Source organism: Homarus americanus, unplaced genomic scaffold (genome assembly GCF_018991925.1).
Source record: "Homarus americanus isolate GMGI-L3 unplaced genomic scaffold, GMGI_Hamer_2.0 scaffold29099, whole genome shotgun sequence".
NCBI lineage: Eukaryota > Metazoa > Arthropoda > Malacostraca > Decapoda > Nephropidae > Homarus > Homarus americanus.
In genome coordinates, this window is record NW_024716601.1 from 1 (window position 1) to 51,635 (window position 51,635).

The following is a 51,635-nucleotide window of genomic DNA, read 5'->3' on the forward strand; positions in this document are numbered from 1 at the left end:
GAGAGTGTAGTGTCTTGTAGCAGTGAGGAGGTGTGAGAGTCTTGTAGGAGTGAGGGAGGTAGAGTGTCTTGTAGGTGTGGGAGGTGTAGTGTCTTGTAGGAGTGAGGGAGAGTGTAGGGTCTTGTAGAATGTGGGAGAGTGTAGTGTCTTGTGGAGTGAGGGAGTGTAGGGAGTCTTGGCGGAGTGAGGGAGGTGTAGTGTCTTGCAGGTGTGAGGGAGAGTGTAGTGTCTTGTAGGAGTAGGGGAGGTGAGGAGTCTTGTAGGGTGAGGGAGAGTGTAGTGTCTTGTGGGGTGTGGGAGAGTGTAGTGTCTTGGGTGAGGAGAGTGGAGAGTCTTGGAGTGGGGAGGTGTGTCTTGTAGCGGTGAGGGAGGTGTAGTGTCTTGTGGGTGTGAGGGAAGTGTAGTGTCTTGTAGGGTGAGAGGTGGAGTCTTTGGTAGGAGAGATTGTAAGGGATTAGGGAGAGTGTAGTGTCTTGGCAGTGAGGGAGAGTGTAGTTGTAGCAGTGGAGGGAGAGTGTAGAGTCTTGTAGGTGAGGAGAGTAGAGTCTTGTAGCAGTGAGAGGAGAGTGTAGGTGTCTTGTAGGTGTGAGGGGAGTGTAGAGTCTTGTAGCGAGTGAGGGAGGTAGTGTCTTGTAGGTGTGAGGGAGAGTGTAGAGTCTTGAGCAGGTGTGAGGAGAGTGTAGAGTCTTGTGGAGTGAGGGAGAGTGTGGTATGTAGCGGTGAGGGAGGTGTAGAGTCTTGAAGGTGTGGGGGAGAGTGAGATGAGGAGAGTTGTAGGGAGTGAGGGAGTGTAGTGTCTTGTAGTGAGGGAGAGTGTAGAGTCTCTTGAGATGGTGGGGAGAGTGTAGAGTCTTGTAGCAGTGAGGAGAGTTAGAGTCTTGTAGGTGTGAGGAGAGTGTAGTGTCTTGTAGCAGTGAGGAGAGTGTATGTCTTGTAGCAGTGAGGGAGAGTGTAGTGTCTTGTAGCAGTGAGGGAGAGTGTAGAGTCTTGTAGGTGTAGGGGAGAGTGTAGTGTCTTGTAGCAGTGAGGGAGAGTGGAGAGTCTTGTAGGTGTGAGGGAGGGTGTAGTGTCTTGTAGGAGTGAGGGGAGGTGTAGTGTCTTGTAGCAGTGAGGGAGAGTGTAGTGTGTAGCAGTGAGGGAGAGTGTAGTGTCTTGTGCAGTGAGGAAGTGGAGTCTGTAGGTGTGAGGAGAGTGTGGTCTTGCAGGGTGAGAGGGAGGTGTAGAGTCTTGTAGGTGTGAGGAGAGTGTAGTGTCTTGTAGGTGTGAGGGAGAAGTGTGAGTGTCGCTGGGGTGTGAGGGAGGGGTGTAGTGTCTTGTAGGTGTGAGGGAGAGTGTAGAGTCTTGTAGGAGTGGGGAGAGTGTAGAGTCTTGTGGCAGTGAGGGAGAGTGTAGTGTCTTGTAGCAGTGAGGGAGGTGTAGAGTCTTGTAGGGTGAGGGGTGTGGTATCTTGTAGCAGTGAGGGAGAGTGTAGTGTCTTGTAGCAGTGAGGGAGAGTGTAGTGTTTTGCAGAGTGAGGAGAGTGTAGTGTCTTGTAGGAGTGAGGGAGGGTGTAGAGAGTCTTGCAGGTGTGAGGGAGAGTGTAGTGTCTTGTAGCAGTGAGGGAGAGTGTAGAGTCTTGGGTGTGAGGGTGTAGAGTCTTGTGGCAGTGAGGGAGGTGTAGAGTCTTGGCAGGTGTGAGGGAGAATGTAGTGTCTTGTAGCAGTGAGGGAGAGTGTAGTGTCTTGTAGGGTGTGAGGGAGAGTGTAGTGTCTTGTAGCAGTGAGGAGGAGTGTAAGTCTTGTAGCAGTGAGGGAGAGTGAGTAGAGTCTTGCAGGTGTGAGGAGAGTGTGAGTGTCTTAGGGTAGAGAGGGAGAGTGTGAGTGTCTTGTAGCAGTGAGGGAGAGTGTAGAGTCTTGTAGGTGTGAGGGAGAGTGTAGAGTCTTGTAGCGTGAGAGTGTAGTGTCTTGTAGCAGTGAGGGAGAGTGTAGAGTCTTGTAGGTGTGAGGGAAGTGTGAGAGTCTTGGGTGTGAGGGAGAGTGTAGAGTCTTGTAGGGAGTGAGGGAGGAGTGTAGTGTCTTGTAGCAGTGAGGGGAGAGTGTCGTGTCTTAGGTGTGAGGGGAAGTGTAGAGTCTTGGGGTGTGAGGAGAGTGTAGAGTCTTGTAGGTGTGAGGAGAGTGTAGTGTCTTGTAGGAGTGAGGGGAGAGTGTAGTGTCTTTGTAGCAGTGAGGGAGAGTGTAGTGTCTTGTAGGTGAGGGAGTGTAGAGTCTTGTAGGTGTGAGGGAGAGTGTAGAGTCTTGTAGGTGTGGGGAGAGTGTAGAGTCTTGTAGGGTGAGGGAGGTGTGAGGTGTCTTGTAGGTGTGAGGGAGAGTGTAGTGTCTGGGGTGTAGGAAGTGGAGGAGAGTCTTGTAGGTGTGAGGGAGAGTGTAGAGTCTTGTAGGGTGTAGAGATGTGAGTGTCTTGTAGCAGTGAGGGAGAGTGTAGTGTCTTGTAGCAGTGAGGAGAGTGTAGTGTCTTGTAGCAGTGAGGAGGGAGTGTAGTGTCTTATGGCAGTGAGGGAGAGTGTAGTGTCTTGTAGGAGTGAGGGAGAGTGTAGTGTTTGTAGCAGTGAGGGAGAGTGTAGTGTGTGTCTTGTAGGTGTGAGGGAGAGTGTAGAGTCTTGTAGGGTGAGGAGGGAAGTGTAGTGTCTTGTAGGAGTGAGGGAGAGTGTGAGTGTCTTGTAGGAGGTGAGGGGAGAGTGTAGTGTCTTGTAGCAGTGAGGGAGGAGGTGTAGTGTCTTGTGGGGGTAGGGAGGGGGAGGGGTGTAGAGTCTTGTAGGTGTGAGGGAGGAAGTGTAGTGTCTTATAGCAGTAGGGGAGAGTGTGAGTGTCTTGTAGCAGTGAGGAGAGTGTAGTGTCTTGTAGGTGTGAGGGAGGTGTAGTGTCTTGTAGGTGTGAGGGAGAATGTGGTGTCTTGTAGCAGTGGAGGGAGGTGTAGTGTCTTGTAGGTGTGAGGAGGTGAGTGTGGGAGTCTTGTAGGGTGAGGAGAGGTGTAGTGTCTTGTAGGAGTGAGAGAGTGTAGTGTCTTGTAGGAGTGAGGGAGAGTGTAGAGTCTTGTAGCAGGTGTGGGGAGAGTGTAGTGTCTTGTAGGAGTGAGGGAGAGTGTAGGGATTGCAGGTGTGAGGGAAGTGTGAGAGTGCTTGTAGGAGTGAGGGAGAGTGTAGTGTCTTGTAGGAGTGAGGGAGAGTGTAGTGTCTTGTAGGTGTGAGGAGAGTGTAGAGTCTTGTAGGGTAGGAGGTGTAGTGTCTTTGTAGGAGTGAGGGAGAGTGTAGTGTCTTGTAGGAGTGAGGAAGTGTAGAGTCTTGTAGCAGTGAGGGGGTGAGGTGTCTTGTAGGAGTGAGGAGAGTGTAGTGCTGTAGGTGTGAGGGGGAGGTGTAGAGTCTTGTAGGAGTGAGGGAGGTGTGAGTGTCTTGTAGGAGTGAGGGAGAGTGTAGTGTCTTGTAGCAGTGAGGGAGAGTGTAGGTGTCTTGAGTGGGGAGAGTGTAGTCTTGTAGCAGTGAGGGAGGTGTAGAGTCTTGTAGCAGTGAGGAGGTGAGTGTCTTGTAGCAGTGAGGGAGGTGTAGTGTCGCAGTGAGGGAGAGTGTGAGTGTCTTGGCAGTGAGGGAGAGTGTAGAGTCTTGTAGGTGTGAGGGAGGTGTAGTGTCTTGTAGGTGTGAGGGAGGTGTAGTGTGTCTTGTAGGTGTGAGGAGAGTGTAGTGTCTTGTAGGGTGGGGAGGTGTAGGAGTCTTGTAGGAGTGAGGGAGAGTGTAGTGTCTTGTAGCAGTGAGGGAGAGTGTAGTGTCTTGTAGGTGTGAGGGAGGGAAGTGTAGTGTCTTGTAGGTGTGAGAGAGTGTAGGAGTCTTGTAGGAGTGAGGGAGAGTGTAGTGTCTTGTAGGAGTGAGGGAGAGTGTAGTATCTTGTAGGAGTGAGGGGTGTAGGGATCTTTAGCATGGGAGGAGGATCAGGGGAGGGAGAGTGTAGTGTCTTGCTGGAGGGAGTGTGAGAGTCTTGTAGGTGTGAGGGAGAGTGTAGTGTCTTGTAGGTGTGAGGGGAGGGAGTGTGAGTGTCTTGCTTGTAGGGTAGGGAGAGTGTAGAGTCTTGTAGGAGTGAGGGAGAGTGTAGTGTCTTGTAGCAGTGTGAGGGAGAGTGTAGTGTCTTGTAGGTGAGGGAGTGTAGTGTCTTGTAGGGTGAGGGAGAGTGTAGTGTCTTGTAGCAGTGAGGGAGAGTGTAGTGTCCTGTAGCAGTGAGGGAGAGTGTAGTGTCTTGGCAGTGAGGGGAGAATAGCGTAGCAGTGAGGGAGAGTGTAGAGTCTTGTAGGTGTGAGGAGAGTGTAAGTCTTGGGGTGTGAGGGAGAGTGTAGTGTCTTATGGAGTAGGGGAGAGTGTAGGGTGTCTTGTAGGAGTGAGGGGGTGTAGTGTCTTGTAGGTGTGAGGGAGGTGTAGAGTCTTGTAGGTGTGAGGGAGAGTGTAGAGTCTTGTAGGTGTGAGGGAGAGTGTAGTGTCTTGTAGCAGTGAGGGAGAGTGTAGTGTCTTGTAGGTGTGAGGAAGTGTAGAGTCTTGTAGGTGTGAGGGGAAGTGTATCTTGTAGCAGTGAGGAGGGAGTGTAGAGTCTTGTAGGTGTGAGGAGAGTGTAGGAGTCTTGTAGGTGTGAGGAGAGTGTAGTGTCTTGTAGGTGTGAGGAGAGTGTGAGTCTTGTAGGTGTGAGGAGAGTGTGAGTGTCTTGTAGCAGTGAGGAGAGTATAGTGTCTTGTAGGTGTGAGGGAGAGTGTAGAGTCTTGTAGGTGTGAGGGAGTGTGGTATGCATGGTGGGAGGCATGAGGAGTCTTGTAGGTGTGAGGAGAGTGTAGGTCTTGTAGGTGTGAGGAGGTGTAGAGTCTTGTAGGAGTGAGGGAGGTGTAGAGTCTTGGGGTTGAGGGAGAGTGTAGAGTCTTGTAGGTGTGAGGGAGAGTGCTTGGGATGGAGCAGTGAGGGAGAGTGTAGTGTCTTGTAGGAGTGAGGGAGGTGTAGTGTCTTGTAGGAGTGGGGAGGTGTAGAGTCTTGTAGGGTGGGGAAGTGTAGTCTTGTAGCAGTGAGGAGAGTGTAGTGTGTCTTGTAGGGTGAGGAGAGTGTAGTCTTGTAGGTGTGAGGAGAGTGTAGAGTCTTGTAGCAGTGAGGGAGGTTTGTTGTCTTGTAGGTGTGAGGAGAGTGAGTGTCTTGTAGGAGTGAGGGGAGAGTGCTTGTGTGCAGTGAGGGAGAGTGTGAGTGTCTTGCAGGAGTGAGGAGTGTAGAGTCTTGTAGGAGGTGAGGGGAGAGTGTAGTCTTGTAGCAGTGAGGGAGAGTGTAGAGTCTTGTAGCAGTGAGGGAGAGTGTAGTGTCTTGTAGGTGTGAGGAGAGTGTAGTGTCTTGTAAGGTGAGGAGGAGAGTGTGTCTTGTAGGAGTGAGGGAGAGTGTAGAGTCTTGTAGGTGTGAGGAGAGTGTGAGTGTCTTGTAGCAGTGAGGGAGGTGTGAGGAGTCTTGTAGGAGTGAGGGAGAGTGTAGTCTTGTAGCAGTGAGGGAGAGTGTAGAGTCTTGTAGCAGTGAGGGAGAGTGTGAGTGTCTTGTAGGAGTGAGGGAGAGTGTAGTGTCTTGTAGGTGTGGGGAGAGTGTAGTGTCTTGTAGCTGTGAGGGAGAGTGTAGTGTCTTGTATGAGTGAAGGAGAGTGTGAGTCTTGTAGGTGTGGGAAGTCTTGTAGGTGGGGGAGGTAGTAGTGTCTTGTAGCAGTGAGGAGAGTGTAGAGTCTTGGGTGAGGAGAGTGTAGAGTCTTGTAGGGTGAGGGAGAGTGTAGAGTGTCTTGTAGGTGTGAGGGAGAGTGTAGTGTCTTGGTGAGGGATGTAGGATCTTGAGGGTGAGGGAGAGTGTAGTGTCTTGTAGGTGAGGGAGGTGTAGGAGTCTTGTGGGTGTGAGGAGATGGTGTCTTGCAGGGGTGAGGGGAGGTGTAGTGTCTTGTAGGAGTGAGGAGAGTGTAGAGTCTTGTAGGTGTGAGGGAGAGTGTAGTGTCTTGTAGCAGTGCGGGAGAGTGTAGAGTTCTTGTAGGTGTGAGGGAGAGTGTAGTGTCTTGTAGGAGTGAGGGAGAGTGTAGAGTTCTTGTAGGTGTGAGGGAGGTGTGGTGTCTTGTAGGGTGAGGGAAGTGAGTGTCTTGTAGGGTGAGGGAGAGTGTAGTGTCTTGTAGGTGTGAGGAGAGTGTAGTGTCTTGTAGGGTGAGGGAGAGTGTAGTGTCTTGTAGGGATGAGGGAGGAGTGAGGTGTCTTATAGGTGTGAGGGAGGTGCTGAGGTGTGGCAGTGAGGGAGAGTGTAGTGTCTTGTAGGTGTGAGGGAGGTGTAGTGTCTTGTAGGTGTGAGGGAGGTGTGGTGTCTTGTAGGAGTGAGGGAGAGTGTAGTGTCTTGTAGGAGTGAGGGAGGCGTAGTGTCTTGTAGGTGTGAGGGAGGCGTAGTGTCTTGAGGTGTGAGGGAGAGTGTAGTGTCTTGTAGCAGTGAGGGGAGGGTGTAGTGTCTTGTAGGTGTGAGGGAGAGTGTAGTGTCTTATAGGTGTGAGGGAGAGTGTTGAGTTTTGTTGGAGAAAAAAAGACTGAATTGTGTGTATGCAGAGTGAGGAGACAACATAGGCGAGATGCTGACCAGAAGGGACAAGGTGGATTTCTTCGTGGCCTGGGGCGGCTTCATCATCGTCATGGTCTTCCTTATCACTATGACCATCGTCAGTACCTAGGCACCCCTGACCCTATCCCTGAAACTACCCTTGACCCCGAGGTAAGTGTGACCCCTCTCAACCCTTCTACTAGTACCCGGAGCTTCCCATACCACTTCTACTCTTGACCCCACCCTACCATTGCTGACCCTATGCCCGCCACTACCCCTGACCACACCCATACCACTACCCCTAACCTAACCTAACCTAACCTAACCTAACCCTACCATTACTGCCCCTGACCCTATGCCCGCTACTACCCCTGAACACACCCATACCACTACCCCTAACCTAACCTAACCTAAACTAACCTCATGATATATATATTCAGCGTGAGTAATATAACAAAAGACTCTACTATTGATATATTTTAAGCATATTAACCCATTCATCTCTGGCAGAATTACACAGACTTCACAGATGCGTCAGAAGAGACCAGCCAAGGGATGGTCCTGTTAACTCCCACAGACACTCCTTCAGTGATCAACTACCGCCTGCCGGAGTCCCTTAAGCCCCTTCACTACCTGGTCAAGCTTCAGCCCTTCGTCAATGGTAACTACACCATCTTGGGCTACATGGAGGTGGAGATGCGGGTGGTGAACTCAACCTCTAGTATCGTCCTCCACATGGCTGACATCATCACCCATAATGATACCATCACCGTGAGTTATAGAACCATGTAATGTGTGCGTGAGACCCCCCCCCTCACACACACACACACACACACACACACACACACACACACACACACAGCCTTACAATATTATCTGATTAAAGAAATATTTCGTAGTTATCTTCAGTGGTTCAAGTACCTGAGTGCCTCACCTTGTTAACACCAGGTTAAATATACCTTGACTTAATACTCCTTACCCCTAACCTAACCTAAACGTAACCATACTTAATATAACCTAACTTAACTTAGGTTAGATTAGATAAGTTTAAGTTAGGTTAGGTTAGGTTATATTAGGTTGGTATCTATGTGGACTAGGGCTATCAACCTAACCTATCATCCACGTCCCTCACAGGTGGTACAAGATGGGGTACAGGTGGTGGTGAAGGAACACGTGTACGACACTGAGAGGGAGTGGTACGTGGCCCAGCTGGACCAGGAGCTGCAAGTGGACCAGACGGTAAACATCAGCCTGTGGTTCACCGGCCTCCTTAATGACCAACTGAGAGGCTTCTACAGGTCATCCTACGTCGACCCTGATGGTAACACTGTGTAAGTCTTCAGACAGACAGACATATGCGTATGATATTAATTTGGTCTACATAATATTGGGTCATGAGTATAGTATCTTCCTAGTTGTTCTTCTATTTCTTCCTTTATCACTCATTATCCATGTCTTCTGTCCACTGAATAAGTCTCCTCCTACACACCAGGAAGTTAGCGGCGTCGTTCTTTGCTCCTACTGACGCCAGACGAGCGTTCCCCTGCATGGACGAACCAGCGCTCAAGGCTAAGTTCTCTGTGTCGCTGGCCAGAGAGGAGAACATGAAGTCACTCAGCAATATGCCCAGATACTCCTCAGAACCTGTGTAAGTGTACCTGTGTAAGTGTACCTGTGTGAGTGTACCTGTGTGAATGTACCTGTGTAAGTGTACCTGTGTAAGTGTACCTGTGTAAGTGTGCCTCTGTGAGTGTACCTGTGTGAGTGTACCTGTATGAATGTACCTGTGTAAGTGTATCTGTGTGAGTGTACCTGTGTAAGTGTACCTGTGTGTAAGTGTACCTGTGTAAGTGTACCTGTGTGAGTTACCTGTGTAAGTGTACATGTGTGAGTGTTCCTGTGTGCAGATGTGCCTGTGTGGGAGTGTATCTGTGTGAGTGTGCCTGTGTAAGTGTATGTAGGTGTACCTGTGTAAGTGTACCTGTGGGTTACCTGTGTAGAGTGTACCTGTGTAGGTGACTTGTGAATGTACCTGTGTAAGTGTACCTGTGTAGGTGTACCTGTGTGGAGTGTACCTGTGTGAGATGTACCTGTGTAAGTGTACCTGTGCAGAGTTTACCTGTGTAAGTGTACCTGTGTGAGTGTACCTGTGTCAATGTACCTGTGTGAGTACCTGTGTGAGTGTATCTGTGTAAGTGTACCCCGTGTGGGTGTACCTGTGTGAGTGTACCTGTGTGAGTGTACATGTGTGAGTGTTCCTGTGTTAGTGTACCTGTGTAGGTGTACCTTGGGAGTGGACCTGTGTGGGTGTACCTGTGTAAGGTGTGTGGAGGTGTACCTGTGTGGGTGTACCTGTGTGAGTGTACATGTGTGAGTGTTCCTGTGTAGGAGTGTGCCTGTGTAAGTGTACTGTATAAAGTGTACCTGTGTGAGTGCACCTGTGTAGGAGTGTACCTGTATAAGTGTACCTATGAGGAGTGTACCTGTGTGGAGTGCACCTGTGTAAGTGTACCTGTGTGAGTGTGCCTGTGTGAGTTTACCCGTTTGAGGTGTACCTGTGTAAGTTACCTGTGGAGTGTACCTGTATAAGTGGCCTGTATAAGTGTGCAGCATATAAGTACTATATAGTGCCTGTGTGAGGGCACCTGTGTAAGTGTACCTGTGTGAGGTGGCTGCATAGAGTGTACACCAGGAAGTGTGCCTGTGTAAGTGTACCTGTGTAAGTGTAACTATGTAGAGTGTACCTGTGTGAGTGCCTGTGTGAGGTGCACCTGTGTGAGTGTACCTGTGTAAGTGTACCTGTGTGAGGTGTACCTGTGTGAGGTGTACCTGTGTAAGTGTGTACCTGTGAAGAGTGTACCTATGTAAGTGTACCTGTGTGGAGTTACCTGTAAGTGTACATGTGTGAGTGTTCCTGTGTGAATGTACCTGTGTAGGGTGTATCTGTGTGAAGTTACCTGTGTAAGGTGTGCCTGTGTGAGTGTACCTGTGTAAGTGTACCTGTGTGAGTTACCTGTGTGGGTGTACCTGTGTGAGGTGTGCTTGTGAATGTGCCTGTGTGGAGTGTACCTGTGTGGAGTGTACCTGTGAGTGCTGTGTGTGAATGTACCTGTGTAAGTGTACCTGTGTGCGGGTTTACCTGTGTAAGTGTACCTGTGTGGAGTGTACCTGTGTCAATGTACCTGTGTGGAGTGTACCTGTGTGAGGTGTATCTGTGTAAGTGTACCCGTGTGGGTGTACCTGTGTGGTGTACCTGTGTGAGTGTACATGTGGGGGTGTTCCTGTGGTAGTGTACCTGTGTGAGTGTACCTGTGTGAGTGGACCTGTGTGGAGTGTACCTGTGTAAGTGTACCCGTGTGGAGTGTACCTGTGTGGTGTACCTGTGTGAGGTGTGTACATGTGTGAGTGTTCCTGTGTAAGTGTGCCTGTGTAGGGTGTACCTGTATAAGTGTGTACCTGTGTGAGTGCACCTGTGTAAGTGTACCTGTATAAGTGTACCTATGTAGTACTGCCTGTGTGAGTGCACCTGTGTAAGTGTACCTGTGTAGGTGTACCTGTGTAAGTTTACCCGTTTAGTGTACCTGTGTAGAGTGTACCTGTGTAAGTGTACCTGTATAAGTGTACCTGTAAGTGTACCTTTATAAGTGTACTATGTAAGGTGTACCTGTGTGAGGGGCACCTGGGAAAGTGCCTGGGAGGTTACTTGTATAGTGTACCTGAGTAAGTGTACCTGTGTAGAGTGTGCCTGTGTAGGGTGTAACTATGTAAGAGTGCTGTGGGAGTGCACCTGTGTGGAGTGCACCTGTGTGAGTGTGCCTGTGTAAGTGTGCCCTGTGAGTGTACCTGTGTAGTGTACCTGTGTAAGTGTACCTGTGAAAGTGTACCTATGTAGAGTGTACCTGTGTGAGTGTACATGTGTAGGAGGTAGCCCTGTGTGGTGTGCCTGTGTGGGTGTACCTGTGGGAGTGTACCTGTGTAAGGTGTACCCGTGTGAGTGTACCTGTGTGAGTGTACCTGTGTGAGGTGTACATGTGTGGAGTGTTCCTGTGTGAAGTGTGCCTGTGGTGTGTGTACCTGGGGTGCACCTGTAGTGTATGTGAGTGCACCTGTGGGTGTACCTGTGTGGTGTGCCTGTGTAAGTGCTGTAGTGTGCTGTGAGTGTACCTGTGTAGGGTGTGCCTGTGAAAGTGTCCCGTGTAAGTGTACCTGTGTGAGTGTACCTGTGTGAGTGTACCTGTGTGAGTGTACCTGTGTAGGTGTACCTGTGTAAGTGTACCTGTGTAAGTGTACCTGTGTAGGTGTACCTGTGTGGAGTGTACCTGTGAGTGTACCTGTGTAAGTGTACCCCTGTGGTGTACCTGTGGGAGTGTACCTGTGTGAGTGTACATGTGTGAGTGTTGCTGTGTAAGTGTACCTGTGTAGGTGCACTTGTATAAGTGTACCTGTGTGAGTGTACCTGTGTGGAGTGTACCTGTGTAGAATTGTACCTGTGTGAATACCTGTGTAAGTGTACCTGTGTGAGTGTACCTGTGTGAATGTACCTGTGTAAGTGGTACCTGTGTGAGTGTACCTGTGGAGTGTACCCGTGTGGAGTGTACCTGTGTGGGTGTACCTGTGTGAGGTGTACATGTGTGAGTGTTCCTGTGTTGGAGTGTACCTGTGTGAGTGTGCCTGTGGGAGGTGTACCTGTGTGAGTGTACCTGTGTAGGAGTGTACCCCATGTGGGTGTACCTGTGAGTGTACATGTGTGAGTGTTCATGTGTAAGTGTACCTGTGGAAGTATTAGCCTGTAGGGTGTAACTGTGTGGAGTGCACCTGTAAGGGTGTACCTGTATAGAGTGTACTATGTAAGTGTACCTGTGTGGTGCACCTGTGTAGAGGTGTACCTGTGTGAGTGTACCTGTGTAGGAGTGTACCCGTTTGAGTGTGCCTGTGTGAGAGTATACCTGTGTGAAGTGTACCTGTATGATGTACTGTAAGTGTGTACCTGTGTGGTACCTGTGTAGGAATGTACCTGTGTGGAGTGTGTACCTGTGTAGGGTATGCCTGTGTGGAGTGTACCTGTGTGAGTGTACCCGTGTGAAGTGTACCTGTGTGAGTGTACCTGTGTGAATACTTACCTGTGTAAGTGTACCTGTGTGGAGTGTACCTGTGTAGGAGTGTACCTGTGTGAGTGTACCTGTGTGGGTGTGCCTGTGTGGGTGTACCTGTGTAAATGTACCCCGTGTGGGTGTACCTGTGTGAGTGTACCTGTGTGAATGTACCAGTGTAAGTGTACCTGTGTGGGGTGTACCTGTGTAAGTGTACCTGTGTAGGTGTACCTGTGTGGGGTGTACCTGTGTAGGTTACCTGTGTAGGGTGTACCCGTGTGAGTGCACCTGTGTGAGTGTACCTGTGTGAGTGTACATGTGTGTGGTGTTCCTGTGTGAAGTGTAGTGTAAGGTGTACCTGTAAGTGTACCTGTGTAGGAGTGTACCCGTTGGAGGTGTACCTGTGTAAGTGTACCTGTGTAAGTGTACCTGTATAAGTGTACCTATGTAGGATGTGCCTGTGTGGTACTGTGTAGAGTGTACCTGTGTGGTGCTGGTGTCCGAGGTACCTGTAGGTGTACCCGTGTAAGTGTACCTGTGGAGTGACCCGTGTGAATACCTGTGTAAGTGTACCTGTGTGAGTGTACCTGTGTAAGTGTACCTGTGTGAGTGTGTACTGGAGTGTGCCTGTGTGAGTGTACCTGTGTAAATGTACCCGTGTGTGGTGTACCTGTGGCGGTGTACCTGTGTAGATAATACCAGTGTAAGTGTACCTGTGGAGTGTACCTGTGTAAAGTGTACCTGTGTGAGTGTACCTGTGTGAGGTGTACCTGTGTGTGAGTGTACCTGTGTAAGTGTACCCGTGTGAGTGTACCTGTGTGAGTGTACCTGTGTGAGTGTACATGTGAGTGTTCCTGTGTAAGTGTACCTGTGTGAGTGTACCTGTGTGAGTGTACCTGTGTGAGTGTACCTGTGTACGTGTACCCGTGTGAGTGCACCTGTGTGAGTGTACCTGTGTGAGTGTACATGTGTGAGTGTTCCTGTGTAAGTGTAGTGTGTAAGTGTACCTGTATAAGTGTACCTGTGTGAGTGCACATGTGTAAGTGTACCTGTATAAGTGTACCTATGTAAGTGTACCTGTGTGAGTGCACCTGTGTAAGTGTACCTGTGTGAGTGCACCTGTGTAAGTGTACCTGTGTAGGTGTACCTATGTAGAGTGTACCTGTGTGTAGAGTGGACCTGTGTAAGTGCACCTGTGTAAGTGCTGCTGTGAGTGTACCTGTGTAGAGTGTACCTGTGTAAGTGTACCTGTGTAAGTGTACCTCTGTGAATGTACCTGTGTAAGTGTACCTGTGTGAGTGCACCTGTGTAGTGTACCTGTGTGAGTGTACCTGTAAGTGTGTACCTGTGTAAGTGTACCTGTGCGAGTGTACCTGTGTAAGTGCTGTGTAAGTACCTATGTAAGTGTACCTGTGTGGAGTGCACCTGTGTGAAGTGTACCTGTGTAGAGTACTGTGGCAGTGGACCTGTGTGGAGTGTACCTGTGTGGGGAGTGTACCTGTGTAGAGTGTACCTGTGTAGAGTGTACCAAGGTGCCTGTGTGAGTGTACCTGTGTGGGGCATGCCTGTGTAAGTGTACCTGTGTGAGGTGTGTACCTGTGTAAGTGTACCTGTAAGTGTACCTGTGTGAGTGTACCTGTGTGAGTGTACCTGTGTGTGAGTGTACCTGTGTAAGTGTACCCGTGTGAGTGTACCTGTGTGAGTGTACCAGGAGTGTACATGTGTGAGTGTACCTGTGTAAGTGTACCTGTGTGGGAGGTACCTGTGTGAGGTACCAGGTGGAGTGTGCCTGTGTATGTGTAACCCGTGTGAGTGCAATCTGTGGAGTGTACCTGTGTGAGGTACATGTGGAGTGTTCCTGTAAGTGTAGTGTGTAAGTGTACCAGGTACCTGTGTGAGTGCACATGTGTAAATGTACCTGTTAAGGTACCCATGGTGTGACTGTGAGTGACCTGTGTAAGTGTACCTGTGTGGAGTGTGACCTGTGTAAGGTACCTGTGTAAGTGCACCTGTGTGAGTGTACCTGTGTGTAAGGCACCTGTGTAAGGGTGACCTGTGTAAGTGTACCTGTGTGGAGGTACCTGTGTGAGTGTACCTGTGTATGTACCTGTGTCAGTGTACCTGTGTAAGTGGTACCTGTGTAAGTGTACCTGTGTGAGTGCACCGGTGAGTGTACCTGTGTAAGGTACCTGTGTGAGGTACCTGTGTGAGGCACCTGTGTGAGTGTACATGTGAGGTGTACCTGTGTGAGTGCACCTGTGTGAGTGTACCTGTGTGAGTGCACCTGTGTGAGTGTACCAGTGAGTGTACCTGTGTAAGGTACCCTGTGAGGTACCTGTGTGAGGTACCTGTGTGAGGCACATGTGTGAGTGTTCCTGTGTAAGTGTACCTGTGTGGGTGCACCTGCATAAGGTACCTGTGTGAGTGTACCTGTGTAAGTGTACCTGTAAGTGTACCTGCATAAGTGTACCCATGTAAGTGTACCTGTGTGAGTGCACCTGTGTAAGGTACCTGTGTGAGTGTACCTGTGTAAGGTACCTGTGTGAGTGCACCTGTGTAAGGTACCTGTGTGAGTGTACCTGTGTAAGGTACCTGTGTGAGTGTACCTGTGTGAATGGCACCTGTGTAAGTGTACCTGTGTGAGTGTACCTGTGTAAGGTACTGTGTGAGTGTACCTGTGTGAGTGTACCTGTGAGTGGGTACCTGTGTAAGTGTACCCGTGGCAGTACCTGTGTGGAGGTACCTGTGTGAGTGTACATGTGTGAGTGTTCCTGTGTAAGTGCAACCTGTGTGAGTGTACCTGTGTGAGTGTACCTGTGGGAGGTACCTGTGTAAGTGTACCCATGTGAGTGTACCTGTGTGAGTGTACCTGTGTGAGTGCACATGTGTGAGTGTTCATGTGTAAGTGTACGTGTGTAAGGTACCAGCAAGTGTACCTGTGTGAGTGCACCTGTGTAAGTGTACCTGTATATGTACCTATGTAAGGTATACCTGTGTGAGTGCACCTGTGTAAGTGTACCTGTGTGAGGTACCTGTGTAAGCATCGCTTGAGTGTACTGTAAGGTACCTGTGTAGGTGTACCTGTGTGAGTGTACCCAGTGAATGCACCTGTGTAAGGTACCTGTGTGAGTAACGTGTAAGGCACCTGTGTAAGGCACCTGTGTGAGGTACCTGTGTGAGGTACCCTGAGGCACTGTGTGAGTGTACCTGTGTGAGTGTACCTGTGAGTGCACATGTGTACCTGTGTAAGTGTACCTGTGTGAGTGCACCTGTGAGTGTACCTGTGTGAGTGTACCTGTGTAAGGTACCCCTGTGAGTGTACCTGTGGAGTGTACCTGTGTGAGTGTACCTGTGTGAGTGTTCCTGTGTAAGGCACCTGTGTAAGTGCACCTGTATAAGTGTACCTGTGTAAGTGTGCACTGATCTGTAAAGGTACCTGTGTAAGTGTACCTCAGGTAAGTGAACCTGTGTGAGTGCACCTGTGTAAGTGTACCTGTGTGAGTGTACCTGTGTAAGTGTACCTGTGTAAGGTACCTGTGTGAGTGCACCTGTAAGTGCATGTGTGAGGTACCCATGGGCAGGTACCTGTGTAAGGGACCTGTGTAAGGTACCTGTGTAAGTGTACCTGTGAGTGTACCTGTGTAAGGTGTACCTGTGTAAGGTACCTGTGTAAGTGTACCTGTGTGAATGTACCTGTGTAAGCATACCTCTGTGAGCACCTGTGTAAGTGTACCTGTGTGAGTGTACCTGTGTAAGGTACCTGTAAGGTACCTGTGTGGAGTGCACCTGTGTAAGTGTACCTGTGTAAGGTACCTGTAAGTGTACCTGTGTGAGTGCACCTGTGAGTGTACCTGTGTGAGTGCACCTGTGTAAGTGTACCTGTGTGAGTGTACCTGTGTAAGGTACCTGTTTGAGGTACCTGTGTAAGTGTACCTGTATAAGGTACCTATGTAAGTGTACCTGTGTGGAGTGCAATTGTAAGTGTACCTGTGTGAGTGCACCTGTAAGTGTACCTGTAAGGTACCTGTGTGAGTGCACCTGTGTAAGGTACCTGTGTATGTACCTATGTAAGGTACCTGTGTAAGTGACCTGTGAGTGCACTGTGTAAGTGTACCCATGTGAGTGTACCTGTGTAAGTGTACCTGTGTAAGTGTGCCTGTGTGCCTATGTAGAGTGTGCCTGTGTGAGTGCACCTGTGTGGAGTGTGTGAGTGCACCTGTGTAAGTGTACTATGTGAGTGTACCTGTGAAAGTGTGCCTGTGTAGGGTGTACCTGTGTGGGTGTACCTGTGTAGGGTGTACCTGTGTGAGTGGCCTGTGTAAGTGTGCCTGTGTAAGGTGTACCTGTGTAAGTGTACTATGAGGGTTGACCTGTGTAGTGCACCTGTGGCAGGTGTACCTGTGTGAGAGTGCACCTGTGTAAGGAGTGTACCCCTGTGTGAGTGTACCTGTGTAAGTGTACCTGTGTAAGTGTACCTGTGCAGTGCACCTGTGTAAGTGTGTGTGGGTGTACCTGTGTAAGTGTACCTGTGTGATGTACCTGTGTGAGTGTGTGTACCTGTGTAGAGTGTATGTGTGAGTGGCACCTGTGTGAGTGTACCTGTGTGAGGTGTGCCTGTGTGGTACCTGTGTAGATGTACCTGTAAGTGTACCTGTGTGAGTGCACCTGTGTGAGAGTGTACCTGTGTGAGTACTGTCTGTGTAAGTGTACCAGTGTAAGTGTACCTGTGTGGTGTGCAGTGTACCTGTGTGAGTGTACCTGTGTGAGAGTGCACCTGTGTAAAGTGTACCTGTGTGAGTGTACCTGTGTGGAGTGCCTGTGTAAGTGTGCCTGTATAAGTAGCCACCTGTATAAGTGTACCTATGTAAGTGTACCTGTGTGAAGTGTACACTGTGTAAAGTGTACCCCGTTGAAGTGTACCTGTTACCTGATAAGTGTACCCATGTGAGTGTACCTGTGTGAGTGTACTGTGTAAGTGTACCTGTGTGAGTGCACCTGTGTAAGTGTACCTGTGTGAGTGTACCTGTGTGAAGTGCACCTGTTAAATGTACGTGTGTGAGTGTACCTGTGTAAGTACCTGTGTGTGCCTTGTGAGTGTACCTGTGTATGTGTTCCTATGTGAGTGTACCTGTGTGAGTGTACCTGTGTAGGGTGTAGTGTGTGAGTGTACCTGTGTGAGTGTACCTGTGTAAGTGCACCTGTGTGAGTGTACCTGTGTAAGTGTAATTGTGTGAGTGTACCTGTGTGAGTATACCTGTGTAAGTGTACCTGTGTGAGTGTACCTGTGGAAGTGTAATTGTGTGAGTGTACCTGTGTAAGTGTACCTGTGTAAGTGTACCTGTGTAAGTGTACCTGTGTGAGTGTACCTGTGTAAGTGTACCTGTGTGAGTGTACCTGTGTGAGTGTACTTGTGTAAGTAATAATAATAATAATAATAATAATAATAATAATAATAATTAACGGTTTATTGAAAGAGCTTGGCAGCCAGAAGGCTGAAAATATACAGTTACATATTTGGGGAATGGGTTTCGAATTACAAATAATATGGCTAAGTAAATATAAGTGACACACAAATAAGACATATAATAACTAGATGGGGAAAAAGCTCAAACTACAGTTCATTTCCAACATAGTGACAGTGCAAGGAGTAGTAAGCTTACTGGGAGTGAATAAGCAATTGGTTTATTACAAGTTATTGATAATTTTTACAATGGTTGGGACTGGGCTGTTCTTATAGCGATCAGTTCGTGCACGTATGGGCTGGATGCGGTTGTGGTGTCGAACAGCAATTCTCGGACTAGGGATCTCAGGTGGTAGTAGGAGCCGGTGTCGAGGATGTAGAAGCTTCTTACCAATTTGCAGATGAGGTCGTGGTGATGGTCAGTGAGAGTCGAAAGGGTCAGTGTGTTGAGCGCTTCTTGATATGTGGAGTAGGAAGGGGAGAGAATAATCTTGCATGCCCTCTTTTGCACTTTTTCTAGTGTGTTTACGTTGTGTGGCATTTAGGGAGGAAGACCAGGTGGGGAGGCATAGGTGAGCTTGGGAAGTATGAATGTTGTGTAAACACTGAGGAGCTCGTGTGCAGGAACTCCGAGGGACTTGAGTCGGCGGAGGAGGTGGAGACGGAAACTGGAGGATTTGATAACTTCACTGACGTGTGGTTTCCAATTTAGTTTGTTGTCTATGTTGACGCCGAGGAGCTTCGTGGAATCTACAACCTGGAGTGTGTTCGGACCTAGAGTAATGGAAGGAGGTGGGACAATGTCGGAGGAGAGGTTGATGAGCATAACCATGGTCTTGGTATGGTTGATGGTGACATGGTTGTTGGTGGCCCAGTTTTGGAGACTGTTTAATAAATCCTGAAGGGCGGTATAGTTGGGAGCAGAATTGTTGACGCTGATCCCAATGGTGGAGTCGTCGACATATTTCCAGCGAGCAGGGGTTTCTCTTAGGGCATCATTGATGAGCATAAGGAAGCAGAGTGGTCCTGTGTGAGTGTACCTGTGTGAGTGTACCTGTGTAAGTGTACCTGTGTGAGCGTTCCTGTGTGTGTGTACCTGTGTGAGTGTACCTGTGTAAGTGTACCTGTTTGAATGTACCTGTGTAAGTGTACCTGTATAAGTGTACTTGTGTAAGTGTACCTGTGTGAGTGTTCCTGTGTAAGTGTACCTGTGTGATTGTACCTGTATTAGTGTACCTGTCTTACACTGACTATAAATTTAGGTACCTATTCTCAACTGGGCAGCCTAGGAGTGTCTTATTAGCGATTCATTGTCTCTTAGGAGAGGAGATAACCGCTAATACACTTGACCACCACACAGTATACATAACATACACATCAGGTATATCTTGTATTATGTATTATCATGTATTAATATGTATTATGTGTCACAGTTTAGGTCAACCAGGATGGGTGTGGGACCACTTCACCACCAGTGTACCCATGTCCACCTACCTCGTCGCTTTCGTTGTCTCAGATTTCGTTTACAACTCCACATATGTTGACGGAGTTGAGCTGTCAGGTGGGTCTGCTGTGTTGGTCTCTCAGGATGTTTACATTTAGTTGAAAAAGGTTTGAATGTCTTTCTTATTTTTAGTTGGCTAAATTTGACTGTTTGTTTATTTACCTGAAGTATATGGCATTTTGTTTGTTTGCTTCCATTGTGAATTATTGTATATTGTTTATTTACATTGTTTGTTTTCCTGCACTTTAACATGTTCGCATAGTTATGCATCATTCTCTCGTGTTCTCGTGGCTACAGTATGGACACGGCCTTCGTTGGTGGGTCAGGCTGGGGTGGCACTGGAGAGTGGGAGGAAGGCTCTCACCTTTCTGGAGGAATACTTCACCCTAAGGTACCCGCTGGCCAAGCAGGACCTTGTGGCTCTCCCTGACTCAGCCGCGTCAGCAATGGAGAACTGGGGACTAATTACATTCAGGTGAGACACACACACACACACACACACACACACACACATTGAAGACATTATTTATTATCTATATTGAGATATTAAAAGGAAGTTTTAGCCGTAGAAAACATTATCTATACTAGTTAACTCTCCAGTATAACAAACATCACTCCGACACAACAACCATCACTCCAACACAGTAAACATTACTCCAACACAACAAACATCACTCCAACACAGTAAACATCACACCAACACAACAAACATCACTCCAACACAACAAACATCACTCCAACAAAGTAAATAACAATCTCCAACACAACAAACATCATTCCAAAACAGTAAACATCACACCAACACAACAAACATCACTCCAACACAACAATCATCACTCCAACACAACAAACATCACTCCAACACCACAACCATCACTCCAACACAGAAAACATTACTCCAACACAGGAAACATCACTCCAACACAACAAACATCACTCCAGCACAGTAAATATCACTCTCCAACACAGCAAACATCACTCCAACACAGCAAACATCACAGCAACACAGCAAACATTACTCTCCGATAGACCAAGCAACACTCCAACACAACACACAACACTCCAACACGGTAAACATCACTCCAGCACAACAAACATCACTCCAACACAACAAACATCATACCAAAACAGGAAACATTACTCTCCGACACAACAAACATCATTGCAACACAACAAACATAACTCCAACACAACAAAGATCACTCCAACACAACAAACATCACTCCAACACAGTAAATATAATTCTGCATCACAACAAACATCACTCCAACACAACAAACATCACTGCAACACATCAAACATCACTCCAACACAACAAACATCACTCCAACACAGCAAAAATTACTCTCCAACACAACAGACAACCCTCCAACACGGTAAACACCACTCCAACACAGCAAACATCACTCCAACACAACAAACATCACACCAACACAACAAACATCACTCCAACACAGCAAACATCACACCAAAACAGGAAACATTACTCTCCAACACAACAAACATCACTCCAACATAACAAAGATCACTCCAACACAGTAAACATCACTCCAACACAGCAAACATCACACCAACACAGCAAACATTACTCTCCAACACAACAAACATCACTCCAACACAACAAAACCTACTCCAATCACAGCAAACATCACACCAACACAGCAAATATCACTCCAACACAGTAAACATCACTCCAACACAGTAAACATCACTCCAACACAGCAAACATCACACCAACACAGCAAACATTACTCTCCAACACAACAAACATCACTCCAACACAGCAAATATCACTCCAACACAACAAACATCACTCCAACACAGTAAACATCACTCCAAAAAGGCAAACATCACACCAACACAGCAAACATTACTCTCCAACACAACAAACATCACTCCAACACAGTAAACATCACTTCAACACAACAAACATCACTCCAACACAGTGAACATTACTCCAACACAGCAAATATCACTCCAACACAGTAAACGTCACTCCAACACAGCAAACATCACAACAAACATCACTTCACCACAGTAAACATCACTCCAACGCAACAAACATCACTCCAACGCAACAAACATCACTCCAGTACAGTAAATATCATTCTGCAACACAACAAACATCACTCCAACACAGCAAACATTACTCTCCAACACAACAAACATCACTCCAACACAACAAACATCACTCCAACACAACAAACATCACTCGAATACAGTAAATATCACTCTCCAACACAACAAAAATCACTCCGACACAGTAAACATCATTCCAACACAACAAACATCACTCCAACACAAAAAATATCACTCTCCAACACAACAAACATCAATCCAACACAGTAAACATCACTCCAACACAAAAAACATCACTCCAACACAGTAAATATCACTCTCCACCACAGCAAACATTACTCCAACACAACAAATATCACTCCAACACAGAAAACATCACAGCAACACAGCAAACATTACTCTCCAATATACCAAACATCACTCCAACACAACAAACATCACTCCAATACAGCAAACATCACTCCAACACAACAAACATCACTGCAACACAACAAACATCACTCCAACACAGCAAACATCACCCCAACACAGCAAACATTACTCTCCAACACAACAAACATCACTCCAACACAGCAAATATCACTCCAACACAGTAAACATTACTCTCCAACACAACAAACATCACTCCAACACAGCAAATATTTACCCAACACAGTAAACATCACTCCAACACAGTAACATCACTCCAACACAGCAAACATCACACCAACACAGCAAACATTACTCTCCAACACAAAAACATCACTCCAACACAGTAAATATCACTCAAACATACAGCAAACATCACTAACACAGTAAAATACCCAACACAGTAAACATCACTCCACACACATCACCCAACACAGCAAACATCACTGAACACAACAAACATCACTCGAACACAACAAACATCACTCCAACGCAGCAAACATCACTCCAACACAACAAACATCACTCGAACACAACAAACATCACAACAAACATCACTTCACCACAGTAAACATCACTCCAACGCAACAAACATCACTCGAACACTGTAAATATCATTCTGCATCACAAGAAACATCACTCCAACACAACAAACATCACTCCAACACATCAAACATCACTCCAACACAACAAACATCACTCCAACACAACAAACATCACTCCAACACAACAAACATCACTCCAACACAGCAAACATCACTCCAACACAGCAAACATCACTCCAACACAACAAACATCACTCCAACACAACAAACATCACTCCAACACAACAAACATCACTCCAACACAACAAACATCACTCCAACACAGCAAACATCACTCCAACACAGCAAACATCACTCCAACACAACAAACATCACTCCAACACAGCAAACATCACTCCAACACAGCAAACATCACTCTAACACAGCAAACATCACTCCAACGCAACAAATACCACTCCAACACAACAAACATCACTCCAACACAGTAATCATCATTCCAACACAGTAAACATCACTCCAACACAGTAAACATAACACCAACACTGGAAACATCACTCCAACGCAACAAACATCACTCCAACACAGTAAACATTACTCCAACACAGTAAATATCACTCCAACACAACAAACATCACTACAACACAACAAACATCACTACAACACAACAAACATCACTCCAACACAGTAAACATTACTCCAACACAGCAAATATCACTCCAACACAACAAACATCACGCCAACACAACAAACATCACTACAACACAACAAACATCACTCCAACACAGTAAACTTTACTCCAACACAAGAAACATCACTCCAACACAACAAACATCACTCCAACACAACAAACATCACTCCAACACAGCAAACATCACTCCAACACAACAACATTACTCCAACACAGCAAACATCACTCCAACGCAACAAACATCACTCCAACGCAACAAACATCACTCCAGTACAGTAAATATCATTCTGCAACACAACAAACATCACTCCAACACAGCAAACATTACTCTCCAACACAACAAACATCACTCCAACACAACAAACATCACTCCAACACAACAAACATCACTCGAATACAGTAAATATCACTCTCCAACACAACAAAAATCACTCCGACACAGTAAACATCATTCCAACACAACAAACATCACTCCAACACAAAAAATATCACTCTCCAACACAACAAACATCAATCCAACACAGTAAACATCACTCCAACACAAAAAACATCACTCCAACACAGTAAATATCACTCTCCACCACAGCAAACATTACTCCAACACAACAAATATCACTCCAACACAGAAAACATCACAGCAACACAGCAAACATTACTCTCCAATATACCAAACATCACTCCAACACAACAAACATCACTCCAATACAGCAAACATCACTCCAACACAACAAACATCACTGCAACACAACAAACATCACTCCAACACAGCAAACATCACCCCAACACAGCAAACATTACTCTCCAACACAACAAACATCACTCCAACACAGCAAATATCACTCCAACACAGTAAACTTTACTCCAACACAAGAAACATCACTCCAACACAACAAACATCACTCCAACACAACAAACATCACTCCAACACAGCAAACATCACTCCAACACAACAAATATTACTCCAACACAGCAAACATCACTCCAACACAACAAACATCACTCCAACACAACAAACATCACTCTAACAACACAGCAAACATCACTCCAACAGCAAATATCACTTCAACACAATAAACATCACTCCAAACACAACAAACATCACTCCAACACAACAAAACATCACCCAACACAACAAACACTACCCAACACAACAAATATTACTCCAACACAGCAAACATCACTCCAATACAGCAAACATCACTGCAATGACAACAAACATCACTCCAACACAGCAAACACTCCAACACAGCAAACATCACTCAACACAGCAAACATCACTCCAACACAACAAACATCACTCCAACACAACAAACATCACTCCAACACAACAAACATCACTCCAACACAACAAACATCACTCCAACACAGCAAACCTCACTCCAACACAACAAATAACACTCCAACACAGCAAACATCACTCCAACACAGCAAACATCACTCCAACACAACAAACATCACTCCAACTCAACAAACATCCCTCCAACACAGCAAACATCGCTCCAACACAAGAAAAATCACTCCAACACAACAAACATCACTCTAACACAGCATACATCACTCCAACACAGCAAACATCACTCAAACACAGCAAACATCACTCCAACACAGCAACATCACTCCAACACAGCAAACATCACTCCAACACAACAAAACATCACCCAACAACAAACACTTAACACAACAAACATCACTCCAACACAAATAAACATCTCCCAACACAGCAAACCCTTACCTAACACAACAAAGACTCCAACATGCAGCAACATCACTCCAACACAGCAAACATCACTCCAACACAACAAACATCACTCCAACTCAACAAACATCGCTCCAACACAGCAAACATCGCTCCAACACAAGAAACATCACTCCAACACAACAAACATCACTCTAACACAGCAAACATCACTCCAACAAAGCAAATATCACTCCAACACAAGAAACATCACTCCAACACAAGAAACATCACTCCAACACAACAAACATCACTCCAACACAACAAACATCACTCCAACACAACAAATATCACTCCAACACAGCAAACATCACTCCAACACAGCAAACATCACTCCAACACAACAAACATCACTCCAACACAGCAAACATCACTCCAACACAGCAAACATCACTCCAACACAACAAACATCACTCCAACACAGCAAACATCACTCCAACACAGCAAACATCACTCAACACAACAAACATCACTCCAACACAACAAACATCACTCCAACACAACAAACATCACCCAACACAACAACATTACTTCCAACACAGCAAACATCACTCCAATACAGCAAACATCACTCCAACACAACAAACATCACTCCAACACAGCAAACATCACTCCAACACAGCAAACATCACTCCAACACAGCAAACATCACTCCAACGCAACAAACACCACTCCAACACAACAAACATCACTCCAACACAGTAATCATCATTCCAACACAGTAAACATCACTCCAACACAGTAAACATAACACCAACACTGGAAACATCACTCCAACGCAACAAACATCACTCCAACACAGTAAACATTACTCCAACACAGTAAATATCACTCCAACACAACAAACATCACTACAACACAACAAACATCACTACAACACAACAAACATCACTCCAACACAGTAAACATTGCTCCAACACAGCAAATATCACTCCAACACAACAAACATCACGCCAACACAACAAACATCACTATAACACAACAAACATCACTCCAACACAAAAAACAGCACTCCACCACAGTAAACATCACTACAACACAACAAACATCACTCCAACACAGTAAATATCACTCCAACACAGTAAATATCACTACAACACAATAAGCATCACTCCAACACAACAAACATCACTCCAACATAGCACACATCACTCTAGTACAGCATACATCACTCCAACACAGCAAACATCACTCAAACACAAGAAACATCACTCCAACACAACAAACATCACTGCAACACAACAAACATCACTCCAACACAGCAAACATCACTCCAACACAGCAAACATCACTCCAACACAGCAAACATCACTCCAACGCAATAAATACCACTCCAACACTACAAACATCACTCCAACACAGCAAACATCACTCCAACACAACAAACATCACTCCAACACAGCAAACATCACTCCAACACAACAAATAATACTCCAACACAGCAAACATCACTCCAACACAGCAAACATCACTCTAACACAGCAAACATCACTCCAACAAAGCAAATATCACTCCAACACAACAAACATCACTTCAAGACAACAAACATCACTCCAACACAACAAACATCACTCCAACACAACAAACATCACTCCAACACAACAAAACACTGCAACACAACAAATATTTGTCCAACACAGTAATCATCACTCCAACACAACAAACATCACTGCAACACAGCAAACATCACTCCAACACAGCAAACATCACTCCAACACAAGAAACATCACTCCAACACAACAAACATCACTCCAACACAACAAACATCACCCAACACAGCAAACATCACTCCAACACACCAACATATTACTCCAACACAGCAAACATCACTCCAATACAGCAAACATCACTCCAACACAACAAACATCTTTCCAACACAACAAACATCTTTCCAACACAGCAAACATCACTCCAACACAGCAAACATCACTCCAACACAACAAACATCACTCCAACACAACAAACATCACTCCAACACAACAAACATCACTCCAACACAGCAAACATCACTCCAACACAACAAATATTACTCACAGCAAACATCACTCCAATACAGCAAACATCACTCCAACACAACAAACATCATTCCAACACAGCAAACATCACTCCAACACACCAAACATCACTCCAACACAACAAGCATCACTCCAACACAACAAACATCACTCCAACGCAACAAACATCACTCCAACACAGCAAACATCATTCCAACACAACAAACATCACTCCAACATAACAAACATCACTCCAACACAGCAAACATCACTCCATGCCTACTTTACCCACCCAGCGAGCCGTCCATGCTGTACAACCCTGGGGTCTCGTCAGCGAGCAACAGACAGCGTGTGGTGGTGTTGGTGTCTCATGAGTTGGCCCATCAGTGGTTTGGGAACTTAGTCACTCCCAGCTGGTGGAACGACATCTGGCTCAATGAAGGGTTCGCTACCTTCCTACAGTCTGTTGTTACTGATTATGTGAGTATAACTGTGGTTTTGGGAGGTGTGTTATATATATATATATATATATATATATATATATATATATATATATATATATATATATATATATATATATATATATATATATATATATATATATGCTGATAACCACAAGGAAAGAAGAAAACACGAAGTTCCCAAGCGCTTTCGTGTAATTCACATCTTCAGGGGTGAGTACAGACTAAAGAGAAGTACAAAACAAGGTGTATATATACAGAGGAGGGTGAGACCAGGTCCACAATGGTCAGGTATTAGGTAATGACCCTACTAATCTTTAAATAGCACCGCAACGGTCGGTAGTCAGGTCAGAGGGTAAGGTGACCCAACCTTCTTACCTGGTTACAGATCTTCTTAATTACAAAATTGTCCAGTTTGTACAAGCCATTACTCAAATTCATTTTGAATGCTTCGGTATGTTTAATGAGACTAGATTCTATGATGTTCCTACTATCAATTGAATTACAAGGTAATATTGAGGAGGCATTATCCCAGTCAATGCAATGCTTGTTATCCCTCAAATGAACAAATAGAGCATTGGATTCCTGGCCTGTCCTAACACTATATTTATGTTGTTTAAGTCTAGTTACAAGATCTTTACCTGTCTGGCCTAAGTAAAACTTATTACATTCCTTGCAAGGAACTTTATAAATGCAACCAATTGAGTTGTTGGGGGAGTTCTTGATTAACATTTGTTTAACAGTGCATGAGTTTTTAAATGCCACATTGACGTTCCAGGTTTTTAGTTGTAAAGGAATGTGTGAGAAATTTTTGTGAAATGGTAATATTAAGATATTCTTATGGTCATGGGTGGGCTTGAGATCAGTTCTATAAAAAGTTTTCTTAGTAATGTTTAGGCATTTGTCTATGAAAGATTTAGGGTATTTAAGGTTTGAGCCAATATTATAGATATATTTATATTCCTCATCAATGAATTCCGGACTGCAAATTCTCAAAGCACGTAAAAACATTGTTGAAAATACTGACTGTTTGACTCTATTATGGTGGGCAGAATAATAATGAATGTATGAACACACATTAGTAGGTTTTCTATAAATACTGAACTTAAAAGTGTTACCTATTCTGTGTATCAGACAGTCTAGGAATGGCAATTTACAGTCTTGCTCTAATTCCACAGTGAATTTGATCGAGGGGGCTAAGTTGTTAAGTTGTGGCAGGAAAGCTTTTAGGTCCTCATTACATGCAAGGAATGTAATATGTTTTACTTAGGCCAGACAGGTAAAGATCTTGTAACTAGACTTAAACAACATAAATATAGTGTTAAGACAGGCCAGGAATCCAATGCTCTGTTTGTTCATTTGAGGGATAACAAGCATTGCATTGACTGGGATAATCCCTCCTCAATATTACCTTGTAATTCAATTGATAGTAGGAACATCATAGAATTTAGTCTCATTATGGCTAGTGCTACTTGTAAACGGGGCTATGCCCATCTGTGGACCGAGTTACAGAATACCAAGGAAAAAACCCTGAAATTAGAGCAAGAAATCTTGAAATTAAAGGAAGAGATACCAAAGATGAAGGTAGAAACGAGACAGGGAAAGCCGGTGAATGACGAATGGAAGGTTGTGAGGAGAGGGACTACCAAGCTGGTGGTCAAGAAACACACCAAGGATACAACAACGACAACAACAGCTGAGTGTACCAACTCGTTCAGTCCGTTGATAGACGAAATGGACGTTAGTACAGTCAGGGACAGGGCTGACAAGGAAAGTATAAAAACTTTAATTGCTGGTGACTCACAGGTAAGGTACTTGGACAGAGCCTTTTGTGGTAAAAATAAAAATAGGATGAGGGTGTGTTTGCCAGGGGCTGGGGTGGGGGATATAGTTGACAGGATGGACAATATCTTGTCTGGTAATGGGAACAAACCCATTATCTGCCTCAGTGCAGGAGGCAACGATATTGGCGGGTGTAGGAGTGAAGAGATTCTTGATAAGTTCAAGACAGCTATAAATCGTATTAGGACTAAGGGAGGGATCCCTATCATATGTAGTGTCTAGGAAAGAAGGAGAGTTAGCAATGAATGGTTGTCAAGGGCAGTTGGTGTCATCGGCCGTCTTGACGGATATTGCAAGTCAATATCGTCCCATACATTGACCACTGGGAAAACTGCTACGGCAGAAGGGACCTTTATGCTGGGGATGGGGTGCACCTGTCTCGGGAGGGGGTGGCAACCCTGGCTGGGTCTTTAGAGGGGGCAGTTCAAAAGATATCGAAGTCTTTAAACTGCTAGGAGAACATGAGGGCACGGGGGTGGAGGAGACTGCTGTAGGAGCGGGTAAGCAAAGTGAAAGATTACAGGGAAATAGTGTTAGGAATGACAACAAAACTAAAGGAGACGGGGAGTTTAAACCTAAATGCGGTAAAGGGAGGACTCAGAACACGACTAACTTTAATGTCTACTACGCGAACAGCAGAAGTATGAGAAACAAAATGGATGATATTAGGGCCTTAGTATGTACCGAAAAAATCGACATAATAGCATTCACTGAAACATGGATCAACCTAGACTCACGTGAGTTACCGGTTGAATACCAAATTGCGGGTTACAAATTGTTCCATACCGATAGGCAGACCAGGAAAGGAGGCGGAGTAGCAATCTATGTCAGGGATAATCTGAAGTGTGAAATAAATAAGGAAATAAAAACTGAGCGGAATACAGAAACAATTTGGATGGAATTAATCGACCGTAGGGAAAAATTAATCACAGGAGTAATATATAGACCTCCCAATCTTGATAGAGTCAATGAGCGACTTATCTGGGATGAAATGCACAGGGCTTCCATACACAACAAAGACTGTATAGTAGGTGACTTTAACCTTGGCCAAATAGATTGGACTGACCTTAAGGGTAACTCAGAATCAGAGGATTTTCTCGAAACGATCCAGGACTGTTTCCTAAGTCAACATATAACCGTACCCACCCGGGGTAGTAATATACTCAATTTAGTTCTGTAGAACAGAGAAAACCTCATTAGCAATGTCGAGGTAGGGAACGAACTTGCAAACAACGATCACAAAGAAATTAGATTCCAGTTAGATTTTCAGGGCAGACGTAAGGAAAATTCCACTAAAGTACCAGATTTCAGAAGGGCAAACTTTGACAGTTAAAAGAGGCAGCTGGGAGAAGGGGTGTCGCGCTTGGGCGTAAACCTGACAGATGACACAGACCTGATATAGAGATGTGAGAGAGCCGAGTTCCACGACAATTTAAATAATGAGTTACTTAATGCATAAAGGCAGAACATACCATACAAAAAACTCAGATCACACAACAATGACCCTAAATGGATAAATAATTATTTAAAGAACATCATTGGCCAAAGGAAGGCTATAGGTAGAAGGATAAATCATGGTGAAATTTACCTCCAGGATTATTATAAGGTATTGGCGAGTAGGATTAAAACCGAGATAAGGAAAGCCAAGAGGAATAATGAGGTAAGGATAGCAAGGGAGGCGAAGACAAACCTCAAAGGATTCTACCAATTGTATCCAACTAAAACACGAGAAAAGATTGGACCAATACGGTCAGATACCGGCGAGCTCACTGACAACGACGGAGAAATGAGCAATAATTTGAATAAATATTTTTCTACAGTTTTCACCACCGAAAATGTAAACATGATACCGGAGGCACCGACTCTATTCAGGGATAGTGAAGAAAACAAATTAAGCGAGATAGTAGTGACTAGTAGCGATGTTAGTAAGCAAATAGACAAACTAAAGCCTAATAAGTCACCTGGTCCCGATGAGATATTTGCCAGAGTATTAAAGGAATGTAAGGAAGAGCTTAGTATGCCCTTAGCAAAGTTGTTTAACATGTCCTTAAAAAACAGGTGTAGTACCAGAATCCTGGAGGATAGCGAATGTAATACCGATTTTCAAGAAGGGGGATAGATCACTATCCTCTAACTACCGCCCAATCAGCCTAACATCAATAGTAGGCAAATTACTTGAATCAATCATTTCAAACTCTATTCGAAACCACCTGGAGAAGCACAAGTTGATCAATGATTCCCAACATGGCTTCACAAGCGGGCGTTCATGTCTAACTAATCTATTAACATTCTTTTCATCAGTTTTCGAATCGGTGGACGAAGGGCACAATTATGATGTGGTATATCTCGACTTTAGCAAAGCCTTCGACAGAGTCCCCCACGAAAGACTAATTAGAAAGGTAGAAGCACATGGCATCAAAGGTAATATCCTTAAACGGATTAGGGCGTGGTTACAGGACACGAAACAGCGAGTGAGCATTAACGGCACTAAATCCCATTGGAGCAACGTCACTAGTGGAGTTCCCCAAGGCTCAGTACTTGGACCATTATTATTTATTATATACATAAACGACATAGATATCGGCATAGACAGCAACATAAGTAAATTTGCTGATGACACTAAAATAGGACGTGTTATTAAATCTGACGAGGACTCAGCAAAACTACAGGAAGATCTAAACAAATTTTTCGAATGGTCTGAAAAATGGCAGATGAAATTCAACGTGGACAAATGTAAAGTACTCAGTATAGGAGATGTAAACAGGGAAACCAGATACCAGATGAACAACGATGCCATAGAGAAATCTGACTGCGAGAGAGATTTAGGAGTAATGATAAGTAGGAACTTTAAGCCAAGTAAACAATGTGTTTTCATACAAAGGAGTGTTAGTTACAAGACTAGCGAGGTTATCCTGAAACTGTATCTTGCTCTTGTGAGACCACACCTGGATTACGCAGTTCAGTTCTGGTCACCGTATTACAGAATGGATAAAGAATCCTTGGAAAGAATTCAGAGGAGAATGACAAGACTAATCCCGGGCATTAGGAACCTTGAGTATAGAGACAGGTTAAAGCATCTTAATTTGCACTCCCTCGAGAGACGTAGAGCGAGGGGCGACCTGATAGAGGTGTATAAGTGGAAGTCAGGGCTAAACAAAGGGGACATTACAAAGGTACTCAAACTATCCAACCAGGAGCGAACTCGTAACAATGGTTTTAAATTAGACAAATTTAGATTTAGGCGTGAAATAGGTAAACACTGGTTTGGAAACAGAGTAGTGGATGAATGGAACAAGTTACCAAATATCATCATTAACTGGAATACGCTGAATAGCTTCAAACATAGGTTGGATGCTTATATGAGCAATAGGGGTTGGGTGTAAACGGGACTGCCCAGTATGGGCCAATAGGCCCGCTGCAGTTTCCTCCATTCTTATGTTTTTATTAAACATACCGAAGCATTCAACATGAATTTGAGTAATGGCATGTACAAACTGGACAATTTTGTAATTAAGAAGATTTGTAACCAGGTGAGAAGGTTGGGTCACCTTACCCTCTGACCTGACTACCGACCGTTGCGGTGCTATTTAAAGATTAGTAGGGTCATTTCCTAATACCTGACCATTGTGGACCTGGTCTCACCCTCCTCTGTATATATACCCTTGTTTTGTACTTCCCTTTAGTCTGTACTCACCCCTGAAGATGTGAATTACACGAAAGCGCTTGGGAACTTCGTGTTTTCTTCTTTCCTTGTGGTTATCAGCATATATATATATATATATATATATATATATATATATATATATATATATATATATATATATATATATATATATATATATATATATGTAACCGGTCGGAATTTACTGGACTTTATTTTCTCACTTGTCTTGGGGTTTATTAAAGATTATTAGATGGTAATGGCAGTGGAAGCGCCCCTTTGAGAAAAATCCCGAACCAGCACAAGAGCACTTAAATTTACTAACAAAATGAATTGTCCGTGACCCGTGGAAAGATAGCGTCTGTGACTGGGATGAATGAGACACACTGTAAATTTTAGACACTTATATTCCCTCCAACTACAAACACAATCAAATAATGGTGCACCAATATGCGCACCTCTTAACTTGAACTTAAAACACTACTCTGAGGAATAAAAGTTATACATGATATTGAAATTATTAGAAACTCAGGCAACAATAAATTTAAAGTATTAAGAAATGTTGCTTGCACACATGAAACAGGCCTTAAGGGTTTTCACAGAATAATTTCCACCACTGCGGAAGTGGTATAAAAATAAGAAATTATTAATTCCACTATGAATAGGCCTAAAGCGCACTCAATATAATTATGTTACACCAACAGATGCAGGCCTTAAGGGTTTTCAACAAAATAATATCAGTCACTGAGGAAATGGTATTAAAAAATAAGAAATTAAATACTTTACAATGAATAGGCCTAAAGGGCACTCAATATAATTATGTTACACCAACAGATGCACACCTCCTAACCTAACTTAAACACTACTCTGGGGAACAAAGGTTATATCTGAGATTGAAACTATAAAGAAATTTTAAATGCACACAGCATACATTAGTAACTGAAAAAATAGTATTAACTACACACAAAAATATTGTCACTATTATAAAGACGTTACTGAGTCCACCAATACCCGTGAACCATGCTTCCTAACCTAACACACACACAGATTCCACCTGCACTCCGTAGTCGTTTAAGGCACAACCAACAGGCACCCGTAGTTTAAGGCCCAAATCAGCCTTTCTCCACCTTGGAAAGTGTACCTCTAAACTCCACTGACTCTTGGCCCCAGTGTGCGACCCTGTATCACTCAGCTAGCTTCACTTTACCCCACGGTACATCCATAAAGCGGAAGGGAGTGAGCCAATCAGACCTTGTACAGTTGAGAGAAGCTTTAGCTTCCCGTTAGCAAGAGGGTTTCACTAAGCTGCTTGAAACATGTGGTATTGTGAGCCGAGGTAGAGGAGAGCTGATGACCCCAACGATCGTCCCGTCGTCAGCTGGGCACCCAGACGGCTAGATTCCCTGAAGAGATCCTTTGCTACCCCGCTAAACAGTGACAGGCTTACACTGATCGGTCCAATGGCGACAATCGCCACCCTCAATCATCAACGGCAGTCTCAAACGGCAGTCAATCTCTCGCAGTCATCACTCTCGCAGTCAATTTCTCGCAGTCAAGTGGGTTCTGACGGAAACCCTGAAATGAACTCACTGTTAGCTCTTGTTAACTTTACCACTGCCCTATCTAACCCTGTCTGAGATCGAATGAGACTTACTTGTTATACTGCAATAGTGCAACACAGGTGACTAGGCCACGTGACTATTTCTGTGGACTGACGCGCAGGGATGTCCTGTAGGTCCAATCGCTTTCACGTGATTGAGGACCAGCCAGCGTCGCGTCTCTCCAAGGCGCTAGCTTAGGCCTACGTGACATATTTTCCGCCTAACTAATAACTCCTTGGGACACCCGTAACATTATTCAGACTGATAAACGATATATAATAATTTCAAATTCAATAATAGTCCCTTAACTTCATGAATCGCATCATTATTAATTCGGCAAATTACATTTAATATCACTTAGGCCTAGTTCCACAACCTCTCTCTATGTGCAGGGAGCGCTCTCTTCCCTCCGACGACCTTGAAAGCTCAGTATCGCCAATTGTGCGGTGTTTGAAATTAATCTGAAATTTCTGAATATTACATATATATATATATATATATATATATATATATATATATATATATATATATATATATATATATATATATATATATATATATATATATCGTACATCTCTCTCTCTCTCTCTCTCTCTCTCATCTATATTTGTGTCTAAATAATTTGACTAATATCAACATTAATCACCCATGTTAACATTTATTTTAATCTTATCCAAGACATGTTAATTAATTATAATATTAATTTAAAGGCAAAATTCATTTTAACGTTAACCTTCTATATATTAACATCCATTTTAACATAAACTAACATGTTAATATGTAAACATCAAATAAATATTCCATCTAATCATTGCACACCTTAACATTATCCTCCTATCGTGTTAAAAATGTTAATATATCACCTGTCTGACCATAACAGCTGGAACCAGAGTGGAAGATGGTGGAACAGATGGTGGTAGATGGTGTACAGATGGTAATGGTGCTAGATAGTTTGTGTTCCTCTCATCCCATCAGCATAAACGTTGATACACTTGACCAGATCCACCAAATATATGATACCATCGCCTATGTTAAAGGTAAGTAAGGGATGGATAAGGGGTGAGTAAGGGGTGGGTAAGGGGTGGGTAATAGGGTGTGTCAATTTAGGGGGTGAACTGGCTAAATTGAAAATCGAGTAATTTGGTAGCAATTTATTGTAGTCTTTAAGCATGCAAAACAATATTCTGGCATAAATTTTTTTTTATAATAAGTCCTACCTACATCAAATGGATTTTTAAATGTACATATTTGTGAATTTATAACATAACCAGCGTTTGCACACATGTTACTGTTTCAAGTTTCAAATTATTATATTTTATTATCCGTAGTCTATTTGAAAGTAACCAATGCCTTCATACTCTCTTTGCTTTGGTTTCTTGTCATCAGTAGTCTGCTTGCTATTTGTGCTTTGATGTAACCTTCTCGCCTCTCGTGGCTGTAAACATGGCCCGCTGCTTCTGTGACCATTTTCACACATCTCTCCACACTTTGAGTGTGGGAAGGCCACTTCGGCACCTGCATTGGAGTCTCTTTAAGGTTTCTCAATTCTTGGCTAGTTAGACTTGTTGTCAATGGTGGCTCTAAGACTTCCAAACTCAAGTCAACCAATTCTGACAATTTGGTGGCATTGACGTTTATTGGGGGAACTTTTCTTGAATGAAACGAACAGTCTCCCAACTGGTCGTCATCTATTAGCGTTCCTCTAATCTTTAGAATGACTTCTACAGCCTCGGTTCGGAGATTGGTACATTGACTGCAAAGCATTGCTTGCAAAACTGCTTCTGATCGAGCATACCAAGCGGACCTTCTTGCCACAGGTAACACGATGTCCCTCACTACCTTCCTCTGTGTTCTTACTAGCTGCAATTGAAACAAAAGGTGATTGGGCCCATCCACCCACATAGGATTAAGTTTCACACTAAACCACTGGGGAAGATAAACTCCAATAATAAATTCAACAATTAACCTCAAATTCTTCAGCACTTTGCCCTTCAATTCGTGTTTGGAAATCCAAATCCTGCAGAAACGAAGAGCTGTAGTTAACCAACGGCTGTGACTGACAGGTCCAATCTCCAAGAGAGCCAATGACTGAGGCACTTCTCCTGATCTTATTGCTTGGGCAATACGATAAGCATAGGATTGATCTGTGCTGAGATCTTTGATGACTCCTTCAGACAACGCCGGAAGGGGAGGGCCAACTTCGACCTTTGGAAAGGTTGTATTTATTTCTAGTTGTGTTGCTTCATCCAGCATGATGCCAAGGGGACCTGACCACTTGTTGTTGCTCTTTGTAGGACCATCAAGTTCCTGGATGAGATGACGAAGAGGTAGCTCGCCTGTATGTAAATCACATACAATCCAAACAAGTCTTCTTCCTAGTTTTTTCTCTAAATGCGTCATTACACCCCCCTGCCATCCGGTGTTCACTGCAGTTGAATCTCCACCAACAGCCTGCAGTGAACTGCCAAGTCCTCTCTCCTGAACCCAACATAAAATATGATCAGCAATGACCTCTGCATGTTTCTTCCCTTCTACTTCAGTTTCGGGAGCAAAGTGAAACAAAAACCGACCACCAGGCTCAGAACAGACAGAGTAGTGTTCTTCTTTGATGAGACCTGGAAACTTTCTGTTCACTCCCTCTACTTCTAGCAAAACTTTTGTGTCATCTATTCTTCCATCAAACAAAAGACAGGAGAGCCCTCCCTCGCTTAAATCTTTTTCATGCTGATCAGATATTTCCTTCATTATTTTTTCTTGTGCTCTTCTAATTTTATTATGATCTATCACCAAAGATACATCCTCTCGGCTGATGAGGCCTGCATCTATCCAAGCCGCAGTTGCAATTTCAGCCTCACGAAGTCCAGCATGGTGGCGAATACTAGCTAAAGCAATGTTTGAAATATTTCTTGTGTTGTATTTCATTTTCTTTGGTAAAGGTTCAGATGGCTCTTTGGAACTATCATTTGATGTTGCTTCCTGTTCATCAGAAGAACTATCAAAGAAGTGATAAACATCTTGACACAGCTCTTCCTCTCTTTGGATGGCTTCTTCACTCTTCATTTTCTTCTTTTGTTCCCTCTCTCGGATTTGTTCTCTTCTTGGCATTAGCAATCTGCTTCTTTGTTTCTGAATAATCTATTAAACCCATTTGCATACTTCCTTGGCCTTCTGCCTTTGTCCTCTGTGCCTTTATAAATTCAAGCTCTAAAACAGGGATCTTCTTTTCACGAGGACAACCACAATCAATGTGGGAATTATTTTCTCTCTTACCTGAGTGAGAACAGTTGGATTCAGAATATAATTGTATGGAGCACTTGCAGGTCAAAATGTCAAACAGAGTATCAAGTGTGTGCAGAAATTCATTTTTCCTGGCCAAGTTTCCTTTACCAAGTGATGTTTCAACTGCTTTGTGCCATAATTTCGTTAGTTTTAGCTCAATAGTTCGACACTGATTAATCACAGGTGGTTTGAATAGTGCATTAGCTTTTGTCCATTGATGCAGAAGAGGGACTATCATGTCATTTATGAGTTCTTTATCTGTATAGTTCCTTCTGTCCTTTGCATTTTTTTCTCGAAGGAGTAACCCTAATCTTAGCATGTCTCTCACTGTTGGAAGTTCTGATACAGGAAGCTCCTTCCCTTTACCAACTAGCAGGCTCAAGTGGGTTGACAACTGACTTCTTGTCTTCAATTTTGACATCTTCACACTATCTGACAAATAGAAAAATATTTCAATGTTTCATAATTCAATTGTTGTTTCAAAAAATATCAATTTGTTTATCAAAAATGCTGTAACAGAAATAACATAATAATTTCTTAGAACATAATGCTTTATACAATGATATAAGTAACTGCGACAATCAATATGCCCTACTCACAATAATTAAAATGTAGAATTCGTCTGGTAGAGTAGGTGCAAGTGCAATGAGAGCAAACCACCGTCTATGATATCTAGAAGGAGAGTGAGCCGGGCGCCTTATCCTCACGCTTGGTACAAGTCAAAACAAGAATTAAACTGTCCCACACGGAGAGCCTGTTCATGTTCATGTTCTGACATGCATATTGTACACAAGCTATAGAACCATAAAATACTCCATAATCCATATGCTTACATGAGATTAGTTAATATCAAGTGAATAATTCTAATCAAGTCTCATTAATTTGTTGAAATACTGATATTTGAAACTTTAAGGTATAATTGATGTAGGTGAGGGTTATTTCAATTCATTTTTGTTTGCTAATCTCAAGTTTAGACATAAAGAGGCACAATATTTTGACTACCAAATTTGATTTTTAACATGTTGACAAAATTGACACACCCTAGTGGATAAGGTGAGTAAGGTATGGGTAAGGGGTGGGTGAAGGGTGGGTAAGGGGTGGGTAAGGTGTGGGTAAGGGGTGGGTAAGGGGTGGGTGAGGGCGGGTATGTGTGTAAGGGGTGGGTGAGGGGTGGGTAAGGAGTGGGTGAGGGGTGGGTAAGGGGTGGGTAAGCTCTGTGTTTGAGGGTAAGCGAGAGAAAGAACAAGAGTCATAATAAGGTAAATAGTTGAAACTTTATTCCCCTATATTCTCAGGCTCATCTATAATCAGGATGATGAGCCACTTCCTAACGGAGACTACCTTCAGGAGGGGCCTCGCTAGCTACCTCAACTACTAGTAAGTCTTTCTAGCTGACAAGGATATTCACTCCATTATTCGTGTGACTTGATGTTTTTAGTGCACACACACACACACACACACACACACATATGGAGCGGATAACTGAGTGTTCACTCTGTCACAGTGCCTACAACTCAGCCACCCAGGACGACCTGTGGCAGTTCTTGACGGCGGCGGCACACCAGGACGGCACTCTCACCTCTGACCTCACTGTCAAGGTCATCATGGACACCTGGACACTCCAGATGGGCTACCCGCTGATTACTGTCACTCGTAGTGATGATGGCACCTCAGCCACTGTCACTCAGGTGAGTTACTGTCACCCATAGTGATGATGGCACCTCAGCCACCGTCACTCAGGTGAGTTACTGTCACCCACCCAGAGTGATGATGGTACCTCAGCCACTGTCACTCAGGTGAGTTACTGTCACCCATAGTGATGATGGCACCTCAGCCACTGTTACTCAGGTGAGTTACTGTCACCCATAGTGATGATGGCACCTCAGCCACTGTCACTCAGGTGAGTTACACAGATACAATGCGTCACTTACACGTGTAGTAAGAAGATAAAAGGTGTTGGACCCAATCTTCAGTAGAGCGGTTGTACTCACGAGCGCTTGACATGTCACCCCCAGGAGAGGTTCCTGCTGATACCGAGGGAGAATACGACGGCGAGGCAGCAGGAGGCGCCCTACAGGTGGTGGGTGCCGCTCTCCTACACCTCGGCCAACAACTCAGACTTCAGCAACACAATTCCCTCTGAGTGGATGAAGGACTCGGAAGAACACAAGGCGTTGACCTCGCTGCCCGCCAGTGACCAGTGGGTCATATTCAACCTACAGGAGACAGGTTACTACCGCGTCAACTATGACTCCAACAACTGGGCCTTGATCACTGATCAGCTCAAAACTGATCATGAAGCCATTCACGTGATCAACCGAGCCCAGATCATTGATGATGCCCTTAACCTGGCCCGTGCAGGTAAGTTGCCCAATTAAGGTGAAATAATCTAGGAGTTCTAATCTTAAGGTGTTATAAAGCTGGGGGCCTAAGCTTTAGGTGATCAATTACTATTCCCACCTACCAGGTCGACTGTCCTACGAGACAGCGCTGAGACTCAATGTTTACCTGAGGAAGGAACAAGAGTACACCCCGTGGCAGGCGGCCCTCACCAGCCTCACTTACCTGCAGGACATGTTATCACGGACCCCGAGCTACCTGGCCCTGAAGGTGTGTGTTATGTAGATACACTATACAAACTAACCTAACCTAACCTTGCCTAATCTAACTTGACTAACCTGACCAATCAAAACCTAACCTGTAGAAGTACCTGTTGGACCTCCTGATGCCGCTGTACAAGTCTGTGGGGTTCGAGGATGCCGAGGATGACCCACACTTTCAGCAGTACAAGAGGGTGCTCGCTCTCTCCTGGGCCTGCCGTCTTGGCCTCCCTGACTGTGTGAAGAATGCTGATAGTCACTTCAAAGCCTGGTTAAACGGCAGGTGGGTGTTCATTGAATATTGCCTGTAACGACTACCTGTGATTCTATCTGTACCACCTGTGAACGACTACATTTAGGGAGTCGTCCCTACACGCGAATCAGACTTATTACGACCTCTGAGTCACCATAGTAGTGAAGCCTTTCATTACCTCTTGGCCCACCATCACACGATTTACTGGCCGCGTTCACCCACTCTGAGAAACATCGTTTATTGTGCCTTTGTTGTCGTTTTATTGTTCTGGTCGTCATTTTGTACCTTAATAAAACGTTTTATAATGTTTCGGTAAGTTTTTGCATATGGTGAAGACTGTGTTGTGATGTTGAGTGTTGTATATACTGTTGTGGTGTTGATATAGTACCAGTTACGGTTAGCTCAGTTGGTCAGGGAGATACCGTATATATTTCTTGTTCTGTTACCGTACCTCCAGTGAGATGTTGTGCACAGTCATTCAGTGTATACAGTTTCTATGTTTTGTTGACGTCCGTGCCAGTTAGTCAGTAAAGGTACACAGTCTCTCTCCTCACCTTTACAGCTCCATCTCGCCAAATCTCAAGTCGACGGTATACTGCACGGGGATCGCTCAGGGCGGGGAGGTGGAGTGGGAGGCCGCCTGGAGCCGTTACCTCACCTCCAACACCCCTGCAGAGAAGACCCAACTCCTAGCGGCCCTCGGCTGTACCAAACACACCGGGATCCTCTCACGGTGAGCACCACTGGAATCAATAAGACTTTGTATGTGATTTTGTTTGATGATTAACCAAATGTTAACCAAACCTAACCTAACCAATTAGAGACCATTAGTGTACAGATAACGTTATTGGTTTTTTACCCATTAGAGAACTCTAATTAAGAGGTAGTGGGTTCTTTTCACCAATTAAAGACCTCTGTTATGGTTTCTCTTAATAAACTAGAAACCCCTGACTTACAGGTACCTGGATATGGCATTCACTGAAGGTAGCGGTATCAGAAAGGCAGACTCAATCTTGGTACTGAACGCTGTGGCGGAGAATGATGTAGGTCACTCACTAGCTTGGCATTACCTAACACGACGGTGGCAATATATCACCTCCTAGTAAGTACAGTGGTATGGTGTTATAGTGGTATGGTGTTATAGTGGTATGGTGTTTAAGTGGTATGGTGTTAAACTTAATATAGCGTCTATATATTTATATCAATATACTATCAAAGAGTAAAGCCATTGTAACTAACGTGTGTGTGTGTGTGTGTGTGTGTGTTGTTTCAGCTACGACACCTTCACCAGCCTGACTTCCCTCCTCGTTGTTGCCACCTCCAAGTTCAATACACCACGAGAATTACAACAGGTATGTCAAGCTCATTAAATCCTGTACCTGTCTGTCTGTCTGTGTTAACTTATTTATCAATCTATGTTTATATGGCTATCTCTCTATGTTGAATTATCTCTCAATCTGTCTGTCTGTCTGTCTGTCAAATTAGCTATATATCTGTCTGTCTGTCAATGCTAACTTCTATCAATATCTCTGTCAGCTTGTCTATATTAACTTCAAGCTGTCTGTCTGTCTGTCTGAATAACATAGCAAAACATAACATTAATCGCCGTGTTCATGACAGCTAGAAGCGTTCAGGAAGGAGAACTCGAACACTCTCAGACCTGCCAGTTACGCCCTACAACAAGCTCTCGAGTCCACCAATCACAACATTGCCTGGATCAACAACAACTATGACGTCATCGTTCGGTGGCTTCACGACAATGGTTACAAAGAAGTTTATTGACGTCATGTATGAATAATGTGATGTAATGTGTTATGGCGTCATCATTGTGGATTCGTAAAGAAAACTATTTTTTTCTATTTATTAACATCGGCGACTGTACCAACTACGTGATTTGTTAACCTGAAATATATGTGTTTTGTATTTCTGTACTGTCTAGACTCTACATACATTATACTTGCTGAAGCAGTTAAATAAAACTTTATATACACACTATTTTATTTACCTTTGTTGTGTGAGGATTGAGACATAAACAAACATTACAATAATGAAATGAGTTGTAAATAATTTGAGGGGTAGTGGTGGCAGACAAGGTAGGTAGATAACAGGTAGCCTCACTCAGGCCCATAGGAATTCACTAATTGGTAACTCTACTCTCGAGATCGCTAAGCCACGCCCCTTTTGCCACTTCATGCGTTTGTAATAATGAGGTATTATAATCTGTAGAGATCCTTTCTGCTAATGATACCAGTAGGTTTAATTAATTAGTGATGAATTTTAGCTTCAAGAAGTTGAAAAATTGAGTCGCTTAATCCAATTTTATCTGGTATGCTAAACTAGTATTTCATTATTCAATGTAATACTGACAAATATTTTAATTATAGGCTACAGTTAATAATATCATTCTCACAAAATGTAAATACTGTATATAATTGCCATAGGTATAATACAACACCTCCAGTACACGATTTCTTTTGACACCCAAGTCACATATGAAAGCAAATGCAATGGTCTATACTAGAATATAATATAGAAGTCTATTTAAATAATTATACATTAAAATAAGCACTGGTCTACACTAGACTTTATAGTAAGCTACAGGAAGTTCCTTAGGGGTACGAATATATACAGTATTTGAAAACTAAGAGGTTCAACTTTTCTCATAATAATTGCTTAAGTATAGGCTTCCTGCGTATAGAGAACATTATAGGCGACTGTCTGATGAGATGCATGACTATCATTTATTAAAAAATAGCCCACAGTAACAGTCTACTAGATTCATATTAAGTTATATTTTGACAATAGAAATTGCATAATACATTATATATAAAACAGGAAACAAAATGTATGCACATTTAATGGACTTATAATGTATGGTCTTCGTACGTTGTAGTATTCTTGATTTGACCTCCTAATCCCGGTAGATTTATTGTTGGACGTGAGTGCGGCTTTAAAGAAAGCTTTACATTGTCTACTGCTAAATGGTAATTAAAACATTCAGATTTAAAATGCACTGAACATATCGTATGCCACGACTTCACTTGTTTGGTGTTTTTTATATCTTTTCTTTCACAGGCATCTAGCCACTTTGCCCGTAACTTTATGTCCCGAGGGAATGAATAAAAAGATACAAACTTTTTCTTCATTTCTGAGTTGAATTTGCAGGTGGCTACAGCGCAATAAATCATTGTTATAAAAGAAAAACACTCCACTTTCACTTGTAAATATCCTGCTTCTACTGTTTGACGTAACCAAGTGGGCGGAGCTTAATAAGTGATGTCATCGCTAGCCAATCAGCGACGTTGGATGAAATCCAGCGGTCGCAAGTAAGATATTTATATTTATTTTATATATTTAATCAGTGGCTCCAATTAAAATAAAACAAAAAATCTCCATTCCATACATTTATTGTACAACTTTTAATACCATCATAAGCCTTCAAAACTACGTAAATAAAATTTTCATTTTTAATTTCATTAGCGTAGATGCTATGGGAGTGAGGCTACCTGTTATCTACCTACCTTGGTGACAGAGGTGTGCTGACCTCGCTAGAGGAAGGGTTATGGCCGATTTAGCTCCCGGGGACTAACTGACATTGCAATGGCTAGTGTTAGTTGTAAACAGCTCTGTGCCTCCTTGAATGCTGAGCTAGTGAGGTCAAGGATGAAAACTTAGGGTTAAGGGAAGTGATTGCGAGGATGAAGATATGAGATGGGTTGTGAGGAGGGCGGGGCGGGGGAGAGAGTGGGGCAGGTGAGAGAGCGGGTGGGGTGAGAGAGCCTGGCGGGGCGGGTGGGGTGAGAGAACCTGGCGGGGCGGGGCGGGAGAGAGATTCACCCCTTCCTTATTTCACCTGTAGATCAATTTAACCTTAATCAATCTACGTATTACAATGTGCTGGTGAATCATTATTTCTTTTTCAGATCAAGGGATGACTACAGATCCAACTACAGTATAAAGCACTGTTATTGGTGTGGTGCAGTATGTGGCCATCAGTGTGGTGCAGTATGTGGCCATCAGTGTGGTGCAGTATATGGCCATCAGCGTGGTGCAGTATATGGCCATCAGTGTGGTGCAGTATATGGCCAGCAGTGTGGTGCAGTATATGGCCATCAGTGTGGTGCAGTATATGGCCATCAGTGTGGTGCATTGGTGCAGTATGTGGCCATCAGTGTGGTGCAGTATATGGCCATCAGTGTGGTGCATTGGTGCAGTATGTGGCCATCAGTGTGGTGCAGTATATGGCCATCAGTGTGGTGCAGTATATGGCCATCAGTGTGGTGCAGTATGTGGCCATCAGTGTGGTGCAGTATGTGGGGACAACGGACCATGAGTGAAGCTTCAGACTCTACACAATAGTATTCCTGGAGGTTAGTTTTAACGTTGAGTGTGTGGGTGGGTGTAGCATGTTGTGAATTAACGTTTTGAGGGGTGTGGGTGGGTGTAGCTTGTTGTGGTGTCATTTATTCTTGAGGGGGTGTGGGTGGGTGTGGCTTGCTGTGTAGCCATTTAACTTTGTGTGGGGGTGTGGCGTGTTGTATAATGGGTGGGACTGTGTGGTGCATGGAATAGGGTTGTGTCCGCATATGAAGGAATTGTACACGGGGTGGACAGGTGGCTGTGGTGAAGTTTGTCATTCAAGCTAAGTGTAACTAAGCTGTCGAGGGGGACCCTTGAGGCATGCTGAGGGAGGGAAGGTCTAGTAAGTGAGCTGCAGTAAACCTTGTGTATAGTGCATGAAGCGGTGTAGTACATTATAGTGCAGCATTACTGTATTGGTGAGAAGTAATTTGAGTAAACTAATGTGGAGAAAATGTTTTAAGTAAACACTTGGGGACAGTTGAAGTACATGTGGTCTAGTGGTAGATGGAAGTTGCAAGTTTAACTTTCATTTTGCATAAATTACAACTTAAAACATGTTGCAGGTGACGGCTGATGAACGTGAAGGCCAACGGAGAAGTGACAGAACCTTGAGCAAGATTTAACACCCACCATGTTACTTCAGCCTCCTCAGTTAAGTTACTTGTATATCTTAGCTAGTATGGTCATCCCATAAACCACTCAACAGTGTGGTACACTGGGCAGGGAGAATGTGTGGAGCGTGTGTGGAGCCTGGCCGGCTGTGTGTATGGCCGGGCCGACTGAGTGAGGGACCTAGTGGTGTGTGGGGCCTGGTAATCTGTGTGCATGGCCTTGCAGACTGTATGTTGGAGGGTTGTGTGTGTGGACTGACTGTAGACAAGTTGATCTTAAAGTAAAATTAATATTACTTGTAGTGACAGGACTACATGCCTATTACTTACTAGAGAAAATAGTAGTAGTATAGTAGTGAAAATAGCAAGTGGTTTGTGGTTGGGTTTCAACTAATTAACTAACTAACTAGCTAATGTAACCTAACTTAGAATAATCGTAATTAACCTAGACTAAACCAAATGAATATTAAGTTGTCTATTATACAGTAAATATATAAGATAAACTTGTCCAAGAACATAAATTCAAAGCATTTAATTAGCCACTTACGTTAACTGACAATGAATAGAAGAAAGTTAATTTTGCAGTTAGATAAAATTGAGACGTATAAATTATTAAAAAATTATAACTTATGGACAGTTGGTCTAAGTGTTGATGGAAAATGTATGCTTAAGGTTTTTTTTTACATTAATTACAACTTTATACATGTTGTAGGTGACAGCTGATGTACTTGAAGGCCAACGGAGAAGTGACAGAACCTTGAGCAAGATTTAACACCCAGCATGTTACTTCAGCCTCATCAGTTAAGTTACTTGTATATCTCCGCTAGTATGGTCAGCCCATAAACCACTCAACACTGTGCTCCTACACTGGGCAGAGGAGGGTGGGGGGGGGGGGCGGGGGACTGGCCGACTGTGAGTGGGTGCCTAGTGGTCAGTGTGTGGGGCCTGGTAATCTGTGTGTGCATGGCCTTGCAGACTGCATGTCGAAGGGCTCTGGAGAACTGTGTGGTGTGAAGGGCTCTGGAGAACTGTGTGGTGTGAAGGGCTCTGGAGGACTGTGTGGTGTGAAGGGCTTTGGAGGACTGTGTGGTGTGAAGGGCTCTGGAGGACTGTGTGGTGTGAAGGGCTCTGGAGACTGTAGACAGTTATCTTAGAGTAAATTTATTATACGCTAACCTGGTCTGCAGGCCACGCCCCTCTAACATACTATTAGCTGCTTGGTTCACAGAAAATTCAAATTAAATTTGTTCACATTTGGTAAGCAGATCTTTATCTAAAATGATAAATATATGGATTATCAAAATTCAAATCATTTAAAGGCATTAGCTCTTCAGTGAGGATGTTAGAAAATTATAAATATTTACTTTAAAAGGTCGATATAAATATGCCCTTGTACTGTACTGTATATGCACAGTCCGGGGGAGGTAAAATGCTCAGGGGAACCAATTGACTATTTGTACCTACTAGACGAGGGGTGTGGCTTACGGGCCAGCTTAGTGTGGAAATACTGTAGAAGTATAGTAGTAAATAAACCAAGTTGTGGGTGGACTTCAACTAATTTAACTAACCTAACCTAGATTAAACGTAACTAACCTAGACTGAACCACATCAATAATAAGTTGAGCTATTATACAGTAAATATATTTCAAAATTTTTTATTGGAAGAACGTCAATTTAATGTATATCATTAGCCACTTATGTTAACTGATCATGAATTCAGAAAGTAAATTTTGAAGTTAGATAAAATTAAGACTTTAGTAAATTATTAAATTTACTTGAGTACAGTTGGAGACGGTTTTACGTACATGTGGTCTATTGGTAGATGGAAATTATACCTCTAACTTCTTATTCTATACAAATAACTCGAAATATATTGCAGGTGACAGATGATGTATTTGAAGGCCAACTTAGAGGAAGCAACAGAACCAACCTTGAGCAAGATGTAACACACCACATGTTAATTCAGCCTCCACAGTTAACTTACCTACAGTATGTCTCTTTGCATGGTTGCCCTAAAAACCACTGGGTGTAAGATTGAAGATGAGTGACTTGCTTTGTGAGAAGGGTCGGGAAGAAGGAACGTTGGGCAGTGGAGGGGGCGCTCGTACGTTGGGCAGTGGAGGGTCGCTCGTACATTGGTCACTGGAGGGGCGCTTGAACGTTGGTCAATGAAGGGTCGCTCGTACGTTGGGCAGTGGAGGGTCGCTCGTACGTTGGGCAGTGGAGGGGCGCTCGTACGTTGGGCAGTGGAGGGGCGCTCGTACGTGGGCGGTGGTGGTGTGCTCATATAATGGTTAATAGAGTGAATGTTATAAGTATCAGAGTAAAATAACGTTCTATGAAGGAATATTGGAGATGATGCCTGTGAGAAGGCTGCTGCTGCAGTAAGGCTCGTGCTCAGTGTAAGGTGTTACAGGAGGGTCCTAGAGTGCATGGATATTTGCACGATGCAAGTATGGAATGCAAGAAATTTTAGGGTAAATGTTGTGTATTTGTAGAGATACAATAATGTAAATTAAGACTAATCTACATTCAAAATTTTATTGCAGGTGGTTGGTGTACAAGAAGTGTAACCAAGACGGCCAGATGACCACAGCGAGTGTTCCCACAACTGTACTGTACCAGCACACACCTTCAAGACTACTGCCTTAAGCACAAACTTTTATTCTACAATTGAGAAAACATTTAAAGTACAGTAAAGTAATATATTTAAGAACGTATAAGTAAACCTCCAGTCAAGCCATACAGATAAAGAAAAGGTTATATATTGTTACGAGTTGGGGATTTAGAAACTGGTTTAGAATATCGTTGAAAGTCTACCCAGATCCCAAAAGGAACGAACTCGTAACAATACAGTAAATATTTTTTATAAAAACGATATTGGAAGAACGTCAATTTAATGCATTTCGTAAGCCACTTGCATTAACTGATCATGAATTCAGAAAGTTAATTTTGAAGCTAGATAAAATTAAGACTTTAGAAAATTATTAAATTAATCTGAGTACAGTTGGAGCATGTTTTTGGTACATGTGGTCTAGTGGTAGATGGAAATATAATTTCCTTAACTTCTATTCAACATAAATAACTCGAAATATATTGCAGGTGACAGGTGATGTACTTGAAGGCCAACTTAGAGGAAGCAATAGAACCAACCTTGGAGCGAAGATGTAACACACCACATGTTAATTCAGCCTCCTGGAGTTAAGTTATTATGTCTCTTCGCATGGTCAAACCAAAAACCACTGTATGTAAGACTGAAGATTAGTGATTTGCTTTGTGAGAAGGGTTGGGAAGAAGGAACATTGGGAAGTGGAGGGGCGCTCGTACGTGGGCGGTGGTGGTGTGCTCATACAATGGTTAATAGAGTGAATGTTATAAGTATCAGAGTAAAATAACGTTCTATGAAGGAATGTTGGGGATGATGCTTGTTGGTAGAGCTACATTAATGTTAATTAAGACTAATCTAAACAAAAATCTTGTTGCAGGTGGTTGGGTTACAAGAAGTGAAACCAAGACAGCTGGATGACTACAAGGAGTGTTCCCATAACTGTACTGTAAAATGTAAGCTCACACCTTCAAGACTACCGTCTTACCACAAACTTATTTCTACAATTGAGAATGTTTTAAAGTACAGTAAAGCAATATATTTAAGAACGTATAAGTAAACCTCGAGTCACACAGATAAAGAAAAAGGTAGATATATTATGTAATGGTTGGCACTTGTATTGAGATTATGATGAGTTGGCTCTCATTATACAATATCTGTACATAATCAAATAAACACACAAATTTGACCTTCTATACTCCAATTTTGGAAAAGTAGAATAATAATAATCTTGTAAACTGAACTTGAAACATGACGGTAACATGGACTGTATATGGATCCTGTGTGATGTCCACATGATAGCCCATGCATACTTATCACTAATTGACATTCAAGGGCCAACCTAAGTAGAACTGTTCCAAACTAATGCCCATGTGATGACCTATTATTGGGTATGCATAATCTAAAACAAAGATAACCACAGGACTGTACCTACAGATGGCATTGTAATATTTCAAATTAGTGTTGTTATAACAAGATGGATAATCATCAAACATGCATCTTTATGGTGGTGTTGGACAATGACACCTCGGTCGAAGGATTTTGACAACCTCACCGAGACAACAGGTGTCCGTGTTTATTTTGAAATTCATCGGTCCTGTCCGTTTTTGATTGTGTACATACTATTAATTTGAACATAATGTATACATAGTAAAGTACATTAGGGATTTTACTTACTGAATGAATACAATCTGGACACCACACCCGTTGTTGGAAGTCGGGTTTTGCCTAAAATTTAGAAAAGAAATCCTTAAAAATTATAGATCAAATTATAAATTGACTATGTACAACAAAATGTAAAGCTGAAGACTTTGAAATACAACGGTCATGTTTAAAATTGTAAGGTTTTGAAATTAAATTTTATATTTGACTCAAAGTATGGTGGTTGTTGGTAGTTCAGTGGTAGAGTCTCTCAACACTGTCCTGGGCTCAAACTCCAGCCTGGGACAGATGTGAGAAGGGTGTTGAATGGTGTAAACCTAGCAAATATCATATTCCCCACCTACTTCTGGTTCGTATGTACGTGTATAATACAAATGAAAATAAAATTTACGTTGTATATACAATTCCTTTTATTTTTTTAGATTTCCTGTCTACGAATATAAACATGATCATATCAAGTGGTAGTGAGTATCAATGTAAATATCTCATTTCTTCAATACTAACTATCTATAAAAAGCTAAAATACTGCATTGCTGGTCTTGGAGAATATACTGTAAGCATGGTCTTGATAAAATATAAGTTACCGTACCTTGTATAATAAAATGGTCGGAAAACGAAGAGTTTATGAAGTGGTGATCATGCAACACTGCAGTAGCCCCCCCTCCTTTATCCGGACTGGGGACCGGCATGTTCAGTTGAACAAGGCGGAGTTACTACTGTGTATTTACTTCTAACTACGGTGCTGTTACAACTATTACACAAATAAGTTTTACCTTTACCACCTCCAGGAAGCACATTGTGGTGGGTCCACACTCAGCCAGACAAACCTGGAATACAAAAAGTTTTTGACAATGTTCATAAATACCTTACATATAGACATTACATATTGTCACAAGAACTTTACCTGTCTGGTGGGGTTCTTGTCCTGCCAGATGTTCACCTCAACCATTCACCTGAGCCAGCCAGCCGTCCGTCCAACTGAGCCAGCCAGCCGTCCTCCTCAGCCAGCCAGAGGTCCACCTGAGCCAGCCAGCCGTCCTCCTGAGCCAGCCAGCCGTCCGTCCGTCCAAGTGAGACAGCCAGCCGTCCTTTCAGCCAGAGGTCCACCTCCAGGAGCCAGCCAGCCGTCCACCTGAGTCAGCCACCTGTCCACCTCAGTTAGCCAACCATCCACCTGAGCCAGCCAGCCGGGTCCTCCTGAGCTAGCCAGCCGTCCACTGAGCTAGCCACCTGTCCACTCAGTTAGCCAACCACCCACTCTGAGCCAGCCAGCTGTTCACCTGAGCCAGCCACACAATCTGAAAGATTTTAAAAGACCTCAGGTGTGGAATGAGAGGAAGGTGTGTGGATGGGAGTGGTGTGGATGGAAGTTGGGTGGAGGATGGGAGGTTGGGTGTGGATGGGAGGTTGGGTGTATGGATGGGAGGAATTGGTGGATGGGAGGTTGATGGGAGGTTGGTGTGGATGGGAGGAAGGATGTGGATGGGAGGTTGGGTGTGTGGATGGGAGGCAGGGTGTGTGGATGGTAGGCAGGGTGTGGATGGGAGGAAGGGGGTGGGGATGGGAGGAAGGGTGTGGATGGGAGGAAGGGTGTGGATGGAAGGAAGGTGGACGGGAGGAAGGGTGTGTGGTTTGGGGATGGGTAGAATGGGGAGGAAGGGTGTGGACGGTAGGAAGGGTGGGATGGGAGGAAGAGGAGTGGATGGGAGATGAGTGAGGATGAGAGAAGAGTGTGGATAGGATGAGTGTGGATAAGAAGACGAGTGTGTGGATGGAAGGAAGGGTGTGTGGATAGGAAGAAGGATGTGTGGATGGAGGAAGGGAGGATGAAGAAAGTGTGAGGATGTGAAGAAGGATGTGTGGATATGAGGAACTGTGTGTGGATGGAAGGAGTAGTGTCTGGATGAAAGGAAGTGGTATGTGGATGGGAGGAAGAGTGTTGATGGGAGGAAGAGTGTGTGGATGGGAGGAAGAGTGTGTGGATGGGGGAAGAGTGTGTGGATGGGAGGAAGAGTGTGTGGATGGGAGGAAGAGTGTGGATGGGAGGAAGAGTGTGGATGGGGAGGAAGAGGTGTGGATGGAGGAAGAGGGTGTGGATGGGAGGAAGAGTGTGGATGGGGAATAGTGGTGGGGGGGAAGAGTGTGTGGATGGAGGAAGAGGTGTGGATGGTGAGGGAAGAGGTGTGGATGGGAGGAAGAGGTGTGGATGGGAGGGAAGAGTGTGGATGGGGAGGAAGAGGTGTGGATGGGAGGAAGAGTGTGTGATGGGAGGAAGTGTGGATGGGAGGAAGAGTGTGGATGGGAGGAAGAGTGTGTGGATGGGAGGAAGAGGTGGATGGGGAGAAGAGGTGTGGATGGGAAGAAAGAGGGATGGGAGGAAGAGGGGTGGATGGGAGGAAGAGTGTGGGGGATGGTAGAATAGTATGGATGGGAGGAAGAGGTGGATGGGAGGAAGAGGTGTGTGGATGGGAGGAAGAGGTGGATGGTAGGAAGTGTGTGGATGGAGGAAGAGGTGGATGGTAGGAAGAGTGTGATGAGGAAGTGTGTGTGTATGGAGGAGTGGATGGCAGAGTGATGAGCAATACGTACCGGAACGAAGTACAATGGA

The 51,635-nt window shown here is 44.1% G+C and overlaps 1 protein-coding gene and 1 long non-coding RNA gene across 2 annotated transcripts; both read left to right on the plus strand.

Moving 5' to 3' along the window:
- Positions 1 to 6,494: 6,494 nt before the first annotated feature.
- Positions 6,495 to 41,775, plus strand: LOC121858168 (aminopeptidase N-like). Its single transcript, XM_042354382.1, has 17 exons — positions 6,495 to 6,757; positions 7,097 to 7,357; positions 7,721 to 7,917; positions 8,079 to 8,234; positions 18,571 to 18,698; positions 18,939 to 19,116; positions 26,387 to 26,570; positions 34,536 to 34,692; positions 38,230 to 38,311; positions 38,439 to 38,622; positions 38,950 to 39,295; positions 39,402 to 39,544; positions 39,639 to 39,817; positions 40,350 to 40,520; positions 40,746 to 40,889; positions 41,061 to 41,139; positions 41,408 to 41,775. The coding sequence occupies exons 2-17, from the start codon at positions 7,142 to 7,144 to the stop codon at positions 41,567 to 41,569; spliced, it is 2,706 nt and encodes a 901-aa protein (XP_042210316.1). The 5' UTR covers positions 6,495 to 6,757; positions 7,097 to 7,141; the 3' UTR covers positions 41,570 to 41,775.
- A 1,548-nt stretch (positions 41,776 to 43,323) lies between these two features.
- On the plus strand, positions 43,324 to 45,630 carry LOC121858169. The gene is made up of 3 exons (XR_006087369.1): positions 43,324 to 43,396; positions 43,711 to 44,157; positions 44,713 to 45,630. It is a non-coding gene; the product is annotated as an uncharacterized LOC121858169 (long non-coding RNA).
- The last annotated feature ends 6,005 nt before the right edge of the window (positions 45,631 to 51,635 follow it).

Excerpts from the sequence above, each read along its gene's own strand:
- LOC121858168 (XM_042354382.1), top strand. The coding sequence starts at position 7,142 with ATGGTCCTGTTAACTCCCACAGACACTCCTTCAGTGATCAACTACCGC. Across the intron at positions 19,117-26,386 it reads TGGGGACTAATTACATTCAG|CGAGCCGTCCATGCTGTACA; the intron begins GTGAGACACACA and ends TTACCCACCCAG. Across the intron at positions 38,312-38,438 it reads GCTAGCTACCTCAACTACTA|TGCCTACAACTCAGCCACCC; the intron begins GTAAGTCTTTCT and ends ACTCTGTCACAG.